The sequence below is a fragment of the Chrysemys picta genome, chromosome 3, assembly GCF_011386835.1.
Source record: "Chrysemys picta bellii isolate R12L10 chromosome 3, ASM1138683v2, whole genome shotgun sequence".
Lineage (NCBI taxonomy): Eukaryota > Metazoa > Chordata > Testudines > Emydidae > Chrysemys > Chrysemys picta.
Genome location: NC_088793.1, coordinates 105,507,203 through 105,579,291, shown reverse-complemented (window position 1 = coordinate 105,579,291; position 72,089 = coordinate 105,507,203). Strand labels below are relative to the sequence as shown.

Below are 72,089 nucleotides of genomic sequence, written 5' to 3'. Positions count from 1 at the left end.
TATAGTAGGCAGGAATATATACACAGTACATGAAAAGATGGGAGTTGCCTTACCAAGTGGGGGGTCAGTGCTAACGAGACAATTCAATTAAAGTGGAAGTGGGCTATTCTCAACAATAGAATACCAAGGGAGGAAAAATTACTTTTGTAGTGGTAATGAGACCAATGTAATCAGGGTGGCCCATTTCAAATAGTTGACAAGAAGGTGTGAGTAACAGTAGGGGAAAATTAGAATGGGGAAATTAGTTTTTGTAGGTTTCAGAGTAGCAGCCGTGTTAGTCTGTATCCGCAAAAAGAACAGGAGTACTTGTGGCACCTTAGAGACTAACAAATTTATTAGAGCATAAGCTTTCGTGGACTACAGCCCACTTCTTCGGATGCATATAGAGTGAAACATATATTGAGGAGATATATATACACACATACAGAGAGCATGAACAGGTGGGAGTTGTCTTACCAACTCTGAGAGGCCAATTAAGTAAGAGAAAAAAAACTTTTGAAGTGATAATCAAGCTAGCCCAGTACAGACAGTTTGATAAGAAGTGTGAGAATACTTACAAGGGGAGATAGATTCAATGTTTGTAATGGCTCAGCCATTCCCAGTCCTTATTCAATCCTGAGTTGATTGTATCTAGTTTGCATATCAATTCCAGCTCAGCAGTCTCTCGTTGGAGTCTGTTTTTGAAGTTTTTCTGTTGTAAAATAGCCACCTGCAGGTCTGTCATAGAATGACCAGACAGGTTAAAGTGTTCTCCCACTGGTTTTTGAGTATTATGATTATGACCCATCCACTCCCAGTCTATATTCAGGCCTAATTTGATGGTGTCAAGTTTGCAAATCAATTCCAGTTCTGCAGTTTCTCATTGGAGTCTGTTTTTAAAGTTTTTTTGTTGAAGAATTGCCACATTTAAGTCTGTTATTGAGTGTCCAGGGAGATTGAAGTGTTCTCTGACTGGTTTTTGAATGTTATAATTCTGGACGTCTGATTTGTGTCCATTTATTCTTTTGCGTAGAGACTGTCCGGTTTGGCCAATGTACATGGCAGAGGGGCATTGCTGGCACATGATGGCATATATCACATTGGTAGATGTGCAGGTGAACGAGCCTCTGATGGTGTGGCTGATGTGGTTAGGTCCTATGATGGTGTCCCTTGAATAGCTATGTGGACAGAGTTGGCAACGGGGTTTGTTGCAGGGATAGGTTCCTGGGTTAGTGTTTTTGTTGTGTGGTGTGTAGTTGCTGGTGAGTATTTGCTTCAGATTGGGGGGCTGTCTGTAAGCGAGGACTAGCCTGTCTCCCAAGGTCTGTGAGAGTGAGGAATCGTCCTTCAGGATAGGTTGTAGATCCTTGATGATGCGCTGGAGAGGTTTTAGTTGGGGGCTGAAGGTGATGGCTAGTGGCGTTCTGTTACTTTCTTTGTTGGGCCTGTCCTGTAATACGTGACTTCTGGGTACCTTTCTGGCTCTGTCAATATGTTTCTTCACTTCACCAGGTGGGTATTATAGTTTTAAGAACACTTGATAGAGATCTTGTAGGTGTTTGTCTCTGTCTGAGGGATTGAAGCAAATGTGGTTGTATCTTACAGCTTGGCTGTAGACAATGGATTGTGTGATGTGGTCTGGATGAAAGCTGGAGGCATGTAGGTAAGTATAGCAGTCAGTAGGTTTCTGGTATAGGGTGGTGTTTGTGTGACCATCGCTTATTTGCACTGTAGTGTCCAGGAAGTGGATCTCTTGTGTGGACTGGTCCAGGCTGAGGTTGATGGTGAGGTGGAATTCCACCAGGATTTCAACAATTTCCACCCCACCATCAACCTTGGAATTCTACTATTGAGTATAGCCCACTTCCACTTTAACTGAATTGTCTCATTAGCACTGACCCTCCACTTGGTAAGGCAACTCTCATCTTTTCATGTACTATGTATATATATCTGCCTACTGTATTTTCCACTCCATGCATCTGATGAAGTGGATTTTAGCTCACGAAAGCTTATGCCCAAATAAATTTGTTAGTCTCTAGGGTGCCACAAGTACTGCTCATTGTATATCCTGTTCAGTTACATTGGTACAACTAAATGGAGTTCAATGAATTGTGCTGACACATCTGAGAGGAAGATTTGGCTCAATGTCACATTCATTCCAAGAGTCTGAGGTTGGACATTGCAATTAGCACACTGAATGGCATTCATTCAGTAGCTGTGTTGTCATAATTACAAAGGTGTTGGCTGAAAATTTCCCTCCCACAGATGGCCATTGAAATAGTTGAGTGTCTAGCACCATTTAACAGAGGTGTGGTTTGCTCTCAGTGTCACTGAGACTAGATCAAATCCGCAGCCTAGCAGAAAAAAACACTGGTGTTTTTTTTAAGGGCTTCACTATTGATTTTTGTTAACTACAGTTTAAGAAAAATATAATCAGACTATGCATTACTAGGCCACCATTAATACAAGTGTAGGATTTATCCCAGTGCAAAAGCTACTCCAAGTAGTATTATAGTACCTTATTAATCAATAATATGCATCTCATTTTGCTAATGAATGTGGATTCAAGCATAAATCTTTATGTGGTATGAAGACTGACTAACTCTTACAGTAGTCAGATGAAACTTTATGGAAAGGTGATACTTTTTTTGTGTATCTAGCCTTATTTTAGGTAATGTTTTTGACCTTCTCTTTCAAGAATATAAAGGTATGTTCTTTTTAAAGCTATGCTACAGTGTCAAAGAAATGAAAAATGTGAAAACAAAAATTTCATGGGAAAATTTTTTTCAGAAGCATGTAAGTGACTTAGGTGTCCTGACTTCCAATGAGACTTAGGCTGGGATTTTCAGATGTGTCTAAGTGAGCTAGATACTCGACTTCCTCTGAAAGTCAATTGGAGCTAGGCATAATGAAAAAGAAGTCGGTGTGAGCTCAAAAGCTTGTCTCTTTCACCAACAGAATTTGGTCGAATAAAAAAGATATTATCTCACCCACCTTGTCTCTCTAATATCCTGGGACCAACAGGGCTACAACAATGGAAGATCTTTCTTCTGTTCATGCTTGATATCTGTATCGCACTCGCCCTATATTATTCTGTGGCTCCGCTTGTCTTTGGTGCAAGTGCTGTGCTGCCTATCAGTAGCAGGGCCGGCTCCAGGCACCAGCTTCTCAAGCAGGTGCTTGGGGCGGCCGCTCCGGAGAGGGGCGGCATGTCCAGGTATTCTGCGGCAATTTGGTGGACGGTCCCTCACTCCGCCTGGCAGTGAAGGACCTCCCGCCGAATTGCCGTCGCAGATCGCGATTGCAATCGCGGCTTTTTTGTTTTTGTTTTTTTTGTTTTGGCTGCTTGGGGCGGCCAAAACCCTGGAGCTGGCCCTGATCAGTAGTCTGCATCCAGCCCCCCCTGCTGTAACATCTGATAGGCATCAGGCATGCCCAGAGCATGCCCACAGGATTGGGCCCTGCTGGCGAGATACACGGTCCCCTACTTAATTTGAGAATCTTTCTTTAGGGTAAGGGAGGTTTTCTGAGCTGCTCACTAGCTGTGGGGCAGCATCAAGACTCAGGCAACTTTGCAAATGCCAGCTGACAGAAACTTCATAGATTCTAAGGCCAGAAGGGACCATTGTGATCATCTAGTATGACCAGCTGTCAAGAGGACATAGGCTCCTGTGGGGTTACACAGCAGCTGAACAGCAGTTTTGAAAGTGTCAATGGCGGCTAAATTGTGGAGTTAAGCACCTTAAAGAGGCAAATAGGCTCCTAAATACCACTGCCTAACTCAGTTTTGAGAAGTTGACTGGAGCTCCTAAGTCACTTTTGAAAAATGTACTCGTGATCTTTCATCTGTCATCACAGCCCTCTCATGTGACCTGCTTCTTCATGGAGATATTCCATATCTTTGTTTTACAGCACTCTACAAAAATTTCAAATTGTAGGAAACACTCATCTTCAGAATATTAACACAAGTCTAGTTGCCCCCTTAATGTCATTATTTTTTATTGCTCCAGTGTACATTTATCAGGTCATGAATTACTGGAATGAGAAATCATAATGCGAATTTCCAGTAAAATTAAATCAAAGTACTTTTGAAGTTTGGTAAACATACTGTAATAAAAATAATTACCAAAAAAGTAGTTAGCTTTCTGCCTGACAGCTGGATAATGTAGATTAGGGGACAAAAGAATGCACTTTCCATTAAAATATTGGAGAATATGGAGACTTTAAGGGTAGTTGTAAGGCATGTTTGACAAGCACCTTGAAAGTTCTGCTTTCCCAGGCATGTTGATGGGAACTTCATTAATCATATCCTAGTTGTCATCGACAGATTGGATGGGAAGTAAGATTAAAATAGCATCTCCCATTAAGGGACATGGTAGCATTTACATTTATGGAGACAGTGGAAACATATTTCTAAAAATTGTTTTGTTTCATCCTCTGCTTTAAAATCTGAATGTTAGTTAAAGTAGCGACACCCAAAGACATCCTGCAGAGGAAACTATCATAAATACAGCATACAACAGACAAAAGCACCTAGGGAGGGTTACACACCAAGCAGTTTTTACAGAATTCATTTCCCAAACCCCAAAACTTCCTCCCCTACTAAGGGGACCATTCACTGACTCAGTATTCCATTCTGTTCTGCAGTTGTGAATGAAGTGTTCAGCTGTCCTCATTCATGAAAATAAAAGTTTTTTGTCCCCCACATCAGGTGGTGATACATTCATTACATCTGTTTAATTAGTTAGGAAGAGCTGTACATCTATGAATAGTATCACATGCTCAGGGAACAAAACAGACTCATGATTAGCTATTTTGTTCCTAGGTGAAACAGTCTGACACTGGGCTTGTCTTCACTACCGGGGAGATCGGATGTTGATTTAGTGGGTCTTCACTATGGAGGGTGCTCTCCGGTCGACCCCGGTACTCCAGCTCCCTGAGAAGAATAAGGGAAGTTGACTGGAGGGTGTCTCCCATCAACGCAGCACAATGAAGACACCTGGGTAAGTCGACCTAAGCCACATAGCTGGAGTAGCGTAACTTAGGTTGACTTATTCTGGTAGTGAAGACAAACCCACTATTATATTCCCAGCATGCAACATTGACATCGCTTTGCGGCTCACCTTTAGAATCATGTGTTATTTTGCGAAGGAGTCTTTTCAAATGTAGTTGATCTTTGGAGTGTTCATTTTCCACTCCGAGAAGTGACTGAGCAGCTAACTATAGAGCCATGTCCCTGACCTGGGCCAGTGACAAAAATATAGGTCATAATGTTGACCAGAAAAGTCCCCTGCATCTGCATCCTCATGTCTGGAAGTCCTGGGAATTCCCAGCTCTCTTACGTCAATAAGGCATTCTTCACCACTTTTCTCCAGCCAAAACACAAGGGTCTTTTCAACAACCAAGCAAAATATCCTGCCATTTGTTTTGCCTATCATTTGATTACAGTTTAGCTATTAATATCACAAGGAGAAATGATGTACCACAGTAGACTTTTTTTTTTAAACGGGAAAAAAAAGGCATCCTGTTAACACTTAGTGGTTTGTAAGAGTGTGGACTCACTGCTGTTGTGCCCCTTGATGACTGCGTACGGTATAGCAGGGTCTCCTACAGCTGCTCCAACCATGTGGCGGTCTGCCTTTTCTTGTGACTTAGCTCTACAACACGGTCTCTTATAGTCTCCTCTCTCCCCATTCCAGAGTAAACAGAGTCCAACTGCCAGGGCTAGGGCTAGGGGTAGGGCCAGGGCCAGGGCCAGGGCATGGGCATCCGTTCCCAGGTTCTTCAGGGTTCTGAGGAATGCTGCTTCCCAGGACTTTCTTCCTGAAGTAGGGTTGCCATCTTTCTAATGGCTGGTAACTGGACCCTTAAGGTCCTGCACCTACTTCGCCTCTTCAGCCCAAGACCCCATCCCCATTGCTTGCTCCTCTCCCCTTCTCTCCCCATTGCTCTCTGGATTGTCTCCACCTTCCTCCCCCACCCCAGCTGGGCTCCCTCTGCTCTGGGGCTGGGACTGTTGCTGCTGCAGTGTGACAAGGAGCCTGCCTGCAGGTAGGAGACAGCCCCAGCTGAGCAGAGTCTGGCTTGGGTTAATGACCCAGTGCCTCCCCCTCCCTGCAGTAACCAGACTTTCGGTGTCCGTTCACTGCATTTGACCAAACACTGCCAGGTCCCCTTTTTGACCCAACTTTCCGGTCAAAAACTGGGCATCTGGACACAGAAGCCAAAACCCGGACTGTCCGGGTAAAACACTATCCTGAAGGCCCAGCTTCAAAGTGCATCTCCCCTTTGGACCAAGATGTTTCCATGCAGCTCTTCATACTGGACTGGTAGAGGAAACCAGGCCTTCCCTCTCTTCTGGGTTCCAGTCCAGGGAACCTGTGGTGAGTAGCTAAGGTCTGTTCCCTCAGACTTCTTGCTGCCTCCCTGGATTTCTTCCTACCTCGGCCCTCCTTCAGGCCCTTTCCCACAGCCCCTCCCTCTACTTATTGTACATCTGCTTCTCTATACTCCTTTCTTCTACACTTTAGCAACTAAAGAAACTGTAGAGTTCTTCTCTTACTGTAGCCTTTTTCGTATCTGGGCTTCTTCCCTTGATGCTTACCACCCAGCTCCTACCCCAGATGGGGTTCATCTTTAGATGGGCTTAGCCCACCCACCACATGCCTAATTGAGCTCTCTAGTGCCAGTGTGGGGCACATACCCCATCAAATGGTTCTTCGTAAGTGATGTACTTGTGCTGGGATCAGTAGCGTAGCTGGGGGGGGGGGGGGGTGGGAAGTGGGGCAGCAGCCGCTCTCCCACTGAGCACAAGTGGTGCCTTTTCAATTTCTTGGCGCCTTTTTAATTTTTACTCACCCGGCAGTGCTCTGGGTCTTCGGCGGCACTTCGGCGGCGGGTCCTTCATTCGCTCCGGGTCTTTGGCAGCACGTCCTTCACTCGTTCCGGGTGTGTTCGGTGGCACTGAAGGACCCGCCACAGAAATGCTCCCGAAGACCCGTGGAGCGAGTGAAGGACCCGCCGCTGACGTGCTGCCGAAGACCTGGAGCGCCTCCCCGCCAGTAAAAGCGCCACAGCGGGTGGCGCCTTTTTTTTGTAATTGCTCCCCCTGTTCCCTCCACCTGGCTACACCACTGCCTGGGATCGAAGCTGCACTCTAATCCTCAGTGCTTTGGAGGGTTCCCTTCACATACAGCATTGCTTAACTGGTTAAATGTATTATATAGGTGACAACTTTTCTGCATACTAGTCAACATACTATAGCGATGGGATTACAAATGCTATAGGCAGACAGATATAGTATTAGTCGTCACCAGAAGCAAAGTACTGGATTAGCTGGACCAAATGATTAACCATACTGGATCAATTTAGGCTCATTGCACTGTTGGTAGATTTAGCAACTCTTTAATTCAATGTCTTATCTAAGTGTGACTAGACTTGATTGAGCTCTGAAAAATAATCTGAGTGGGAGCAGTGTTCCCACTGGTATGAAAAACATTCCCAAGATTTCTTTTAATTGCACTATGGAGCATGTATACAACTCAGTATTTAGAGAGAATGCATGGTACACAACACCCATTATTACTTAGTGATTTTCTGCTTTGGTTCATTTTTTCCAATGCGTTGGACTTCAGTGTGGCATGGATTTTAGCACAGAGCACCCAAATTTACAATACAATAGCACTGGATTGTTTTCTTTGTAGAGAAAGTGGGTATCATTTACATTATTGTTCCTCATGTCTACCAGATAGCGACTGTGAAAAAAAAAAAAAAAACGGAACGGGGTGGGGGGTAAAAGGCGCCTATATAAGAAAAAGTCCCAAAAAACGGGACTGTCCCTTTAAAAACGGGACATCTGGTCACCCTACTCATGTCTATTCTATGCACAATGTGATCCATATTCCTTTAAATCAGTATTGAGGATTTTCCCTGCAAGTTTTTGAACTAGTAATAAAAACAAACTTTTTTTCCTTTAAAAAAGCATGTTCAAAGAGACAGCTGTAGATTTTCTTCTTGGTTAAAGTAACTAAATTTTACTATTGGTTTTAATTCCCTTTGCAAGGTCCAACTCTACATGGCTTTTGGTCTTTCTCACTTTATCCCTACATGTTCTGACCTCAATAAGGTAGCTTTCCTTGCTGATCCCTCCCATCTTTCACTCCTTATAGGCTTTCTGCTTTTTCTTAATCACCTCTCTGAGATGCTTGTTCATCCAGCTTGGTCTATAACTCCTTCCTATGAATTTTTTCCCCTTTCTTGGGATGCAGGCGTCTGATAGTTTCTGCAACCTTGACTTGAAGTAAATCCAGGCCTCCTCCACTTTTAGATCCACAAGTTCTTTAGTCCAATCCACTTCCCTAACTAATTTCCTTAATTTTTTAAAGTTAGCCCTTTTGAAATCAAAAACCCTTGTCACAGATCTATTTTTGTTTATCCTTCCATTTAGTTTGAACTGAATTAGCTCATGATCACTTGAATCAAGGTTGTCCCCCACAACCATTTCTTCTATGACGTCCTCACTGCTCACCAAAACCAAATCTAAAATAGCATCCCCTCTTGTTGGTTCAGCAACTACTTGGTGAAGGAATCCATTAGCTATCGCATCCAGGAAAATCTGAGCCCTATTATTACTACTTGCACTTGTCCTCCAGTCTATATCTGGGAAGTTAAAGTCTCCCATGATCACACAATTCCCATTAGTATTTACTATATTAAAAACATTAAAGAGATCTCTATCCATATCCAAATCGGATCCTGGCGGTCTATAGCACACCCCAAGCACTATCCCAGGGGAGGCCCTAGTAGCTTTCTTCCCCAATGTGATTTTTGCCCAGACAGACTGTCTTATCCATTCCATCACTTCTTATTTCTCTACAGTCTACCTCATCATTGAGATACAATGCTACTCCACCACCTTTGCCTTTATTTCTATCTTTCCTAAACAGCACATACCCTTAAATACCTGTACTCCAGTCATGACTACTATTCCACCATGTTTCTATTATCGCTATAATATCTGGTTTCACTTCCTGTACCAATAGCTCTAGTTCCTCCATTTTGTTACCTAGGCTCCTCGCGTTAGTGTACAAACATCTTAATTTTTGCTGTTTGGCTTCTCTCACATTCTTTACCCGATTAGGCATAGACATTCTACCACCAGTATCACCTATTAGACTGGTATCTACACTACCCTTCCTCCTTATGTCCATTCTCCTACCCACGGCTGTCTCCTTTCTTACTTCGTTTTCTTCCCTCTCAATGTTAAAATCCGGCATGGAGATTACCTGGACATCTCCCAACCATCTCCTCCAAATTCCTAGTTTAAAGCTCTCTTAATCAGTTGTGCCAGCCTCCATCCTAGAAGTCTATTTCCCTCCCTACTCAGGTGAAGTCCATCCAGAGAGAACAGTCCTCTGTCCATGAATGCTTCCCAGTGGCCATACATCCCAAAGCCCTCCTTATAGCGTCACTGCCTGAGCCATCTGTTGATCATGATAATCTTGTTACACCTTTGTTGTACTTCTCTAGGAACAGGCAGAATCCCACTGAAGATCACCTGAGCCTCGATTTCCTTAAGCGTCTTCCCCAGCCTGGCACAGTCTCCCTTGATACGTTCCAGCGAGAATCTAGCCGTATCATTTGTTCCCACATGAAGGACAATCAGTGGATTCTTGCCCGCTCCCGTTAGGATTCTCTTCAGCCTCAGGTTCACATCCCATATCTTAGCACCCAGCAGACAGCATACCCTTCTGTTCTCTGGATCAGCTCTAGTTACAGGCCTATCTATTCTTCTCAGTAAGGTGTCCCCAATCACGTAGACCTGCCTTTTCCTGGTGATGGTGCGATTCTCCAGTCTATCCCCTGTTCCCTCCGGCTGCAAGTCCTCTCGATTCCTATTGTCCCTTGCAATCCTCCGCAACCCATCCCGAATCCTCCTGGGGCTCATATTTGGTGTTATCTCCATTGACTCTTCCCCTCTTCCTATAGGACTAGCTGCTCTTCTCTTCTTCCTTGCCCTCTGACCTTCAGCGACCACCTACTGTGCCCCTTCTTCATTTTCCAACTCTGCAAACCTGTTCTATTTCTCCTTCACTAGCCCATCTTTTCCTCTGCCTGGTTCTCTTAGTGACATGCTTCCACTGTCCACTTTCCTCACCCAGCAGTATCCCCTCAGAGTTCTTTGATCCTGCTTCCATCTTCAAGTCTGAGCTTTTCCCTTCAGCCTCCATCATCTTTGCTCCATTATCTGCTTAAACCCCCTTCTAAACTCAACCAGAGTTTCCACCTGCATCTCCAATCCTCGGATCTTTTCTTTCATTAGCTCTATCAGGCAGCACTTCATGCAGACGAAGCTCTTTTCAGGTACCCCCTCCAGGATCATGTACATGCTGCAGCTTCCACATCCAGTCATCTTCAATGCATCTTCCACTGCTTGGGTCACTACCACTGCTACCTCTGTATCTGTCATAGCCTTCCCACCTAAGTCCTGTTAGTCTGGGAAACACAAACCAAACCAAAACACCACCAGCCACAGCAACACAAACCCCCAACGAGCACCAAAACACTGCCAGACCACCACACACTCCCTTCACTAGCCTGGCTCTCTTAGTCTTCCCCTCAAACTCCCCTTGCAAACTCCCCTGTTTACAGCTCTGTTTGATGGCTCCCTGTGTGGCTGTAGCTGTCAATCTTACTGTTGAGCCTATGTAAGTTTTACTGTTTTGCATGAATACTGTGTGTGCCTCAGTTTTCCTGTGTGCTGCACCAATACCCTCGGTGGTGGGAATAGGGGTGTGTGTCTTTGGCTGAGACCTCTGGGGCAGATGAGGCTGCTCCAGCTGCCTGAACATATGCTATGACCAATGCCCTTCGTAACCTGAGACCCAGGAGGGGGATGCAACCAGGTGACAATCAGGTGACCCTTTTCCCAGGAAGCAAGACAAAGACAAGGAGGGGGAGCAATGGGGGTGTCTGAAGTTGGGTCTCTGGAAACTGGCAGTGTGCTTGGGGGGACTGGAAGAGGGGGAGTCCAGGGCATCTGGCCCAGGACTCCCCAAGATGGACTTGGCTGAAAGTCACTGATTTCTGTGCTAACAAGTTCTGGTCTACGCTGTGTCCTGTTGAATAATAAACCTTCTGTTTTACTGGCTGGCTGAGAGTCATGTCTGACTGCAAAGTTGGGGTGCAAGGCTCTCTGGCTTCTCCAGAAGCCCCACCCGGGCGGATTTGCTGCGGGAAGTGCACGGTGTGAAAGGGGATGCTGAATGCTCCGAGGTCAGACCCAGGAAGGTCAAAGCTGTGTAAGCTTCTTGCCCTTGTGACAGTATGCTCAGAGAGAGGAGGCGTGCTCCCCCAGAGTCCTGACTGGCTTCGTATGGAGTAGTTCCAGAGTATCACCCGGTGACTCCGTGACACCCCTCTCTCCCACCAGGTTTCAGAGCCCAGGCTCCAGCCTGAGCGGGAATATCCACATGACTAATTTTAGTCCTGTAGCACAAGCCCAAGTCAGTTGACCCAGGCTCTGAGACTTGCGGTGGAGTTTTGGGGGGAGCTGTTCGTTTGTTTGAAGTGTTGGATGTAAGAACCAAGCAGTAAAGTTGATACAAAAGTGTATGACATGTTGCCTGATGGTATGGAGCTTGGAGTTAGTGCCCAAATTACCAACCAATTATTTCTGTACCCGTCAGCCCTCACTTCTGCCCTTGTATCCCAGATTCAGAGATTTACGAGACCAGGCAGTGTGTCAGCTCCTGGGATTCTTACCCCCCCCCCCAAGGCCTGGGACAGGTGGTACCTCCAGCAGGGCTCTGCTTCTCCCCCTTCCCAGGCCTGGTGGTATTGGGATAGAGAGGAGGGGAGGAGGAGAGAGGAGTGCAGAGAGCCACTCTATTTTCACAAGAAGGGAGGAGGGAGCAAGGTTGCTTTTTATTCATAGAATCATAGAATATCAGAGTTGGAAGGGACCTCAAGAGGTCATCTAGTCCAACCCCCTGCTCAAAGCAGGACCAATTCCCAGCTAAATCATCCCAGCCAGGGCTTTGTCAAGCCGGGCCTTAAAAACCTCCAAGGAAGGAGACTCCACCACCTCCCTAGGTAACGCATTCCAGTGTTTCACCACCCTCCTAGTGAAATAGTGTTTCCTGATATCCAACCTGGACCTCCCCCACCACAACTTGAGACCATTGCTCCTTGTTCTGTCATCTGCCACCACTGAGAACAGCCGAGCTCCATCCTCTTTGGAACCCCCCTTCAGGTAGTTGAAGGCTGCTATCAAATCCCCCCTCATTCTTCTCTTCTGGAGACTAAACAATCCCAGTTCTCTCAGCCTCTCCTCATAAGTCATGTGCTCCAGACCCCTAATCATTTTTGTTGCCCTCCGCTGGACTCTTTCCAATTTTTCCACATCCTTCTTGTAGTGTGGGGCCCAAAACTGGACACAGTATTCCAGATGAGGCCTCACCAATGTCGAATAAAGGGGAACGATCACGTTCCTCGATCTGCTGGCATCTTTGCTTCATCTTCCCCTATTCCCTCTCATGCCAATGATATCAGCTGCTCCCTTTCTCTGCTTCCCTACCCATAAACTTCTGTGGATTCTTTGGCCTCCTGCTGCAGCTACGATGAGCTGCTCTTCCTCAGGATGCAGGGAAGTGGGGAAGGCAGCCAATTGGAGGGGATTTTCCCCCTAGCAGGTCTGAAACTTTCCTGGAACTTTTCGTGTTATCATTAGGCTGCCTGCAGCAGGGGCCAAAATTGTGAGAAAGGGCCACCCTGTTACTACAAATGCCAACTGAACTCTTACTCTTCATTGTATCATTACACAACATATTTTTCAGGTGGCTTGCCTTTTTTAAATGTTTTAATCCCTTATTCAGAGTGCAGACCTGCATTTAAGACTAGGCGGAAGCTGGTATGCTGTAATGGAGGGAATAATGACTCAGGACTTGTACACTTGATTTCACATGATGAAAACAAGAGAATATCTAATTATCCCAGGGCCTATCTACCCTAGGCCCTACTTGTAGTTCACAAAAGGAATTGTTTGACGCCCAAGAGGTACTAAAGAAAGCACCATATATGCATCCGAAGAAGTGGGCTGTAGTCCACGAAAGCTTATGCTCTAATAAATTTGTTAGTCTCTAAGGTGCCACAAGTCCTCCTGTTCTTCTTTTTACTTTTATATGTATAATATATATACTGTTTACACATGCCTTAATCAAGTTAAACTCCTATCAAAGTTAAAAGGTGACAAGAGCAGTTAGGACTGGGCTTTATCTCTTTTTGTGTTCTTTATAGCTTCTTTTCCTCCTTGCATTACCAATGCCTCTAATCGAGTTCTCAGTGTTGTGGTTTATTTCATATTCTTTCATCGTAATGTTTCCTTTACTGTGTTTAACCTTCTGTGTCATACAAATAAATCTTTTCAGTTTTTTATATAATTTAAATAAATCATATCAGGACTTTTTCTGTAAACAGTAGAAAAATTAGCCTAGTGTAGATTTTCTAAATATCTTATGAAAGAATGAAGAAAACTGTGTATAGATAATATAGTGATGGATGCTCTAGAAATAATAAGTATACAGATTTCATGGGTTAAATCTAACATGGAGAGTGATAATGATCAGGGCCGGCTCTAGCTTTTTTGCTGCCCCAAGCAGCAAAAAAAAGCGCCGCCTCCCCAACCCCCCCGCCAAGCGCCGCGCAGCCCCCCCTCCCCAGCTGAGCGCCGCGCCGCCCCCCCCCCCAGCCGAGCGCCGCCGGAACCCCCCCCAGAGTGCCGCCCCCCGTGCCACCCCCCCGCCGAGCGCCGCGCGCCGGAGCCCACCCCCCCCCCCTGCGCCAAGCGCCACCGGAAACCCCCCCCCGAGTGCCAAGCCCTGCGACACCCCCCCCCCCCCCGCCACACCGCTGGAGCCCGCCCCTGCCAAGCACCGCCGGAACCCCCCTCCAGCGCCGCGCCCGCGCCGCACCCCCACCAAGCGCGGCACGCCAGCGCCTCCTCTCCCCGAGCCCCGCGCTGCGCCGCCGGAGCCCGCCCCTGCCGGAATCCCCTTCCAGCGCCGCGCCCGCGCCGCTCCCTCGCCGAGCCCCGCGTAACCGGAGCCCGCCTCCCCAGCGCCGCGCCGCCGGAGCGCCCCCCCCCCTCGCGGAATGCCGCGCCGTGCTCCCCCCGCCGCCCCTTACCAGGTGCCGCCCCAAGCATGTGCTTGGGTGCCTGGTGCCTGGAGCCGGCCCTGATAATGATGGAGATCAGTAAAAACTGGCAAGTAGTCAGTGGGTATCTATGGATGTGGAAAGGACCAGGGCTTTAAACTTGTGCACTCAAAGCAGTCTATTGTTTTGAGTTGGGTGAAGCAGGGAGCAGCAGTTTCAGAAAAAGGAACAAACAAATTCTTCAGTCTGGAGCTATATTAGGGCATTCTAAAGATAGCATGTGTGTTGGAATGCTGGGAATCTCCCTGGAACCATTTCTGTAATTTTTGGGGTTGAATCCTAGACAAGATGATCGAAGTCATTGTATGTTGGGTTTTGGTCTCTCAGAATAGCTGGAAGTTAGACGGTGTCTCACACATCCCTTTTCTAGGGTCACTCTGCACCACACAGAGAATATGGAGCAAGTCTATATGTAGGGTTGCCATACGTCCGGATTTTCCCGGACATGTCCGGCTTTTGGGGGCTCAAATCCCCGTCCGGGGGGAAATCCCCCAAAGCCGGGCATGTCCGGGAAAATCGGGAGGCTCGGCCGGGGCCTCTTTGTCCGGGGTCGGGGGCATGGTGCCGGGCCGGGAGCGCGGTGCCGGGCCGGGCCCGCGGGGCCGGGAGCCGGTCCGGGGAGCCGGTCCGGGCCCGCGGGGCCGGGAGCCGGGCCGGGGTCGGTGCGCCGGGCCCGCGGGGCCGGCAGCCGGGGCCGGGGCCGGTGCGCCGGGCCCGCGGGGCCGGCAGCCGGGGCCGGGGCCGGTGCGCCGGGCCCGGCAGCCGGGGCCGGGGTCGGGGCGCCGGGCCCGCGGGGCCGGCAGCCGGGGCCGGGGTCGGGGCGCCGGGCCCGGCAGCCGGGGCCGGGGTCGGGGCGCCGGGCCCGCGGGGCCGGCAGCCGGGGCCGGGGTCGGGGCGCCGGGCCCGCGGGGCCGGCAGCCGGGGCCGGGGTCGGGGCGCCGGGCCCGCGGGGCCGGCAGCCGGGGCCGGGGCCGGGGCCGGTGCGCCGGGCCCGGCAGCCGGGGCCGGGGTCGGTGCGCCGGGCCCGCGGGGCCGGCAGCCGGGGCCGGGGTCGGGGCGCCGGGCCCGCGGGGCCGGCAGCCGGGGCCGGGGTCGGGGCGCCGGGCCCGCGGGGCCGGCAGCCGGGGTCGGGGTCGGGGTCGGGGCGCCGGGCCAGCGGGGCCGGGGCTGGGAGCCGGGGGGTCCGCCGGGCCGGGAGCCGGGCCGGGGTCGGTGCGCCGGGCCCGCGGGGCGGGGAGCCGGGGGGTGCGCCGGGCCCGCGGGGGGTGGTCGGTCGGGGCCGGCACCCCAGGGCCCGAGCCAACCCAGGCTGGAGCCGCCGGGGGGCCAGCCTGGGCCGCGCCTCCTCCCCCCGCCCCCCTTACCTGCTTCAGGCTTCCCGCGAATTAAATGTTCGCGGGAAGCAGGGGAGGGGGCGGAGACTTTGGGAGGGGGCGGAGTTGGGGCGGGGGGCGTGGGCGGGGCTGGGGGCGGGGCCAGGGCCCCGGGGAGTGTCCTCCATTTGGAGGCACAAAATATGGTAACCCTACTATATGTCAACTTCCTCCCATCTCATTTTCTCCCCCGCTGTTTGTTTAACATTGAGTAGTCAGATGTTGACTGTCTCACTTTTCCCATTTGTAAAATTGAAATAATATTCACCTACCTCACAGGCATGCTAATTAGGCTAAATTAATTACTGATTGTAAAAGGCATTAACATCCTTAGATAGAATGCCCAAAAGAAATGCAAAGTATTATTTTAATATTTATATTGGGAATAGGCTTCGCTTCTTGCTAACAGCAGGACTAACAGTTGGCATCACATGGTATCTTCACCTCCTGAAACTCATCTTCTCCTTTATTTCATTAAGTTGTCATGTCTTTCTCTCTTAGGTACCACATAGGCTGGGCTCTTTTTAGTCACAGTGGGCTTTATCAGAGACCTGTCCTCCTTCAAAAAGTCCTTCCAGCTATCAGGGTGCTCAGTCTCCAAGTGGTTAAAAAAGAATCTTGTTTATAAATAAATAAATTAATGGAGATATCCTATCTCCTAGAACTGGAAGGGACCTTGAAAGGTCATTGAGTCTAGCCTCCTGCCTTCACTAGCAGGACCAAGTACTGATTTTGGTCCACATCCCTAAGTGGCCCCCTCAAGGATTGAACTCACAACCCTGGGTTTAGCTGGCCAATGTTCAAACCACTGAGCTATCCCCTCTCCATTATGAAGATAGGGTACAGCTAGATGCAGAGTCAGGGCTTATCTTCAATGCCTCCTGGCAGCGATCGGCTTGCACCTGGTCTGATGGGTCCTTGCTGGCAGCAGAGATTCACAAGCTGTCTTCCTCACAGCAGCTCTGTTGGAAGAATCTGCTAACTCTGGTGCACCTTTTCTTCTGGTTGCCTCTCCTTCCAGTGACAAACTCTGCCTTTTTAGTATCTGTAGGTATAGCTATTTAGTGCTGATTGATCCCAGAGCTGTTCATTAGCCTTTTCCTGATTGGGAAGTGGGGGAAGATGCACCATCACAGACACCAATGGAACAAAAATAAAACCCCTGGACAGGATACTGCATCCCACATCAGTCAGTCATATAAATGTTAACTGTACCTGCTTTAACTCTTCCCTAAGTTAATTTACCATTGTTTTAGAAAAAGATTCAGTCCCCACAAATGACCCAACTTGGGGCATCAATACATTTTAAAAAATGTAATTTTCTTGCTTTCAGTTACTGCTTTAAATAATCTTATTTTTACCAGATTATATGGGATCTAGGATCACCCAATCTAAGACAGGCCTAGATAAACCTTGCTACTTATCTAAATGAAAAGCATTTTTGACTAACAGCCTATCTGCTATCCAATTAATGCTGCTGTTAGCGTCCCCATCACTGGTTTGATGCCACCTAGTACAGATTATTGCAATGTGACTGTTTTGGCTTCTTTCTGACCTCTTGTCCACACTATAAACCAAATGTTATCCCACTGAAATACAACTAGTATGAGATCAACTAAGGCTCCTGCTCTTAAACAATCTCTGCTTGGTTTCCTCCACCTTACCTCAGTTTAGAACCTGAGCAATTCCCCCAAGGTCAGAGGAGTTATTTCAGTGTAAAACTGGTGGGAGAGCTGAAATAGGCCCTCTAATTTGTTTTTGTAAGCAACTATTTTTTCTGGCATAGTGATACCTACATAAGATTCTCTCTTTTTCAAATTAAACTTGTTAATGTTCCAAAACATCTGCTGCCATTTCTTAACATACTGTACCAGCAATAAGCCACAACAAGATTTACATTACATCGCTATTGGTGCACTTTCAGTTCATTGAAAGCCCTTAACTTTAGGCACGGGGCCTCAAACCATATCTAAAATATATCAAGTAATGCACAGCCTAACCTGCCATTGCTTATGGCTGCAAGATTCAGGAAACAGCCGGCGTATTTGCCCACTTTAAGATTTCCAAGGCTATCAAGAGGGGCAAAAATAAACCATTCTGACATGAACAGGGAAGCTCAGTGATAATCATCTCCTTCTTTCTTGCTTGCTGTTGTCTATTTCTACAGTGATTTATCATCATAATCCAGGAACTGCCACCTACTCTAATGGAAACTTTCTTCATAAAAGGAAGAATAAGAGATGTTGTCATAGAGTTTAAGGCCAGAAGGGACCATTAGATCATCTAGTGTGACCTCCTGTATTTCAAGGCCCTTGAAGTTCACTCAGTTACCACTGTACTGAGCTCAGTAACTATGTCTGACTAAAGCATAATATATTTGCCTAAAGCTTATCTTCCAGAAAGTCATCCAATCTTGACCTGAAGCCATCAAGAGCTGAAGAATCCACCTCTTCCTTTGGTAATTTGTTAATTGCCCTCACTGTTATAAAAATAATGTGCCTAATTTCCTATTCGAATTGTCTGGCTTCAGCTTCCCAGCGATTGGTTCTTGTTATGCTGGTCTCCTCTAGACCCTTTAGTGCCAGGTATTTTCTTCCCATGAAGGTACTTATACACTGTAATCAAGTCACCTCTCAATCTTCTTTTTGATAAACTAAACAGATCTTTAAATCTTCCACTGTAAGGCATTTTATCTAGCCTTCAAATCAATTTTGTGGCTCTTTTCTGCATACACTACAATTTTTCCAACATCCTTTCAAAACATGGACACGAGAACTGGATTCCAGTATTGATCTCACCAATGCTATATCTAGAGGTAAAATCACCTCCCCACTCTCCTGTTAATACATCCAAGGATTGCATTATCCCTTTTTTGCCACAGCATCGCACTGGGAGCTCATGGTGAGATTAGGGGTCCACTACATCTCTAAATTCTTTTCAGACTCACTGCTTTGCAGGAGACAGTCCCCCACCTCTGTAGGTATGGCCTGCATTCCTTCTTCCTAGATGTATAACTTGCCATTTGGCTTTTTTAAAATGCATTTTATTTGAATGGGCGCAGTTTACCGAGTGATCCAGATTGCTCTGGATCACTGTCCTATCCTCCTCATTATTCACCACTCTGCCACTCTTTGTGTCATTTGCAAATTTTATCAGCAATGATTTATATTTACTTCCAGATCACTGATGAAAATGTGGAATAGCGTCGGGCCTAGTACCAATCCTGCAGAGCCTTACTAGAAATACCACCATTCGCTGATGGTTCCCCATTGACAAGTACTTTTGAGATTTGTCAGTAAGCCAGTTTTTAATCCATTTAATATGTGCTTTATTGATATTGTATAGTGCTATTTTTTTAACCGAAGTATCATGCAGTACTAAGTCAAATGCCTTTCAAAAGTCTAAGTATATAACATCTACACAGTTACCTTTATTAACCAAACTCATAATCTCCTCAGAGACTAAAATCAGGTTTGTTTGACAAGACCTACTTTGCATAAAATCAATTGCCTGGCATTAATTATAGAGCTATAATATTGCTAAGATTTCTTTTGTTCCTTTTAAACTTTATAAAACACCTTCTTCTTGTCCGTAGACCTGCCAGCACTGGATTTTCTTCTGATGTCTGTGAACCTAGACTTGAAAGGACCACCACAAGGTTCTGAGAAGGAAGTTAATCCTCTATGTACAGATAAACTGTTGACCCATTCCACGAAGGATGCTCATTTTTATGGTGTATTTTTGTAATATGAAACTTAGGGTGATCAGATGTCCCGATTTTATAGGGACAGTCCCAATTTTGGGGTCTTTTTCTTATATTGGCTCCTATTACCCCCCACCCTCTTCCCGATTTTTCACAGTTGCTCTCTGATCACCCTAGTGAAACTAGACTGAAAGGATCAAGTCATTTCACATAGGTCATCAAACAGTCTGAGTTTCAGGCACTGTCATCCTGAACGAAAACTGGACTACCAGCAAAAAGTTCCTTATAACTGTGAATAACCCTCTTAGCCATCTAATCCTTCATTTCAAGTCTCTAAGTTTGTTTAAAGAGACTCAGTTTTAAAATAAAAGCAATAGGCATCAGCAATAGCATGGTTCTATAGCCATATAAATAAGAAGAAAACAAAGAAAGAAGAAGTGGGACCACTAAACACTGAGGATGGAGTGGAGATTAAGGATAATTTAGGCATGGCCCAATATCTAAACAAATACTTTGCTTCAGTCTTTAATGAGGCTAATGAGGAGCTTAGGTATAATGGTAGGATGACAAATGGGAATGAGGATATGGAGGTAGATATTACCACATCCGAGGTAGAAGCCAAACTCGAACAACTTAATGGGACTAAATTGGGGGGGCCCAGATAATCTTCATCCAAGAATATTAAAGGATCTGGCACATGAAATTGCAAGCCCATTAGCAAGAATTTTTAATGAATCTGTAAACTCAGGGGTTGTACCGTATGACTGGAGAATTGCTAACATAGTTCCTATTTTTAAGAAAGGGAAAAAAACTGATCTGGGCCTGTTAGTTTGACATCTGTAGTATGCAAGGTCTTGGAAAAAATTTGGAAGGAGAAAGGATATTGAGGTCAATGGTAATTTGGACAAAATACAACATGGTTTTACAAAAGGTAGATCGTGCCAAACAAACCTGATCTCCTTCTTTGAGAAGGTAACAGATTTTTTAGACAAAGGAAACGCAATGGATCTAATTTACCTCGATTTTAGCAAGGCATTTGATATGGTTCCACATGGGGAATTATTAGCTAAATTGGAAAAGATGGGGATCAATATGAAAATTGAAAGGTGGATAAGGAACTGGTTAAAGGGGAGACTACAACAGGTCATACAATAGGTGAATTGTCAGCCTGGAAAGGAGGTTACTAGTGGAGTTCCTCGGGGATCGGTTTTGGGACCAATCTTATTTTTTTATTATACCAATAAATTTATTATACCAATCTTTTTATTACTGATCTTGGCACAAAAAGTGGGAATGTGCTAATAAAGTTTGTGGATGACACGAAGCTGGGAGGTATTGCCAATACAGAAAGGGACCGGGATATCCTACAGGAAGTTCCAGATGACCTTTGTGGCAGAGCTCTGACCTTGTCCCCATGGGTCCTGTGCTTCTAGGCGGTATATGCTAGCCTCAGTGGCTCTCTGTGACCCTCCACGTAGCCCTTCTCTCTCTAGGGCCAGGGTTACAGACTACTGAGCCCTTTTCATCATAAGCCAGCAAGGAGGTTGGTGAGAGAATTTCCACAGTCTCTGTTGTCCCTAGGGCTTGTTTTAGAACAGTTTAGCCTCCTGTCCTGACAGGGGCCTGACTTCCCCTCCCAGGAGGTGTTCCTATAGTGGTGGGTTCGGGGGAACCCAGGCCCGCCCTCTACTCCAGGTTCCGGCCCAGGGACCCTAATGGTAGCAGCTGTTGGCAGCCAACCTTTCACTGCCAGAGTTGCTACATTTCCCTGGGCCACTTCCCCACAGCTCTCCTGCTTCTCTTTTCTTCACCCTTACCTTAAGGCTCCCTTATCAATAACTTGAGGGTGTCTTCATTAACCAGTCCTTCAGCCGCACTTCCTCTCCTCTGCCTGACTGGAGTGAGCCCTTTTTATAATATCAGCGGGGCCTTAATTAGAGTCAGGTGGTCACATTAGCTTAATGGCCTCACCTGACTCTTTGCAGGTTAATTGGAGTCAGATGTTCTCATTAGCCTGGAGCAGCCCCTGCTCTGGTCAGTCAGGGAACAGAAAACTGTTAATCCAGTGGCCAGTATATCTGCCTTCTGCTGTACCCAACTGGCCTGGGTCTATCACACCTTGTAAACTGGAGTAATAGTAATAGGATGAAATTTAATAGTGAAAAGTGCAAGGTCATGCATTTAGGGATTAATAACAAGAATTTTTGTTATAAACTGGGGACGCATCACTTGGAAGTAACAGAGGAAGAGAAGGACCTCAGAGTATTGGTTGATCACAGGATGACTATGAGCTGCCAATGTGATATGGATGTGAAAAAAGCTAATGCAGTCTTGGGATGCATCCAGGCGAGGTATTTCCAGTAGAGATAAGGAGGTGTTAGTACCGTTATACAAGGCATTGGTGAGACCTCATCTGGAATATTGTGTGCAGTTCTGGTCTCCCATGTTTAAGAAGGATGAATTCAAACTGGAACAGGTACAGAGAAGGGCTACTAGGATGATCCGAGCAGGGCCGGCGCTTCCATTTAAGCGACCTAGGTGGTCGCCTAGGGCGCCAGGATTTTGGGGGGGGGGCAGCATTTTTCCGCCCTCCGCAGCAATTCGACGACGGGGGGTCCTTCCGCGCTCTGGGTCTTCGGCGGCAATCCTGCGGCGGGTCCTTCACTCACTCCGGGACCCGCTGCCGAAGTGCCCCAAAGACCGGGAGCACGGAAGGACCCCCCGCCACAGAATTGCCGCTGACGACGACCAGGAGCACGGAAGGACCCCCGCCTAGGGTGCCAAAAACCCTAGTGCCGCTCCTGGATCCGAGGAATGGAAAACCTGTCTTATGAAAGGAGACTCAAAGAACTTGGCTTGTTTAGCCTAACCAAAAGAAGGCTGAGGGGAGATACGATTGCTCTCTATAAATATATCAGAGGGATAAATACCAGGGGGGGAGAGGAATTATTTAAGCTCAGTATCAATGTGAACACAAGAACAAATGGATATAAACTGGCCATCAGGAAGTTTAGACTTGAAATTAGACGAAGGTTTTTAACCATCCAAGGAGTGAAATTCTGGAATAGCCTTCTAAGGGGAGCAGTGGAGGCAAGAGACATATCTGGCTTCAAGACTAAGCTTGATAAGTTTATGGAAGGGATGGTATGATGGGATAGCCTAATTTTGGCAATTAATTGATCTTTGACTATTAGCAGAAAATATGCCCAATGGCCTGTGATGGGACACTAGAGAGGGTGGGATCTGAGTTACTACAGAGAATTCTTTCCTGGGTGTCTGGCTGGTGAGTCTTGCACACATGCTCAGGGTTTAGCTGATCGCCATATTAGGGGTCGGGAAGGAATTTTCCTCCGGGGCAGATTGGCAAAGGCCCTGGGGGGTTTTCACCTTCCTCTGCAGCATGGGGCATGGGTCACTTGCTGGAGGATTCTCTGCACCTTGAAGTCTTTAAACCACAAGTTGAGGACTTCAATAGCTCAGACATAGGTCAGGGGGTTGTTACAGGAGTGGGTGGGTGAGATTCTTTGGCCTGCATTGTGCAAGAGGTCAGACTAGAAGATCATAATGGTCCCTTCTGACCTTAAAGTCTATGAGTAAGACTCACATACAACATAATAAGGGAAAATCCCCACTTCGTCACAGGGGAACCTCAGAACCCAGGCTCAAGCCTGAATGGGAACATCTTTGCTGCTAATTTTAGCCTCATAGCACAGGTCCCACAAGCCCAAGTCAGTTGACCAGGGCTCTTTGACTCACTGCTGCAGTGATGGTGGGTTGTTTTGTTTTTGGTGGTGTTTTTTTGCAATGTAGATATATGCCATGCTGTCTGGAGAGCTTCACGACCATGAGTGCCAACCTCAGGGCAGACTGTCAAGAAGGAGGGCTGAGACTCCAAACTGGTTGTATATTCTATAACTAGATTCCACCAACCTGTTAATAAATGTGAACTCAAGCACTATAACAGTCTTACCATGGAGTCACAGACAGTCCCTTGGGCATTCCAGTCTATCTTGCCACCCAGGCAAGCTGGACTTAGTAACAGTTAGTTGCTATACACCAAAGATCACAAACAATTCAGGTTGCTTCCAGTCCCCAGAGGCCAGTCACGTACCCCAGGTCAACTGGTACTGTAGTTCTCACACCAAAGACAAACACTTGTAGCTAATTCTACAGCAAACTAACTAAGGATTTATCAAAAAGAAATGAGAGTTGTTTACAGTTTAAAGCAGGCAAACGTATTACACAAAAGAGTTACAGTCTATAATTTCAAAAGTTGACAGAGTAGTAATCTGTCAGCACTGAATGTCTTTTTGGGCTAACTCAGGTTGACCCTGGGGATCTCTGCTGCTGTTTCATAGTTCTAGCCCTGTCAGTGTCCAAACAGCAAAGAGATGAAGATTTTTGTCATTTTTTAACATTTCTTTCTTCTAAAATTCAAGCTGATGGGATGAGCCCCTTTGCATGTTGCCTCTTCATAAATGTGAAGGGGAAATTAACAAAGACTTCGTATTGTGATTTCCCACTTAGTTTTGATAGGCCTTCTTGATGAGCAGGAGATGATCCCTCCTGATAGGTTCACAGTTCCAGAGCAAAGGTTTTTTACAGTTATAAAGCAAAAACTTAAATATGATTGTATAGCATGTCATCAAGTGAGATTAATGCATGAAGCAACATACAAGCATTTCATAAAGTCTAAACACTAAACAGTGTTAGAAGTTCAATACCTGTTTTAATCATATTAACACACAGGTGAGCTGGACTAGTTTCCAGCAATGACTATGTCAGTACTTGACTGAGGCCTAAAGCCTTGGCAAGAGCAGGCACCTGGTCTGTCAGTGTCACAATACACCCTTTGATAAAAGTTATTTTGAAAGATTTGGGTTTTGGAGAAGCAAAAGTGTGTGTGAGACAATAAGGTAGCTCAAAGCTGCTCACATGTTTACAGTGGGCAAGGGAGTTCAAAAAAACCCCCCAAAAGACAAAAAAACATGATTTCATTTTGTAAATCATGATGGGAGGGGTCTGATGATTTATGAACTTTCAGGGTGTATGTTTGAATCCCAGTTGAATCTTATTTCCTGGCTTCTATTACAAAACGTGGGTGAGGGTTTTGAAGGCAAGCAACTTTGTCACTGCCTCCAGTGGGTATTCTTTTTTTAAAAAGCTCTGAAAATGATCATTTTAGGACTAATGCAGCCTGGCATGTGTGTTTTAGAAAGAAACCATGCAGCACTATAATTTTATATTAGACAATGGATTACAATAGACAAGTAAAATATTAGAAAATCTTTTTCTTTCAAATAGAACTTAGTATTAGTCTAATTTAAACTCATGATTAACTATTTTAGTTTTTATAAGAGGTTTTATATACAGAATTAAGACCCTGATTCAGCAAGGAACATAAGCATGTACCTATCTTTAAGCACGAGTTGCCAATGAAACTACTTAGCCTTAAGCATCTTGCTGTATGAGGACTCGAAACACTGCCCTGGTGCATTGATGATTATATATAGTTATTCACTCCAAGTTGCACAGAAGGAGACAAGAAACCAAATACATGAGACAAATTCTGATCTCAGTTATACCAGTGTTAGTTTGGAATAACTCTGTTGAAGCTAATGGAAATATTGGAATGGTCTAATTATTACTCAATCCTGCCTTGAATGCAGGGGACTAGACTAGATGGCCTATTGAGGTCCATTCCAGTCCTATACTTCTATGATTACAAATTTAGACCACTATAACTGATCAGAATTGGTCTAAAATATCTAGCAGGTTTCTCTGCAACATGCAGTTCTCTCCCCAGTGATTTAGGCAAGAGGTAGTGAAATGACTCCTATAGAGATTTATTTTAGTAAGAGGGGATTCTGTCTGTGTGACATCATTCTATTAAAAGTTTAACACACTGGGCCAAATTTTGTTTTAGTTACTTGATGTATATCCAGAATAGCCAGTGGAAAAAGAACTTGGACCAATGTATAAAACATTGAATAGAATGATGTCACACACACTGAATCTCCACTTCAGTCAGTGGAAGTACTCTGGATTTACACCGGTGTTACTGAAAAAGAATTTGCCCCACTATGTTAAATGACACTAAAAAGGCAGTAAAAATATTTTAAAAATTATAAAACTCTAGAGAGATTAAACTAGGCCAGAACATTTGGGCAAGATGCACATATTTTAGTAGCTCATGAATCCCTTGAAATAAAACCATAACCAGACAGCAAAACCTAAGTTCCCCAAAGCGGTAATTCACCAGGGGAAATCTTACTTCCTGCCCAACACTAAGTATTTGTATAATCATTTAACTAAAACACCAATAGCCAAAAGAATCATCATGGTTAATCATCAAGGAGTGGGGAGGGGAGATGGGGGGGGATGACACTTTTCTGCATGTCACGTTATTCAGACAGCACAGGCTGGAGGAGGGGGTAGTCTAGGTAACATGACGTAGGTTGTCTTTCAAGATGAGACATATGGAGTTTTTTGAAAATTAACATTGGAACAAAAGGCAGTCACCATAAAACTCCCAAGTAAAATTACCTGATCTTATTTCATGTTTCTTTTTGAAACCCAGAAGTTATCAAAGAGGATACAGCAGGTTACCTAAAGCTACTGCTTGAGAAAAACCCTTCAGTCCCCAACAAACACTAGTGTCATGACAGTATTTATTACTAATGAGGGAGAAAACATGCACTAGGACATAAATTGCTATATCTAGTCATGCTAATTTTTAACCCCTTCACATCTACAATATGTTTGCTGTCTGACATGTGACTCTAGCAAGATGAGAAACTGAACAACTGGTTTTTAAATCCTCTATTTTTAATCCCCTTAAAAAAAAGCCTTGTCAGTATAACACAAACTGAAATTGTGACTGTTCGGTGGTGTGGTTTTCTATTGTGTTATAGTGAAGTATGCTGGAGTAAAACGGTATGATTCCTGTTCCCCTGGGGCCCTCCCCAAACTAAGATATGCATCTCACACCTCCTCACTTAGGCACACGCATAAGTTTTTGCAAGATCAGCACCTAACTTAGTGCGGGGTGGTTCTAGTCACACTGTATAAAGTTAAGCTCAATGTAAGGATTGGGGCCTTAGATACTACAGTGCTGTATACCTTAGAAATACTTAAGCTAGCTAAATAGACACGGCTATGCCAATGACCAACATTGTAAATAAATAGAACTTCTATGTTAGGTACTTATATGGCTCCCCCCATATCATAGTATCTGAGAGCCTCACAAGCTAATAATGTATTTACACCACACCTCTGAGGTAGAGAAGTGTTATTATGCCCTTGGGAAAGTGAGGGTATGGCTACACTGCAATTAAACACCCAGGGCTGGCCTGTGTCAGCTGACTTGGGCTTGTGAGCCTGAATCAGGTGACATGGGACAGCAAGGGGCATTTCACTGCAGTGTAGACATACCCAAATGGCCCAGAACCTTAAAAGCATCTAAGTATTTAGCTGCCTCTTTAGGCACCTAAGTCTACCATTTAGACACCACTGATATTTTCAAAGCTGCTTCTCAGTGGCCCCCTAACCCTAGGCACCTAAATCCCTGAGGTGCCTATGTTTCTGCTGATGGGTGGCTTTGCAAATGGTAAGTCCTGACACTGCTCCATAGCTAATGAGCTACTCTGAGCCCTAACTCAAGTCAAAGCCCCAGAGGCCAGGAAGAGGGATTTTCAAACTAGGCTGGGGAACAACTATCTTACCAGCGAGGCCCAGTCCCATAGGCATGATCAGAGCACACCTAACATCGGTTACCTGCCCAGTCCCCTCAGCAGGAGGCGGGCAATGAGTAGGTTGAAGGGCAGCAGCTGGGTACAAAGGCACACCTAGGGCAAGCGTGGGAGAGGTACTGAGTGAGAGCAGGAGACAGAGAGATAGGTTCAGCTGCTAAGGCATAGGGCCCTCCAGGAGAGGGTTCGCAGCTGAGGATCATGAGCAGAGGGAGGCACCTAACTCTGGCTCATCAGTGCACTGATTTCAATGGTAATTTTGAAAATTCCCTCTGAAGAAAATATGAAAATCAGGCCACTCATGGCATTTAGTTTCCTAAAAATTAATATAGATGTCTAATTTTAGGTGCCCAATTAGGCTATAATGAACATAAACAGGTAAGTAGCTACCCTGCACGTTATGGGCAAGAGTCTCAGGTGTGTGAATAGGGACAGCTCTTCTGAAGGCCATGGAGCTATGCTGATTTACACCAGCCGAGAATATGTATCATCTGCAGCATACAGCCAGTGGAAACCCCTTATGTTGCATGTGGGATCACACCTTATTTTTAGAGATCACTGTATGTGCCGGGGCCAGGCGGTGGGCAGCTAGACCTAGGGATTAGCATCAGTCACAGACCAAGGACACAGGAGCCAATTAGCAGGAATTAGGCCAAGTCAAGATACTGGGAGGGTAGGTTACCAGGAGGCCAGGATCAGATGACAGAACTGGAGGACAGGAACCAGGAGGCAGTTACCGAGAGTCAGGCCGAACCAGGATACCAGAAGACAAGAACAGGCAGGATGCAGCCCCATGGTTCAGAGAACTTCCAGTTTCTGCCTCTTTCTTAATTAGGGGCTGTGGCCCAATCAGGAGCCTTGGAGCTCTCCCAGAGTGTAAGGGTAGGGCTTGTGCCCCAGTTGGGCTTCATTGACCCTGGTCCCAGCTGCTGCCTGCAAACTGCCAGGTGGAGGATTGGTGTGTGAAGACTCCCAACACCCCATGTCGTGACCCCAACACCCTCCTGGCCATGCATCTGGGTTCAAGACCTGATATGTCATAATGACTTAGTATTTATGGCCACCCATTTGGGAAACTGGAAATCAGTAATTTACTTCTAGATTTCTATTAGCACTCACTGCTGTCAGCGAGTTGGTGTGCTGCTGTCTTCACAACCAAGAAGAGGGGATGGTTGATTACATTCTCATTGACTTGAATAGGGGCACTTGTATCCTGCAGCAGGAGAATTAGGCTTTGGACATAAAGATTTTTTTCTGAAATAATTTTTCCATACTGCTAGTGTGTGGGGAAGGGAAGGAGGGGGGGGAGAGCGGGGGGCGTTTCTTTGTAATGAGATCTATAGTCTGTAAAGCACCGATGGAGATTTCAGAATGAAAGACTGCTATGGTGTAAATTACTATTATTATTAGGTAGTTGGGATTAGGTCAGGCATACCATTAGATTAACTCAGTCAGACAAACACACCTCACTCATTTCCATTTGATTGTATTCCTGATTTTCAGAATCCTTAACTTCAGAGACTGCTAATGGATTAACGACAGTCTCTGCACTGAGGTGTATGGGGACTATAACAAGACAGCTAATTAAATAAGACATTTGACCACTGGCTGAAGGTGATGATGGGAAGTATTGACACAAACCCGTTTACCCCTACTCCCATGGCTCTATGGCCCAAAGTAAAAAAATGTGAAGTTTTATGCTCTTGTGTAGGTGTACTACCTCAGCCATGATCTGGCCCTTATACTGCAAGCGCTTCAAGATAGGGGCCACCTCTCCTGAAATTATTTGCCTGGTAGTACCACAATGTGGCTGTGACCCTGAGTGGGGCCTTTGGAATATCAGTGTTAAAGAGTAACTGTAGTTAAGTGAAGTCTATTTCTTTCATGTAGTTTCATGCTGTCTCACTGCACTGTTTCCTCTCTCTGCCTAAATGGTCCATTACCCTAGATCAGCACGCTGAAAGCTGTCTTGCAGCCTAGTGAAATATCAACACCAGCATTTCTTCTGTGACCTAGGCTAAAGGATGGCATGTGACCTTCTTCTTTTCTGGACCAGAAGTTATCAACTAGCATAATATTGCATCACAATGAATTGCCATGTCTGCTGGTGTTTAACCTCAAGGTCACAACTAACATGCTGACCATTCATTTTCCCAGCTTGACTCACGTTAGAATCACTGTGTAGGGAATAGGGCACCCTGGCCCTACCAAAAATAAAAAATGACTTGTGTCGCACCGTATTACAGGGATTTATAAAGCTACAAAAGACGGGTTACTTTTTTTGGTAAGAAAAGAAATCTGGCCAAACTAGGGTTTTTATTTAGTCATCTAACAGCAGAGATCTTTAGTAGTGGTCAAAAAGGGAGAAACCCCAACTATTTTCATCTTTTGCAGTACAGGAAAGAAAAAGCATAGAAGCCCAAGGAGAAATACTAGGTGCTCAGGCAGAGGTCATCAAGCTTCAGATGATCAAAATCTCCCCCCCTCTCCCCCAAGAAGATTAGGGAAATACCACAGTGTGTAAAATATATTTGCTTTGTCGTTCCCCCACAACGAGATCACACAAGACAGAGTATGTGGTCATTTACATAAGAGACATCAGAGTGATATAGAACTTCATGTGACTTTAGAGTTATGAGTAATGGCCCAAAAAGCTGCAGAGAATATATCATGGGGATTTAATGCTTTCGGTTGAAAGAACTTCCTTCCCGGGCTGAGAAGTTCCAAGCAACATGACCAACTGTTCTGAGCTTTGCTTTCATTACTCACCATGGGTTCAGGTCCTGAACTCTCACAGACTTCAATGAGAACTGAAGCTACTCAGGATCCACATCCCTATGGATGTTTGCTTCACGTGCAATATCCTGAAAGGCTGGAGTGCTTTTTGCAAGGGCACAGACTTCAGTAACACTTGAGTATGCTCAGCAGCAATAGCACTTTGCTCCTCAAAAGGATTGGGCTACATGGTCCCAATTCAGGAAAGCACATTCTTAAGTCTTGTTCAGGACTACGCTTCAGGGCAAATTTAACTTTAAGCACGTGCTGCACGGCTGTCCTGAATAGAGATGCTTTCCTGGATCAGTGCCGGTGCACCTAACTATATGTTCTTCTCCCACCAATCATGAATGTAAAATATCAAAAGTTAATCCTTCAATAATTTATTTCTTTATATTGGAGAATTTTTTTTTGCAATTATACATTTACTTAGTCAAAGTTAATGAGTAAATTATTATACTAAAAAAATTCCTAAAATGTGCAAATTTCAAGTTACATTATTTGAATAATATAAATATCTTAAGTTTCACATTTATTGTACAAGTTCACAAATATATATAGAAAAAGTTCAATAACGACACAATAGCAAACGATTCCATTTGAAAAGTAGATCAGAGCAGCTGTCGTACATGCTGCTTTCTCCAAAATAATAGCAGCAATAAAAGCTGAAAAACTGAGGGATGGGGTGGGATGAAAAGCAGAGGGAAACAAGAGCAGTTCTGGTACAGCAATCAGACAAGTTTGCTAAAGAAAAATGTAGCTTGAGAAGTGGAGGCCTGAACTCCAGGAGTGAAATCGTGGCCCCACTGAAGTCCATGGCAATGCTCCCTTTGATTCCAACCTCAAACAGCAGCAACAAAAGCCAGGCCATACCATTCCTGCAAATGTAAATCCCAACCTCATTCTAAAACCAGGAGGGATACAAACTCGCAATCATTAGACATGGACAGCAGCTACAGGAGCCACAAAAGTGGCCATTGTTGTGTACCATGGAGCTTACTTTTAAAACCTTCCTTACATTTTGGGGTTGGTTACAAAGTAATCTCTAACATACGAAAGAGTAAGCGGCAGAACTGGTCTCTCAGGGCATGGGCTGGATCTCATGAATGTCTGTACGTATATATTACGACCAGGATACCCTGCTGCTGTAGAAAACCAAGTGTTACAAAAATAAAATAAAGTCCTTCAGCTGAACAAACAGATACCCTGGAAGACATCTGAGAATATATCTGACCAGCAACTGCAGAGATAATCAGGGCCCAATCCTGAGATGTGTTGTGCCCTTTACTCCCAAAACAGGAGGTGACAGTTCCCAACGCTGCACAAGAGGCGCTCATCATCTTGCAGGATCGGGCCCTTGATGCCAGAAAAATGGGGGGGGGGGAAGGGGAGGCGCAATAAAATAAGAAAAGAGCAGCTTGCACAGCCCTGACTGCTACTGTGCTTCCTCCTACACCAAAGCAGACAGGGTCAGTTTGGCATCAGCATCAAAACCTAGGGCTGTTTCTCATACCTTGTGGTGGCATTTCCTTCCCTAGGGGATGGGGAGGGGAGTGTTCAGACCTCCCTTCACATAAATGCATTTGTAGCCAATGGTCATGGGCTTTCTTGTTGGGTCCCTATTATTTTTGTGTTTTGGAAAGGGAGGTACATTGGTTAAACATGTTGACCGGGCAGGCAGCGAGTTGTCCTTCATTTCTGACTTCTTTCTGCCCAGAGCTCAGCAAATGCAGAACCAACCAGAACACTCTACATGCAAGGCAGAGCTCTTAGACGAAGGCAACCAAGCAAAAGCAAGTTTCTTAACTACATCCTCACCCCCAGCTTGCACCAGACTCCCCTGGACGAGAATGGAGTCCTCTCAAGAAGGGCCAGCCTCACCTTGAGCAAAACACTGACGTAGGCCAATTCAAGAAGCTCTGCATCTCAGACATTGGTTGAGTGTCCTTGCACTCTGAATGGTCAGTTCTGACAAGGTGCAGGGGAGGTATTAGTGCAGAGGCAAAGTTACAAAGTCCTCCGTATTCAAATGCTTCATTCTGCCACAGTACGCACTCTAGGGATTTTGAAATCCGAGAGGAGAGGGAGTTTGGAGTCAACATTATAGCAGATCATTCCTGCAAGATTTCTCTGTGCAGAAAGCAGACTGACTTCTCATTGGTCCATGTATGCAGTGTTTGTATTAAGTGGATATTCATTCATACCCATGGACATAAATATGTACAAAACCAGACAGCTTATTTTCCCCCCAAAGCCATATATATGTCACACCATTCAAATGGACCTTGCCATGGCTGGCCTCTTAAGTGTTTTGGACATAGCACCATTTCAGCGAGGTAGAAGCAGATGTTGCTTCCTTGCTCTTTGCCGGCACTTCTCCGCTAGCCATACATCTCTTTGAACTGGTAGCATTCATTGCAGTAGCCATTGCACTTATTATTGCCATAATGATCACAGCCAGTGGCTCGGCAGCACTGTTTCGGAGGCTCTTCTGCAGCTGGCCCTCTAGGATTCCCAGACTGAACTCGCTGGCACTCCTGACACAGCTCATCGTTTCTGCAGGCTAAGTTGTTCCTACAAGAAGCCGTGGAACACTTTCGCTTTTGGCTCCCCATTGTTGATACCAGTAAGTCTCTGTGTTGCCCAGTTCTCTGTAAAGGTTAAAAAAATTGTCAGTTGCAATGCTGGCAGCATAAGTGGCTTTTAATTGCATTGGACGCTGCTATGTTTTGATATTTAGCCACTTCAGGTTTGTTCAGTATACAGTGGCCGCAAGAAGTGCTGCAGCACTATTTACAAGAGCTTTCCAAGAATCTGATTTCCAAAGCACCAGTCTTTTCAATTTCTAGGTAGAGACTTCCTTCTTCTCAGAATACAGTAGAACACAAAGCTCCAAGCTTGTTATGGGCCAGGATTTATCTGACAGACTCTTAAAAGGCTTTCATTTATTACAAAAAGTTTCCTCCCTGAAAACTCTCTACTCAACACTTCCACCCCGTCCCCCCTCCAAATTAACTAAATAAAGGTGCTGCTGGACATTATTAAAGCTGACTAACTTGCCTGATGTGGTTTCACAGGGGGAGAAGGGGTGAAGGGGGAGATCTCCAAAAGCACTCAGCACTGGCCCATCTGTTCCTAGTGAACTCGATGATAAAACTCCCATATACTTAAATCTGAGCAGAGTTAGGGCAACACTGAACATGGTTGAAAAATCTTCTCCCCCACCTTGGAATCAATATGAAGCAAGGCTAACTCCTATATACAGTAAACTTGATGTGTTGTACTAGATTTTAGAAACCGTGAAATGGTTTGAGATTTCATTTAAAAATGAAAATAAAAGAAGCAACACAGCCAAAGGAGTAAATTTGTTAGTCTCTAAGGTGCCACAAGTACTCCTTGTTCTTTTTGCTGATACAGACTAACACGGCTATCACTCTGAAAGAAAAATCTGTAGCCACTGATGCTGTTCTTCTAGGACTGCTCCAAGGCTTTTCATGCTAATGGGACAAAAGCTCTTGCAAGATATTTTGTGGTGTTCATCACCACAGTGTCTGCTGTAGATGTAACATGGGAAAGACTTATACACCTCCCTGGTGCTCAGTTCTGGAAGGCAGAATAGTGACTGAGGCTACATCTTCACTACGGGGAAGGGGGGGGGGTAAGGGGTCGATTTAAGATACGCAAATTCAGCTACGCGAATAGCGTAGCTGAATTCGACGTATCGCAGCCGACTTACCCCGCTGTGAGGACGGCGGCAAAATCGACCTCTGCGGCTTCCCATTGACGGCGCTTACTCCCACCTCCGCTGGTGGAGTAAGAGCGTCGATTCGGGGATCAATTGTCGCGTCCCATCGGGAGGTCGCATCCCCGAGAGGTCAATTTCTACCCGCCGATTCAGGCGGGTAGTGTAGACCCAGCCTTACTCAAAATTTTCCTTTTCAGAAAGTGGAGGTGCAGTAACATGGGGATTTTCTATTCTACAGTTGAAACTGTTCACTAAGATATATTAGGTTGAAGGGTACAGGGTTCAACATTGGGGGAAGATTCCCATATGTTCACTTACTTCAGATTGTACCACTAGCTGCTGTTCAGTCCTTATGGCTTCACGGAATCGCTGAGTCTGTGCTTCAATAAAACATTTCTGACAATACCCATCAAGCATACTGCTGCCCAGGGTGCCACATTCTCGCCCCAGGCAGGAAATGGTGTTATGGAATGTGGCAGCAGAGGTCCCAGGCTGACCAGAAGCAGAAGAATTCCTTTGAGACCTTCTCTGATGAAGTAGTGAGGCACTGCCTACCATACAAAGCAAGGAGAGAGAGAGGTTATTTGAATGAGCACAACACTTTTGATGACAGAAAAGGAAACACAGAATTCTTTGGTCTCCAAAACAAGTCATCTAGCCTCAAGTAGGTATGAGGCCACCCCAAATATTCAGAACAGATTCACCTTTTTTTAAGATATATAAATAATGGTGGCTACTAATCTTATTTTTAAATCAAAAGTTGTTGAAGCAATTCAAAGTTTGCCTCCTTCTGTACTTTTAAGTTAGATCACAGTTGCTAAAAGGACCAGGAGCATAAACCTGACCTCACTGAAGTCAAGGGAAATTTTGCTGTTGACTTCAATGGATCCAGGATCCCAATATTCCCCCTCAATTTCAGTGGAATGTTAAATAGAAATGGTAGCGCAAAGGACCAGCAATGAATGGGTTACATTTCACTGGTTTATTAAAAAGCCTACATATACAGATTGTGTATGATGTATTCCACAATAACAGGAAAAAATTATGTTGTGAATGACCTCTGAAAATAAACTACTAGCACACAACTGCTACCACATGATTTACCAGGGAGCTTCCATAACTTGAAGGTATGTGAAAAAGTTTCAGACTATAGTCCACTAGTGTCACCAGTGAGCTATTCTGCAAGACAGATGCATTATTTCCCCTCCTACATTCATCTCTCAGGTACTACCCCTGAGAGTTCTTTGCTCATTTTAGAGAAGAGTAGTAACAGGGTAAGGACTGTATCCTTTGATTTAGCTACAGAATATTGCCCATATGAGGGCCTGACTTCACATAAAACACAGCACTAATAAAAAAATGGTTAAAAGAGGTACATTTGAATAATGTAACTTCCCAAACATGACCACTACTAAAGTGACTGCTGATCTTCTAATATAACCACATTTCTTACAGAGACTTTCTTACTTAACTTGCACAGGTAACGTCAATAGCTACATCAAGGATGAATGTGGCCCTTGCATTACTAACGAAACCTGACTTTAGGCAGTGACAATGAAGTGGTATTTGACTGATTCCTACAACTCCTAATCCCTCTGACATTAAAGCACTTTAATTATAGACAATTCACACCAAAACACAACTGAAAAGTGGTTTAGGGGGTGAGATTTTCAATAGCACTCAGTGCTGGCCTACCTCTCCTTCCACAGTAGTCAATGGGAATTTTACCATAGACTTCAGTGGGAGCCGAACTGGGCCAATCCTGAGTGCTTTTGAAAATCCCACCCTTATCTTGTACCATGGTTTACACAAAAATAAGTGTGTCAAGGATATATTCTCATCACATAATGCCTGCTCTATACTACTGGTTGGCCCATCCTTTTTATTTTTGTATTAGCACCACCTCCTTCCAACACCCCATTTCCCACACAAAAACACGCTGTATCTTCAGAGACAATGACCTGAAGCTAAGGTGTTAGGGAACTAAAACTAGCTTCACTTACCATTGTTTTCCTTGTACTCAAAGAAGCATAGAGTGCAAAACCCTTCATTCTGAGGAGTCCCAAAAAACGTGCAGCCAGGTTTTCTGCACTGGCTACTTCCATTCCTTTCCAACGAATTGTGAGGAACCTGAAGCATTTCTGAAGAAGACAGCTCCTCCAGCTCGTTGCTGGGTGCTGCATGACAGGAATGCTGGAGGAAGCTCTGGGATAGCTGTGAAGGGTCGGAGTGAGATCGCCGATGGAATGAAGGCAGGAAGACAGGATTGGCAATTGACGGCTCTGTAGTCCTTTTGAGACAAGAGGTGCAGATGCCATTAAAGGTCCTGTTCGTGTCCTGATGGCAGATTTTACATGTCACACTGTTTAAATGTCGCAGGTTGTCCAAGTTGTTAGAGGGACTGAGCTGTCTGGAATTGTAGCAGCGTTCACAGAGTCCATTGTGTTGCACATTTAACGTAAAAGGGCAGTCTGGAGTCCTGCATTTCATAGCGGTGGTTTCACTATACAGAAAAAGGCTTGGAGCTGTTGGAGGTGCAGAATGAGGCCCTGTCACTGGCTCTTCAGATAGCCCTCCCCCGGGCTCACAAAACTCAACCCTAGATGGGCCTGCTCCAGTCGTCCGTGACTTTTCAGATGCTGTTTTGGCGCTCGGTCTCCTTGGTTTATTTCCCTGTTGCCTCCGCTCAAAGCACTCATGACAATAGGGCTGGGTGTTCACAGACATAAAGAAGGGGCAATTGGGAGTTTCACATTTCACCTCTACAAGAGACAACTGGGGTAAGGACAGTTCCAGTATATTCCCGGTGTAGGGCTCCCTCGTAATAAGCGTATTGTTCTTTTGCCATTTCTTGTACTCATGCTGTACCAGTTGAAAGTAATCTTCCACCAGATTTATCTCTTTGGGTAAGTTGCCTTCATCTAACCTGAAGGCCAAATAAGAAAACAAACAATCAACATGTATATCAGTGTCTGAAAGGGACAAGGAGTGGGCATGGTATTGAATACAAGCAACATTGGATGAGGAAATGTAAATTTAAGGAGGTAAAGAGATAATTATTACATATCCATATTGCTGAATTAAAAATACATGATGGTAAATTGTAGCTTAGAGTGACCTATTTTGAAAGTTAGGTGTCTAGTAAAGTTAAATGGAGCCTTTCACCTCTAAATAAGCGGTTTGATACAATCCTAGTTGATAGTATTCTTAGAATGCTGGCCAATGTGGTTTTCAGCATTTAGTAGTAGGCACATTACAGCTAATTTGTGATGGAGTAAATTGATGTTAAAAAACTCCAAACTCTTAGCTGCCACTGAAGTCCAGCACTCCAGGGCTCAGCTCAGAGTAAACTGGGAGTTTTGTAGGCCCCACCAGCCCACTTTGCAAACAATTTCCATCTCTAAAGATGTTGGTATATATTTTATAAACACCTACTCCCATTTTTGCTTTGTATCTAAAACTGGAAATTCTGCTTAAGTGAAATGAGCAGATGGTGGCTCAGAGAAGTTCCTATTTGTCTAATATCCACATCACAAAAAAAACAAAACAAAAAAAAACCACACTGCAATTATGTTAGAGACCACAACTGAGCAAATGTGAAGAAGTGATCCATTCAGTACAGGGTTGGGACACGAGCCCAGCAAAACTGGGGAAGTGGTCTTACTACTGCCCATGCTGCACCTGGGTGGGGGATTTTAATTTTCAAGGCTGTCAATCCAGAACCTTTCAGGAGCAGAAAGAGCTCTTCCTTCACAAGGGGACAGGAGTGAAAGGGAGGTTGCAGGGAGTCTCTCCCTTATGCATCTGTTCAGGAACTGGGCAGAATGTTGCTGTTAGTGTGCCTTCAGAGCAAGGAGAAGGTTAGCACAGCCAAAAGCCCTCTACACCCAAAGGGGCATATACTAAGCATAAGAGGGTGGGCATGGAGTCAGTCTCCTGCTCCTCCACACTATACCCCCCCAGTGTCCTGCCTGCAGCTGCACTGCACAAGCAGAATGCCGGAAGCCACATGCACTTGGTCACAACAGCTGCACACTTTCCCCAATGTAATGAATGTGCTTCAAGGCACAATTTGCCCCAAAGCTGTTTAAATAAGAATGTGAGAATTTAATTATTATTTCTGAGTTTTCTCATTTTCAGTCACACCCCTTTAGCTACCTGGCTGACAACAGGACTAAATTTATTAACTACCTTCTGAAACTGAAAACTGGAAATTTCAGAATTTAAATTTGAGCCTGCTTCAAGCTAGAGTCTTATGCCACAAAAGGTACATTATTGTTATTATTATTATTATTATTAATTGGGGACATGATTTCATAATGGTGTATATAAATATGCATGTTGCTGAGAAAGAAATAAAAGATTGAATACATTATCCTATAAGACTTTTATCAGCAACAACTATAAAGCTGTAGGAAGAGAAGAACACCACTCACTTTGCAGCATAAATTAAATGAGTTGTACCATGGTCCCAGCCTTGCACTGGAATCTCTATCAACATCAGGTATTCTTTCAGTAGCTTCTCCTTTCCCATCTCCTCAGTGTCTGTCAGAAAGTGCACCTTCAAGTCTTCAAACCTGCCTCGTTCACTGCTGACCAGTGGGACAGCCCGGATTTCTGTGTGAAACAAAACGGATGAGTTTTACCAAATGGGAATAACCGTGAAATATGATAATCATATCAAATATCATCCCCTCATTTTGTCTATTCTGAAATTCAGCAATAGTGCCTGTAAAGAGCATGCATGATTACATCTGTGTTCCCAAACAGTCAGATGGAATGAAGATGCTCACTGGGGCATGCTGAGAACCATTTGGTGTTTCAATGTCCTAATACATTTTTTTATACTTAACGTGGAGAGGACAGTAGGTTTAGTTTCTTGAACCTTATTACAGGACAATTTTCTCAGTATGGATCTAGAAATGTATTGTCCCATCCACAACAGGATAAACAAAAAACACATGGACACAGATGTCACTAACCCCAACCACATGATGTAGATGGGCCCTAAAAAGTGCTTCCTCTGCTGCAGGGCACACAATTAAAGTCAGTGCATTGCAATAAATTTCAATACTCTGCAGCAAAGGCAATGCTATAGATTGAACCCATCTATAGTTAGCCATCCACTAAATGGTGCTTTAGTAGCAATAGGTACTTTGGCTCCATATGATGCAACCTTTGATTCCTCTCTGGAAGCCCTAGCACAGTGGTCCCCACTCCCCTTATCTGTAATGTAATCTGTCTGTGCCCCCCTCCTGGGAGTCGGGACTGGGAGCAGGGCCAGGGGCTGAGCCTGTGCCTGGAGCTGCTGCTGGGGCTGTGATCAAGGCCAGGAGCTGCAGCTGGGAGTGGGAGCCATGGCCGTGAGCAGGGCCAGGGCAGGAAGGCAGGAGCAGGAGATGCATCCGGGAGCAGGGCCAGGGTCAGCCCAGCATTGAGGCTGGGAACCAAAGCCAGGGCCGTGGCTGGGTGCGGGACTGGAGCTGGAGGCAGAGCAGTGCTCCCTCCCCGCCCCCCACACACTGGCTGCCCCAGGCCCCTGTGTGCTCCCCAAAAATGTTCCTCTGCACCCCCTCCAGGAGGCATACCCCACAGTTTAGGGACCATTGCCCTAGCAGGTCTATATATATATATATATCATGTAAACTATTTATATTTTGAAGACTCTGTCGAACATTTAAATAGGAATATCTCATTTACATTTGTTGTGTTCATTTTAAAGGTAACAGTCGATCAGACAATATTTTAAATGTTTTACTGTCAATAAAGGGGGGGGGGGGCGAGAAGCAAATACACAAATACCAAAAATCATACAAATCCTACATACAGCCCAAGTAGATAATTTAAATACAACCAACCTGGCCCGCTGTCCTTCAGAGTGACCAGTGGTGTGAAATGCATTCTGTCATAGCCCAGGACAATAGGATATCTATAGCATTCTTCAGCTGGCCAGTGGAGAGGCAAGTAAATTCCACCAACGTTCAGAGGGGCAAAGCTTGAACCAGACTCCAAGCTTCTCAGCATTTTATCTATTTAAGGAAAAAATACTGAATATTAGTAAGGTCAAATTCCTTTCAACTATGACAAATGTAATGTCTTAGTTCTAGGGTTTTAAAACACTGCAACAGAACATTTACAAAGACATATATATTTTGCACTTAATGATACCGTCCTTAACATTATGCATCCGAAGAAATGGGCTGTAGCCCATGAAAGCTTATGCTCTAATAAATTTGTTAGTCTCTAAGGTGCCACAAGTACTCCTGTTCTTTTTGCGGATACAGACTAACACGGCTGCTACTCTGAAACCGTCCTTAACATTAGATCATCAAAGGCAACTGGCATGGAGGACTCACCTGCAAGAACTATGATCGGCCTTCTGAGGATGTTAACAAGGACAAATATATGGATTTCTTCCAGTGCATTGTACTGAAGCCCACTTCGGGCCACTGATGTTTCTGGGGATGTCATTCTGATGAGGTTCTCCCATTCCTCTTCCCAGTTCTGAGGAAATAATTAAATATTCGTTAGCACCAGCTCACAGACATGTAGCTCAAGAACTGGTTGCAGCACAGCACGTCAAAACCTGTCCCCAAGATATTTATCTTTTTCCTTTTCTTCCAAAGAAGAAGTTACTCAAGCTATCTACATACAATCCTTTTTATTTTCTTAGGATTGTTGTCATAATTGTTTCTCAGCCTATAGTCCCACCCGAGCAAACCTAACCAAGACTTCACACTCCAGTTAGCTTACCCCAATGTCATAGCATTATGCAGTCAAGTTAATTTACCCTGGTGTTATAGAGGAGTCCTGTTTCTACAAAATCCTGCGATTTAACAGTCTCTAGTTGCCAACGAAGCTTAAAGTTGCGTGTATCCACTTCCTGCAGAGCGAAGAACAGTGTTTTCCTCAGGACCAGGTCCACATCTTGAACACCCCACATGTACTGAGATGCAGCATGCAGGAGGCAATTACCATCACCTATGGAAAAGTTACTGGTTAATTTTAAAAAAACAATTCCTTAAGAAGTAGAAAAAGGAGCAACTGGCCCATAAAACACAATGAACAAATTCCAAATTATATAGTTCAGACCTGATCCTGAATTCCTCTCAACAGCCTCCACTAGTGGGGTTCCTAAGGTGGAGATTAGAGCCCCTCTCTTTAGGAAAACCCTGAGGGAGGGACGGAGGGAATGCCAAAAACTACCACCCGTTCCCTCCTCAGTTGACTCTCCACTGGATGCAGGGGGACAGGCTGTGGCAGGGAGGTATAAATCCCACCTTTCCTGCTCCAATTTGGGTAAACTAGCCCATTATATTTAACACTGATGGGCAAAAGGATGAAAAATTACAATAACCCCAAAATTTAGCTCATGTTGCTTTATCTGCAAATACCTCATACATAATTAAATTTTTCTAAAAGGATAAATCAATCATACATTTAAACAAAACTAAAAGCTTAAGAGAACATATTAAATAAACCCAGTAAACAGAGGGATTTCCTCTGCTCCACAAGCACTATTTACACTTGTTTAAGATGCAACATAGAAGACAGGGATTGAAAACACACTGGTCCAGATTTGGGGAATGTGCCAAAAATGTAATATTGCATAACCGGGAGGGCCAGTCTAGGGCTCAACTATAATGGATGACACTGCACTGCATTTTGCTTTGTTATGTATGACAGAAGAGTCCTGTCAAGAGGAAAAGCAAAAAGAAAGTTGTAAGTGAACCTACATGAAACAATCTCTGCTGCTTTTCTAGGGCACCTCTCACTCTAATACTGAAGTGTATTGTTCAATGTCAGGTTGGTGAAAAATGTCAGAGACTGGTTTCTTTTTGAAAGACAGAATAAAAATGATAAATAAATAAAATAATAATTTGGTCTTTACTTACACATAGCCCCTTCCATTTAAGGATCTCAAAATACCTTACAAACATCATTGACTGAAGCCTCAACTCCACGGAGAGGCAGGAAAGTATTATCCCATTTTTCAGAAGGAGAAGCTGAGGCTCTGGGTCAGGGGTGGGAAAACTAGGGCCTGGGGGCTGCATCCGGCCCCTCAGACCTTTTAATCCGTCCCCCGGGAGCGGGGTTGGGAGCTTGCCCTGCTCTGCCTGCCCGACGCTCCCACGTGTTCAGGTGGGACCTGCATGAGGGCACACATGATACTGCGGCTGCACAACCCAAATGTGCCATCAGAGCCTGGAATGTGCAAGCCCACGTGCCTGCTACTTGTTAGCTTAGGTGCTCTGCTGTTTAGTAGTGTTAATTTTCCATTGTTGAGGATAAAACAAAGAGTAGTTGGCCAGGGAGTGCCAGCTGCATTGTTCACATTAATTAAAGAGGGCGTGGAAAGGAGGCAAGTTTGGTTTAATTATTGTGATACAATTATAAATATACCATCACAACGAAGTAAATAAAGTTTGTTTGAATATCTCTGAATTGTTAATTTCATGAGCATTCATGGCCCACCATACAATTTCCATACCCAGATGTGGCCCTCAGGCCAAAATGTTTGCCCACCCCTGCTCTGGGCAGTTAAGTGACTTGCCCAAGGTAAACACAAGAAAGTATGTTAAGAGCTGGGAATAAAACCCGTTTTTAACCCCTCCCCCAATCCTGGGCTTTTAACCACATGCCCCTTCTTCCTCCCCAAGGGTATCCTGAAAGGAAGACACAAAGAAACTATTCTTGGACACCACTTGGATTCAAGCCTGGGATTTACTGTTCACTACAAAGGTCCTTAAGTCATCTAAGGACACGATGACACATTAGCCTCCTTGCAATGTTGTAGTACAAAGAAATTAACAAAGCACCAAGAATTTGTATTTGTGGTATTTAAAAAAAAAAATCCTGAAGATACCAACATGAAATTATTTCAGATTATTTTCCAATGTCTCAGTTTGTTAAATACATTAGGAGCGTTAAACCCCTTCCCATTCTCATGACTGCTGTTCTCCAAAGGCCTAATCAAATCAAAGCCATGCACAATTCCTGCACAAGATCTTGAGCACTCTATGAATCCTTTAAAAAGAACAGGAATACTTGTGGCACCTTACAGACTAACAAATTTATTAGAGCATAAGCTTTCGTGGGCTACAACCCACTTCTTCGGATGCAAGAAGTGGGTTGTAGCCCACGAAAGCTTATGCTCTAATAAATTTGTTAGTCTCTAAGGAGCCACAAGTACTCCTGTTCTTTTTGAGGATACAGACTAACATGGCTGCTACCCTGAAACTTATGAATCCTTTGTAAACTTGTAATTGGTTACAGACTTGCTGCATAAATTTCAGACCTTCTGAATAGGGTGAAATTCATTTTCTGATTTCCTAACCTCCTCTTGCAAAGTTTCTTTTAAAATGAGACCACACATTTTGGGCTCAATCAGGGGAAAAATACACAATATTAACAGAAAAGTCTTCTGCCTGAACTAGAAGAAATTTGACATAAAAGTAAGACAATTAATACATCCTGTTAAAATTTTCCCTTTGCAAAATCGAGAGCAAAGATAATTTTTTTTTTTTATTTTAGCACTTACTTTCAGTTCTTTATTGAGAACCACCAGTACAAAATTCCCTATGCAACACTTGGAATTCCCCAGGGTTAAGTTATTTGACTAGCAATTGAGCAATAGCTATTGTACTTCTTGTTCTGATGTATTCACATTTGAACTATGAAGTACATACTGGACTTTCCAAGTGGGTGTGGTTAGGGTGAGCTGGAATGACTGCCTAATCATTATACAAGTGAAATCTCTACAGCCAATAGACACTGGAATTTTTTTTTAAAACATGGTTTCAATTTTTATACCTCCTACTCCCTTCCTCATTTACTCCATTCTCATATCCTCAGAGCATACATGGTGAATCACCCAGATATATACTCTTTTGTACATATTAGGTAAAGTTAATGTTACCAAAATCCTAGAAGAAGCATTTGTTTCCTTGGCTTTCAAAAAACTGCAACCGTAAGGAGTTCTAAATAGCAAATCTGTCTTCGACTAAAAGAACTGTCATATTCACTCTGTACACGTCTAAAGGTTAAGTAAATCAGCTCCCTTAAAAAAAAATTTTATGCTATGTGAAAAACTTGTTCCATTCATTAAGACTTAACATTGTTTCCAGGGAAATTAAGGGTTCCTGCAAGCCCCACTCCTACTCTGAAGCATCCTTCCCTCCAACCCACACTGTTTATCTTCTTTGTCCTGAACAGGCCTTGTGTGGTGGTGATTTTGCATAAACCACAGAAGGTAACGAGATGCATTTCTTCTTACCCAATCCCTTGCAGTATCAACAGCCCCTCCTGACCTGGGAGCAGTGGACTGAACTCAATGCAATTTAAAAAAGGGGCAGTTTTAACATTCCAGAAATGCCTCTAGTACACATATGTACAGGTGGTATATAAATCACATCCTGAAACCACTGTATTATTTCCATTTCAAATAATGTCCTCCACTCCTGATCCAAGCCAGTAAAATGTATTCAGTGGGTGCTGTGCAGCTTCTTGTTATTTTAATAGCAGAATTGGGCCTAAAATGTTTCTATTCATTTCAGGGAGCAATCCACTAGATTATACATTTTCTTAGTAAATCTGTTTGACTGAAATATATTGTGGGTAAGGTAATATCTTTTATTGGACCCCCTTGCCTCTCTAATATTCTGGAACCAGCGTGGCTACAATTATACTGCATAAAATAGATTGTGTGATACAACACTTGTGACAAGATTACTTATTTAATGTTTGCAAAATGCTGCAACAAGTGCTAAATGTGGCCTCAGTCCTGCGATGAGCTCCACATGCGCGGACATCAGGCAGAGGTTCACAGAAGTCAGTGGAACTCTGTGCAAGTACAGTGGACAATCTATGTGGGGTTCATTGTGGCATTGGGGTTTCTGTTACAGACCTATATTGTTTTCTTAGTTGTCGTGTTAGTTACCACTAGATGATGCTTCTATGTTCATGATTAAATTTGTATTAGTCTTTGTAAAATTTAATCATACGTAGGAAGAGTAGCAGTAATAGGACACTGTAGATTTTGAGAAAGAAATATGAACTAGCAGGACTGGGCAGTGTGCATGTATGTCCATATGAAAAGAAATGATTGAGGAACACGCAATATTTCACAGCTCACACTCTCATATCCATTAGAACTTACCGCTAATTAATTTAAATATAAGTCTCTTGCTCACAAAATCTTTGGACTCTAGCCCCATGATCTACTATATTTGCCCTGTTTTCTTTAGGGGATATTATAAGACACACATTTATGAAACACCTCTCCCAAATCATCCCTAAGGCCCTGAAATAATATAAAAATATATTAAAAGCAGCACCACGTGCTACTTTTCTTTAACTCTCATTTAAAATCAAGGGAAATTATGCACCTTTGATACATGTATGTACCTGTCATTAATGAAAATAGGAGCTATGCATAAGAAGTGGGGGGGAAAAGAAAGCCCTCTTATCCCATAATGCAATTCAGCATTAGTTAGCTTAATCAGGGGCTGACTCCACAGCCAGAGAGCTAAAGGCTGGAAATCTAAGACACTCCAACTGATACAGTACTTAGAGTTATACCAAAAAATCATTAGCAACTGAGTTCAGCCTGCAAACTACAATGATGAGGGGTCATAATACTATACTAACTACTATTTCAGAATTAGGTCCTTAGAAGGCATCATGGAAAATGCCAGCATTGTAAGAGTTGAGGTCCTCATCGATAAGGACATATCACTCTACCATACCAAAGATTTATGGTATTATTAAACATCCATGAAACTTTCAACCTGTTGATATACCAGTGACGTACACTGTGCATTCTTAAGAGATTAAGAATTCGTTTGGCATATTGTGTTAATAGGATTTTAATTTGTGTTGCTAAAATAAAAACAGACATGTTTATTTTAATAAAGCAACTATGTTTTTATCTTAGCAATGCAAACTACAAGCCTATTAACACAATGTGCTACATCCTTATGACCCTGTCTTAATACTAGTGGAGTGACACACACATAACTTACCATTAGTCTTTAACGGCACAAGTTTCCTAACTTCCCTGCACCAGTTCAGCTTCCGCTGATGTTCCAGCGAACTCTGGGTGGATCGGTCAATTAAAGCTTTCTGAAGGATCTCCCGAAACGGAGGACAAAACTGGCACATTCTGAACATTTCTACTGTGTATCTGTACATCGTTTTAAAGTGATGAATTATTCCATTGGTGGGTATGACAAGGTCTTCAGGAATTCTCTCCCTAATCTTCACGGCTTTCAGCATATTGCTCAGATACAAAGCTTGGGGAAGAACTTGTTGGCAAGCCATTTTCCGAGAAGAAACCTGAAGGAAAAAAGAAAAAAAGACAATTCTTTTAGTCTCACTTAATGTACATCACAGGACTCTTGCTAGTATCGAGATTTAGATTGCAAATTCTTTAGGAAGAGATCTTGTTTGCAACTCTGTCTGTAAAGCACACAGTCCACGGTGAGCACTATAATATGAAATCCATACCCAAGAATCTCCTAGCATTACTCGGTTATAGATCCTCAACTACTAATCACAATCTCTTTACTCGGTCTTCTCTTTAATAAATAAAAAAAAGAGAATATATTCATAATGAAATTACAGCACTTTTAAAAGGAGAAGTTTAAATGGAAGTGGGGTGAAGAGGAGGGGAGATCAAAAGGAGGGGAAATTACAACAAGAGCTTTGTCTAATTAACAATGGAGCAGGGTAATCTCCAGTGAACCTGCTGAACTTTAAGCATACTTTAAGCTTTCAACTTAACCACATGCCAGAGAAAACAGATTCTGACCACTTCAGATTTACACATGAGTAGCAGAGCATGCATAAAGCAATGTGATGCACAGTGCAATATTAAAAAGTGCCCAGACATCTAGAATAGTTATGTTAGCACCCAGCCCAGGCTTATAACTTCATATGATGTTTAAAACTAACCAAGTAGCAAATGAAGCATTTCTAACAAGGCAGGCACCTGGTATTGAATAAGACACCTACATAAGAGGAACATTCCTTAGGTTATGTTAATGCTAGAATTATTGCAGAGGCACATGCGTGTGTGTGTGGGGAGGTACGGAATTAGAGGCCCATTATTACTCAATGGTAAATCAACAGAGCTGAAGAAGCATTTCCACTTTGCTCAAAAAAACCCAATATTTTTCCATTGTGGGGCAAGTAATGCTCACCGCCGTTTGCCCTTTTCCTCATCACATTGGATAAGGCGAGGAGAACATAAACCCATAGATCTGAATGGCATTCCACTGGGGACCAGACGTCTCACGCTTATTCTAGGCAAATCAGGTCTTTTCACAGTATCAGGCTAGAGCCAAGTGTGAACACAGAGTACATCCACATGCATGTACTTTCACTGGTTCGCTCAGTGCTCACCCCCATTCAATGTTTTAAAATTAACCTTTTTCTAGGAAAGTAAATACATATAAACCTTAAATGTTCTAGCACTTGAGAACTCAGCAAGTCTTTTCTCATCAAATGTCCTAAAAGAATATGACACCTATATTGTGATTTCTAATTTTGGGCCAAACAGAGAGGGGCCAATGGCAAATGAAAACCAAACTTCACCTGTCAGGAAATTCTCCTTTCTAGTGATAAGAACCTGGAGGGGCACAGAGCAAGCAGGGGGAAAGGTATTACAGTCTCACAGATACACCAGGAAGGGAACCCCCTATCTGAAGAGGCAAAGATACCCTGCATGGAAGACTGCTTCTCCACATAGCTACATATATTGGCCTCCCTCTACATCTGCCTGTATCTGGTAGCTGCCACTGAGATAGTTCCCCTGCAGCTTGTCAATAGCTAAGAAGGGAACTGCCTAGCAGTTATTATTGCCCCAAACTGCTCTGCCCAGAGCTGCTTTGTACATCCCCTACCAAGAATCTGTGACGGAAGACCTCGGTGGGCACACTTATAAGAGCTTCTATGGACTCCTGGGTGGAAGTGGTGGGGTGTCTGATGCTGAAAAAGCTGTATACCCCATTTCTGCTCAACCCGGGGGAATTCTGTCCACACAGGATCTCCTCTGCTCATACAAATGGGGGTGGGAGATTCGGCCATTTGTCAGGGCCATTATGTCTTGGAACATGCAAAGAAGGCACCTTTTATAAGCAAAGACTGCGTATTAAAAACATACACACTACTGGATGTTTTTATAAGGTATATATGTTAACTAACTCATTTCCTATCTTGTCCATTTCCCCCAGTCCTGAGCATCAGTGGAACTGCACCTATTTTCCACATCATACTAATTTTTAAAGTTAAGAATGGAATGAGACAATATAAACAAAATATTAAAATGTCATCAATTTATTATATACTGTAATCCCAGCTGTACTTTTCTTTACCCTCTTCAGCAGCTTCCAATTCCTGATCCATCAAACCCTTACGTACGCAAAAGACTCATTGAGTCAATAGAATTTTTTGCATGAATAAGAACTCCTCACCTGATTATGTGTTGCAAGCTTGGGCCCTGGAAATGGATCTTTCCAATATTAAGAAACAATGGAACATGAAATTTGTTTATCACTAAAGAAGGTACATTAAATCTATGGATTATTCAGAACTAGATTTCCACCTCCCATTTATTCTAAGTGCATTCCCCCCCACGCCCCACTACATGTGAAAACTGCTGTCTGTGCCAGTTATGATTATTAGTTGTCAATTTAAAAAGAACGATTCTTTAAAAAAAAAGATAATGCTTAAAATAGTACAATTTAAAAAACAAAACAAAAAGTTTACACCCAGATAAGACAAAGAAACCAAAGCATAGAAAATTCTTCAGGTGTTAAAAAACAAATAAAAAAATCTGATCTAAGTCATTTGTAAGAACTCTGTGAAATAGAGCAACGAAAATTATTTAAAAATCAGTCTTTGTATTCAATAATACTTTTCATATTTATGTAACTGTACACAGAGCATTGGATGGGACTCAGGAGATCTACGTTGTATGCCTGTCTCTACCCTGGGCCTGATGAGTGACCTTGGGCCAGTCACATCACTGCTCTGTGCCTCAGTTTCCACATATGTAAAATGGGGATAGGATAATGCTACCAACCAAAGCACTTTGAGATCTACTGATGAAACGTGGTATATAACAGCTGGGTATTATTAGGGTAATCTTGCCTGATACTTAGTACCCTCAAATTTCATTGACTTCAGCTGGGCAGGGATGGTCTTTGTGTGGGCCTTGTACAATGCATGGCACATTGTCAACGTTTAATAAATAATAACAATTTTAAAAGAATAGGAGGTGAGGGTATTTTACATCTCACACAAGGCAATCAACATCTAGCTGGATCTGGCTTGTTGGTGCACTATGATGGTCTGATTGTGAAAGAAACAAATGGGTGGTTGTGTAATTCACCTAGCAGATTGAGGGGGCATTGTTTCAAGGTGAAAAGTTGGTTTTCAGGCATCAGCAGGATTTGTAAACCTAACAGAAATATAATAGCAGAGAAAACAGAATAAGGCCTCCCTAGGCCACTGGGTGGCAGGATGTGGGATACCAGGTCCAAACAAAATGGGCTGGCCAACAACTTCATTATAAGTCTTTTAGGTAATGAGTGTATAAACCAAAAAAAAATGTAACATCTCTGATTGCTAACCACTGTAACACTGATTTTTTTATTAGTTTTTATCCAAAGTAATACCAAAAATTGTCATTGCTGATATATATCAACTGTTTTTAATCTTCATAAAGTATCATAGTATGCTTTACAGCAAGTGGTGGAATAAGGAAAGAACACTTTACAGAACTGGGTACAGGTAAACAACCAACTATGCTCCCCTTTCCATGCAAAATTCCTATTAATTTATACAGTGTTCAGTTATCCTGTCTTGCCAGTTTCCTACCTAGCTCATGAGCGTGATACGAAATTTGATTCACTGATATTTATAAAGTACAGTACAAATTAGTAAGTGTTTAGCAACTTCCATTCTAGGGGCTCAGATAGAACATGCTATGTAAGTGAAAAGTATTATATATGAATGCACTATGTAAATAAAGCCAGATTCTTATTTTTAAAAGAAACCCAGAACTACTAAGTAATAACAAGGAGGTGCTTTTAAAAAAAAAACCACAAATAGAAGGTTTAAGCATATGTTTACATATATTATACTTCTGCTGTAAGGTTTTAATAGAACAGACCCTGGCTCTGAGTTTGCAGACCAGCTCTGTACTGCATAATTTGACATGTATACATGCAGGTTGTTTTTCTTCAAAATTTCTCACTGTTGCAACCTAGCAACAGTGTAGACAACCCACTGTGTTGTTGAACTCTACCCAGTGCAGGCCCAAATGACAATGGCAACCTGTCTACACTAACACTTCACCAGTGGAACTGCATTAGTGGTGTTATAATGGTGGGAAATTAGAACAAAACTGCTAGTGTAGACAAGACGATAATAGCCTATCCACTTCTCCTCATCCATCGTTAGTATCCCATAACCCACCAAATAGTTATACAAGTTTTTAAAACAATCAGAACAATAGGTCTTTCATAACTACTTACATGAGCTGTCATCAATAATTATGTAACTTACACCACCACAACGGTGTGTCAGTGCATAACTACACGTATACCTGCCCCTTCGTCTGTCTGTTCTCCAAATCCCCCTTCCTCCTCGTATTTACGTTCTGGAATGGCCAGCGAAGTTTTTTAAGTTAAGAACACACCAAACTTCCCGAGGTGGGGGTCGGGGGGGGGGCATTAAAACACAGCTCTATTCGATCTGTGCGACATCCTGCTGCCACCGCGCGAATCTTCTCCAGAGTCACCAAACGGCCCTTTGAACTGCACCCTCACCCACAGAAACAAGCTAGAAATCCGCGCCAGGGCATGCTCCGGGGCCACCCCCAAAGCCCCTCGGTGCTCCGGAGCAGCCATCACGGAGCCGGCAAGCAAAGCCGTTGCAAAGAGCAGCACAGAGCCTGGTACCTTTCTGCAGAAGGGCTCCTCCAAACGCGCAGCGCGGCGGATAAAATCCTTCTCAAATCCAATGCACCAAGGTTAGGGCAGAGCCAAGCTTGGCAGCCATGAATGCCCGACCAGACGGGGTTGCAAGAGAATCAGGCTCCTTAGCAGCGCCTGATTGGGCTTCCCTCAGCCGCCCCCTCCCTGCTGCTGCTGCTGCGCTGGCTATAAACTGGAGTAAAGACTCTTGTTTTTTCCTTTCTATTTTACTAAGCACAGAAAAAAGCCCCAGCAGAGTGGGGATTTCCACCCCCAGCGCCAGGGACTTTCCGACATGTGACACGCCGCTGAACAGCTGCCGCCTTCCTGCCCTGCTGCAGAGAGGCCCCTAGGTGGCGCTGCGCGAGCAGTCCGGCCCCTGGCACCGCACCGCGCCGCGCCGCGCCGCTGCGGCAGATCACATGGCCCCGCCCCCCATCCCAGTACGTCTGAGCCGGAGAAATTCCTCGCCGCTCGCAGCGGGGCTTGCCCCGTGTGAGTCACCGCGGGGCATTTCGGCGCCGGGGCTGTAAGTTTTTGGGCATTATTCCCTTTTTCCTCCCCGCGCAGCAGCAGGGCGGTGATTAATTGGCCAGCGGGCTTCAGCCCTCCCTCGCCCTGCAAAGCACAGCTGCCTGCCGGCAAACCCCGGGGGCAGGCTATGACCTGTGGCTTGTCCTGCTCCCCGCACACACACAGCCGCGTGCTTAACTAATGACAGGACTAATTAAGTACAAACATGACGCAATCGTTAATTGCTTGTCAGGTGCCCTGTAGGTGAAAAGTGTCCCAGCCTCTGGTCTACCCACCAAAATTGTCCCTGTTTATACGGGTATAGTTAAAGCGGTTCAGCCTTCCCAGTGCGTATGTAGTGGTGTTAACAGGGATTACAACACCAGTTCAAGAAGGCACCCTCATACAGGTATAACTGCATTTGTGCTGGTTTAACTACGTTAGTACAAAGTTACACCTCTAACCCACAGATACACCCATACAAATGTACCTCTAACTCAGGCCTTATTTGCACCATTAACTACCCGGGGTGAATAATGGCAGTCGGGTGCCCTAGGCGCTGTAGCTCTGCCCGCATGGCCCTGCCCTTGCACTGGTGATTCTTCCTCTCACTTAGAGTGGCACTGATATGGGGGAGTGGGGGCTTTCTTCCCTTCCAGCAAGGCAGGGGGCAGCAACACGGGGCCCTCATCTCTCCCCTGCCAGGAATGACAGTTGTCCCCCCTTTCATGATCAGTGTGGGTTCTCTCTCACCCCCAAGACAGGTACAGGTGGAGATGGAGGTTCCCAGTATTTACCCCACCTGCTGGGATGTATCTGCTTAGGTGGGCCAGGACCACTCTTCTCTTGCCACACAAAGCTCTCTGCTGGCAGGGTCCCCCAGAAGAGTAGGTTGTGGAGTTGACACTCCATTAAGATGCATGGGCATTTCACCCCATTCATAACTATTGTTTCACACTCTCTGCACACTCAAGTAGCGTCACTACTTTGGTTATACTTGGTTCACATTTTCAAGCTTTGCTTGGTAACCCTGATAGAAACTACACTTGACCAGAGCTCAAAGAGCCGAGAAGCACCTCTACCTCGATATAACGCTGTCCTCGGGAGCCAAAAAATCTTACCGTGTTATAGGTGAAACCACGTTATATCGAACTTGCTTTGATCCACTGGAATGTGCAGCCCCGCCCCCCAGGAGCACTGCTTTACCGCGTTATATCCAAATTTGTGTTATATCGGGTCGCGTTATATCAGGGTAGAGGTGTAGTTGTTTCAATGAAAGGTTAGATTCTGATGTAATCCCATGACTCCAGGGGATGGGGCCTTAGGCGTGGGCCTATAATGCTTTAATATGCCTTAATCTGGGTTTGCATGTGAATTTTTCCATTGTAATTGACCACAGGACTGCAGGACTACTCGCATAAGTAAAGTTACTCATATGAGGACTGGGGCCTAACACTGTAAATTCATCAAAACAGAGATCTGTAATTTGTATCTCTTTGTAAAGAGTCAGTTATATTTATCATGCTATATACATATCATGTTAATTAATAAGCACCAAGTATTTTTTTAAAGCAATACTCTCAAAACTGTGTGTTGGAAAAGCCCAATTGCCACCTTCTAACATACCATAAACAAAGCAGCCACCCATTATTGCTGTTTGTGTAAGTGATTTGTACAGAACAAACAACAGGTTCCTGCCGAGAAAGCTGACAACCTAAAGGTACACACACGTGTAACAGAATCCTGCACAATGGAATGTCATGTAGTAATAAAGGGCCTGATCTCCCAAAGCGCTGAACTCTTCCCAGGGTACTGAGCACCCCCCATTGACTTCTCTGGGAGCTGGGGTTGCTCAGCACCTTGGTGTATCTGGCCCAAAATCTGGAATATTATCACAGAAAAAATGGATTTTTTTAAGGAGGAAAGTGGGACTCAGGCATCCATATGCCCTCCCCTTCTCTCTGCCCCGTGTTCACTGAGCCAGGACTGTGCTTGGGAAAAGGGTAATCCCCATATAGATTAAACTAACTGATTTATTTTTACTTTTTTCACTGCAGTTCCACCTTTAAGGTGCCCTGCTGCCTAGTGTAATCTGCAGCCTGGAGTTATTTGCACAGGCTCCCTACACAAGGCATGGAGAGAGTTAGGCGCCTAAGAATAGGAAAAGCCAGCAAGATGAGCAGGGAGCTGCCTAACCTAGCCAGTAGGAAATGCCAGTGTAATGGATGGGGCTTAAAACCTGCCCTACAAAGAGACGTAGGTGCCTAACTCTGGGCCGTCGTCTATTTGGGATTCACAGCCACGAACCCTCTCCTGGAGTTATGCAACACAGTCCTTTCTCAGAAAACACTGAGGAAGTGGTGGTGCCCCCTCCCGCTATAAGCAAGTCCTTTGCTCAATCACTCATAATGCAGGAAACCCAGGTTCAAGTCCACCCTCTGTGTGCTTTGGAAGAGGGACTTGAGTCTATATCTCCCACATCCTGGGTGCGTGCTCTAACTCCTGGGAAATAGGGTAAAATGGGGCTCCTCCTTCAGCTGTGGTTTGTGCAGGGTCCAATCTGGTAGGCAAGCCCCATAGATGAGAGAGGCAGGGGAATGCCTAATTTGAGAAGCTCACTGGGCTCATGCCCACCAGCAGAAATTTAGGTGCCTAGAGATCTTTGCTAGTAGAAACTTAGGCACCATAGAGAATTTAAATGCCTTCAGGGTTAGGCAGATGAGCGGGGCTTTGGGGGAATCTACATTTTGGATTTAGGCACCTAAATGGTAGTTGGGTACTTAAATTCCTTTGTGGATCTAGTCCTAAGTGATTTACCTGGTAAGCAGGGCAGACCTAGAGGTGTGGTTTATCTAATGTACCTGATATGTAAAAGAAGCAGCAGCAAGTGGCACTGCTCCCCTTTGATTTTAGCCCTGGAGGGAAGGAAGAGTGAAGATGGGTATGAGTAAGGAAATTATTTAGACCCTGTCAGGTATTACCTGTCTGTTGTGAATAATGGGAGTGGGGGGCTCACAGTGAAGTCACTGACTATTAGGAAATACCTGTCAAGACAAGAGGTCATTATTGCTATTACAAACCATGACTATATCTAAACATGTATAATAATCTTCTCAGCCTTGATTAGCTTAAAGGTGAGCTGCACATTGCTATGGATAGGCATTGTATTTATAGGACAGGTCTTTTCCTAACAAAGAATGACTGGTGCAGTAACCAACAGCACAGCAGGAATTCTTTTGGGACTATCTTTTTGTTCTGTTTCTGTACAGCTGACTGAGATGAAATTACTATAAGGCAGGTGTAAAACTGGTTGAAAGACCATACTCAGCAAATAGTTATCAATGATTCATTGTCAAATTGGGGGGGAACGTATCTAATGGGATCCTGTAGGGGTCAGTCCTGGGTCTGGTACTATCCAATCTTTCGCTAATGACTTGAATAAAGGAGTGGAGAGTATGCTTATAAAATTTGCAGATGATACCAAGCTGGGAAGCACTTTGGAGGACAGGATTAGAATTCAAAACAAACTTGACAAATTGGAGAATTGGTCTGAAATCAATAAGACGAAATTCAATAAAGACAAGTGCAAAGAACTACACTTAGAATGGAAAAATCAAATGTATAACTACAAAATGAGGACTAACTTGCTAGGCAGTAGTATTGCTGCAAAGTATCTGGGAGTTATAGTGGATCACAACATGGAATCTGAGTCAACAATGTGATGCAATTATGAAAAAGGTAATGTTATTCTGGGGTGTATTACAAGAGTGTCATACGTAGTACATGGGTGGTAATTGTCCTACTTTGCTTGGTACTGGTGAGACCTCAGCTGGAGTATTTTGTACAGTTATGGCTACCACACTTTAAGAACGATGTAGACAAATTAGAGAGAATCCAGAGGAGAGCTACAAAAATTATAAAAGCTTTAGAAAACCTGACCTATGAGGAAAGGTTAAAAAAACCTGGGCATGCTTAGTCTTGAGAAAAGAAGACTGAAGGGGGACCTGATAACAGTCTTCAAATATGGTCAGGGCTGTTATAAAGAGGACTGCAGTTGATTGTTCTCCATGTCCAGTGAAGGTAGGACAAGAAGGAATGGGCTTAATCTGCAGCAAGGGAGATTTAGGTTAGATATTAGGAGAAACTTTCTAACTATAAGGGTAGTTAAGCTCTGGAACAGGTTTCCAAGGGAGGTTTTGGAATCCCCATCATTGGAGGTTTTTAAGAACGGGTTGGACAAACACCTGTCAGAGATGGTCTTGATATACATGGTCCTGCCTCAGTGCAGGCGGCTGGACTTGATGACCTTTCAAGGTCCTTCCAGCGTTACATTTATGATGTTATGACCAGAGCTCCTAGAAACTATGGTATACAAATAATTATTATAATAATAATTAATAATAAATTTGGGTTATAATAACCTTCTCATTACCCAGCCCGTCGAGAGACTTTTTATGCCCCAGACAGTCTTGGAAAAGGTGTGACTCACCTCTAAGGGAGAAGAGGGTGAGAGGAAAAAGAAGGAAATTCCTTCTATTACAATACCACAGCCTGAGGTCATGCTTGAGTTCGGTATCCATGACTTCCAGGGTTCATGTGGCTGCTTCACTGCTTGTCCTGACCAAAGAGCGCTGATGAGACATGCCTGATTATGAATGGGAGAAGGAGGGAGGAAAATCCCTAAAATATCTGTCAGACAGAGAACTGGTACTTACTACTGAGTCAGTTACTACTGGTAGAAATTACCCAAACTCACCGCCGCCACTTAGCAAGAGCTAAACTGTTTTGCTAATTTTCCATTGTACTCATTTGAATACAATAAAATAAACTCAGGATTCCCAGTGAGGCTTTTGGGGAGCAGTCAGCATTAGAGGATAAATTAGAATGTAGGGCATTCCTTGGTCCCTGATCCTGATCTTATATCACTGGATTGTGCTTTGCTCATCTTTTTGCCCCCCCAGCACACTATGGAAGTTTGGGAAATAGTAACAATTCCAAAAAATAATATCTTTCCACTGTGGTATCTGAACACCTGAGGCTCAAAGGCCTCTGAGAGTTGCACAAAAATACATAGCTAAAATTTTACACTTTGGACAGAGAAGCATGACTCAGTATTAATAACCAAATGCAATATGCGAGCCGGTGTAGAAAAACCTAACAAGCCACCAGCAATAAAGAAGCAGCGCAACACACAACAAAATTTTTTTAGCCTTATCTAAAACGATGCCATGAATGGATTTTGATACCTAGTCAGAGAAGTGGAATGGTTGTGTGGCTAAGCTACTTGACTGGCACTCAGTTCTGAGTTCTGTTCTCAGCTCTGCCAAGGCTTCCTCTGTGACCATGGGCAAATCAGTTAATCTCTTAGACCCAGATCCTCAAAAGTATTTAGATGCCTAAGGCCCATTGATTTCAGTGTAACTTAGAGCAGGTCTGCACTCACAGCGTTCAGGCACTGCATGCCCCCCAGCATGGGTATAAATAACAGTGTAGATGGTGAGGCCCTGCTTAGGCTAGTAGGATTCGGTTAGTATTTGCCAGAACCCTAGAGCATATACCCTGCATGGTTCTCTACATGCCCGAGCAGTGTCTCCCATGTCTACACTGCTGTTTTTAACAGCGTAATGTCCTGCTGCTGGAGCCTTTCCCCTCAGCAGTGAAAGACTCTGGCAGTGGGGAAAGATCCTGGCAGGGGGGAGGCTGCCAGAGTCTTTCCCATTTGCTTGCCTGCTGCCAGAGCCTTTTATTGCCACATGTACTACACACCGCAGCTTGCCTTTTATTGTGTGTGTCTACACATGCCCTACATGCCTTCTTAAGTGTTGACAAGGCCTTAGGTGCCTAAATACTTTTGAAGATCTGGTGCCTCAGAGTATGTCTACACTTCGAGCTGGGGGTGTAAATGAGGAGACATACATACACTTGATTTTTTTTTCTCTTACTTAATTGGCCTCTCAGAGTTGGTAAGACAACTCCCACCTGTTCATGCTCTCTATATGTGTGTATATATATCTCCTCAATATATGTTTCACTCTATATGCATCCGAAGAAGTGGGCTGTAGTCCACGAAAGCTTATGCTCTAATAAATTTGTTAGTCTCTAAGGTGCCACAAGTACTCCTGTTCTTTTTGCGGATACAGACTAACACGGCTGCTACTCTGAAACCATACACTTGATTGAAATAGCAGGCAAAAATAGCAGCGTAGTACAGCAGTACTAGTGACAGGAGGGGCTAGTAGGGTGACCAGACGTCCCGATTTTATTGGGACTGTCCCGATATTTCCTTGTTAGTCCTGCGTCCCGACCGACGTGCGGTCGGGACACTGGACAAACAAGGAAATGCGCCGGAGCCTGGAGCCCGGAAGTGCTCGCACCCCCCCCCCCGACTCCACCCCCTCCTCCCCCGATTGGCTCCCTCCCCGAATCCTCGCCTCTTCCCCAGGCTCACCATTCCTCCTCCCTCCACAAGCGCTGGAGGGAGGCCCAGGAGACGCAGGGGAAGCACAGGGCCGGGGTGAGTGAGAGTCCGGCCTGGCCCCGAGTGCAGGCAGGACTCAGTTGGGTGGTAAGGAGAGTAGGGGGGCGGCCCGCGGGGCCAGGCGGCGGCTATTCTCCCCCCCGGGCAGCGGGACTCGGGAGCAGCCGCTGCTGCAGCTCCCACTGCAGCGGGGGGAGGAAGCGGCCGATGGCCAAGCTCGGCGGCTGCGGCTCTGGCGCCCCCGAACCCCCCGAGCCCGGGCCTGTTGCGGGGACCCAGCAAGGAGCATGCTGCGTCCAGCCCCTGGCCAGTCGCGTCTGGGCTGGCTGCCCAGCTGGTGCAATCCCGCGGTGGCCTGGGGCGGAGGCATCAGCAGCCCAGCCCCGTTCATTCCCCTGCGGGACCCGAGCGGGACGGGGGGGCTGGGCCCTGCTGCCCCCACTCCGGGGCCACCGCGGGATAGTACCAGCTGGGCAGCAGCCCAGACGCGACTGGCCAGGGGCTGGGCGCAGCGTGCGCACTGCTGGGTCCCCGCAGCAGGCCCCGGCTCGGGGGGTTCGGGCCCGGGCGCCAGAGCCGCAGCCGCAGCCGCCGAGCTTGGCCATCGGCCGCTTCCTCCCCCCGTTGCAGTGGGAGCTGCAGCAGTGGCTGCTCCCGAGTCCCGCTGCCCGGGGGGGAGAACAGCCGCCGCCTGGCACCGCGGGCCTTCCCCCTCCTCTCCCTACCACCCAACTGAGTCCTGCCTGCTCGGGGCCAGGCTGGACTCTCACTCACCTTGGCCCCGTGCTTCCCCTGTGTCTCCCGGGCCTCCCTCCAGCGCTTGTGGAGGAAGGGTGGTTTTGTATTTTTTTTGCCCCGCCCCCCCGCCACGGCCCCCCCTCCCCCCGCGTCACCCTCCCTCCCTCCCTGCCCCCGCGTCCCGATATTTGACTTGGGTGATCTGGTCACCCTAGGGGCTAGCCACGCTGAGTACATATTTGTCCAAGACACTAAGCATGTACTTAGGTGACTATGCCCTCCCACCCATCCCGCTGCTGCAGCTGCACCCTACTTTTAGCACACTAGCTTGATCAGAGCTAGTGCAAGTATCTCTCCTTAAGCAGCGAATTGCACCATCAGCTCAAATTGTAGACATTTGTAAAGTGACAATAATATTTCCTTTCTCCTACTTTTATCTGTCATTTCTGTTTGTTAGATTGTAAACTCTTCAGTGTAGAGGCTATTATTTATTTTTTGTATTGTAGTAGTATCTAGAGGCCCCTGCCCCATTGTCCTAGGCCCTGTACAAACATTTTTAAAAAATCCTCTCTGCCCCCCCAAAAGCTTACAATCTAAGTAAACTAACTTTCTCCAGTTATGAGCTTTTGTATATCATAATGGGACCCTGATGTAAGTTGTGAGCTTTAACCACTGCTGCAATACAAATAATCAAACATTTGAAGGAGAATATTTCATGTTTGTGGGTTTGTGACAGAGATGAGCCTATCTTCTCAAAATGGGATGATTAGCATTTCACACCCCTCAACTGCACAGAGCAACCGACTGTCCCTTTGCTAGAGTGGGCCAATGTTGTTTGAGGTTTTATATCCGCTTACATGCTGGGGTTCTATTGCCCAGATCACAGTAGGGGGCTCCAAAATAGTATCAGGAATTCCAAGAGAGAACTCTCACTTCAGTGAGCTGCTTTGCTGCTGTGGAATTGCACTTCCTTAATAAGAAAATGTGCAACTGAGGCGAATTATAGACAGTCTCATCTAAAGTGTGACCTAGTGTTACCACTGTTTTGTTTTCTTCTGGGTTTCCTACCTACCTGTTCACCAGACCTCATGAGACTTCAACACCTCTCATCCTGTGGCTATGGTCTATGAGACATCATCAGATCAAAGATATAGGGTTAGGAATTATCAGCAAATCAAGCTATTAGGCAGCCCAAAATTGCCTCTGGAGTTGCCAGTTCTGTGAATCTCTTGTGCTATGTAGCCACAAAGACCAGCCCTTCTTCTGAAGGAGGAAGTTCCTCCTTGGCAGTGCCCATATTACATGACCACTAACCAAATTGTGTAGGTAGTTAGGTTAATGGAAATGGGGTGCAAGGTCACACACATTCAATACATTAATATGGATGAGGGGTCTGCAATAATTGACTCATACCAGTTAGTCATAGACAAAAATGTAAAGGGATTCCATGGCATGAAAACACATCTTCCTGGAGGAGAAGAGGGATCACCGGGCCACAAATTCCTCCCTATCAGTGGGAAAGTGGATGAGGAGGAAGCATTTCTCAACCAGCCACGCCAGCCCAGCGTAGCAAATACCGTGATCAGGGGGCAGGAGTTACCTTGAAAAAGCTAGCAAGGGAGGAGAGTCCCCTTCCTCAAACTCTTGTTTTTATTAGACAAAAAGGTAACCGGAGAGAGATCCATCTGGGTGACTGATAGGATCATTTCAGGGAGTAACTCCAGCCTTACGGTTGAAATAATTTGCGAGGTCGAGGCAACCCAATCAGGGAAGAGGATTGGGTCCAGGATCTAGCTGGGCAGTTGCAGAGCTAATAAAGGCCTTATTTGTTCTGTCTCCCATTCCCTGTACAGCTCCACAAGCATAATGAAACAGGCTGAGTTTCCTTAGACAGGTCAACTCGTTGCCTCTTTGGCATTTTCAGATTTCCTGGTCATACTAGCCCTGGCCTTAAGCACTTTGGCTGAATGTCCCTGAGTCCTTTCCAGTCACCTTTCAGGGTGAAATCTGGTTTCTCTGGCAGCTATTATTCTGTGCTATAACAAATGCAGTTTATATAACCTGAATGTGAAGATTCAGTATCACTTTTTCTTACTTTTTCCTGATGTTTCCCATTTTGTTTTCATTTCTTAAGCCATCATTAAGCTCCCCTTTGCAATGTTTTATTTTTTTTATTTTTTGTGTGTGGTTCAAATAACACTATTTTAGGTAGTTTCCATCTGCTCTGTGAACATGTGTATGAATGACTCTGTATCATTCCTTACTAATGCGGAAGAAGCAGTGGCGCCTCTATCAGGATGGAAACAGCCCCCTCTCCTCATCAAAAATGGAATTGTTTAGGGCCTTCTTCATGAATCCGAAGTGATCACATTAGGGTAACCATTAGTGGTGAGTCACTTCCATGTTCCCCTTCCTCCTGTGTAATTTACAGTTTTCCCCTGATTCATCTTGCTGCTTTTCCTCTTGGCCGGGTGCAATTGTTTGTCTTTTGCTAATACACTCCAGATGAAGATTATCTTGTTATTGGTGCTTTTTTAAAGAAGCACACAACATTCATAGAGTTTCCATTTAGAAGGATCCATTATCATAATCCATTCAGATCACCTAAGTAACCCTAGCCAAAGAACCTCACCCAATCATTTCTGCGTCCTGTAAACCCACAACTAGACCAGGGTGGAAAATTGTTTTATCACCCTTCAAAAAAATTTAAGATTTCAAATAACTCTTCCATTCTAGATCGTGATGAAACTGAGACCTTTCGAGGTGAGAGAGAGAGAGACCTGTCCCGAATAGCCAGGTGGTTAGGGCAATCATCTGAGATGTGGAACAGCTCCAACAGGTAAGATCGAAAAGGAGCCACCTGGTTAAGCACTCCCCTGGGAGGTAAGAGACCCACGTTCTAGTCCCTCCTCCAAATCAGGTTGAGTAGGGATTTAAACCTGGTTCTCCTACAGGCCTATACCTAGACCACCAAGCTGTTGTCTCTTCTGGGGGCTGTTGCTCTTTTTAACCAGAAAGTCCATTCTGAACCTAAGAGACCTTCCCAATGGAAGTTTTATCAAAACCAAATCTTCCCACCAAACATTTCCATTTCAACGATTCAGCATTTTCCAACAAAAACAATCTTTTCAACAAATTCCCAACCAGCTCTACCCTTAACTTCTGTTTGAGCTATAGCCTGTCATTTCAAAAGAGATTCAGTCTTGATTTAATCAGTGTGCAAAGAGTTCTCTGACCCAAAAAACTTACTCTAAAGCAGGGGTCTCAAACTCAAATGACTATGAGGGCCACATGAGGACTAGTACATTGGCTGAGGGCTGCATTACTGACACCTCCCCCCGCCACCCTTGGCCCCGCCCCCACTCCACCCCTTCCATGAGGCCCTGCCCCCATTCCAACTCCTTCCTTGAAATCCCCACCCCAACTCTGCCCCCTTCCTGCCCCCAGGGAGGGCAGGAGGGGTGTGGTGGGGTCTCAGGGCAGGGAGTTGGGGTGTGGGGTGCAGGAGGGGTGTAGGGTACAGCAGGGGGTTGGGCTGCAGGAGGGGTGCGGGGTATAGCAGGAGGTTGGGCTGCAGGAGGGGTTCGGGGGGGCGGGCTCCGGCCCGACACACACTGGGGGCAGGGCAGGCCGCCTGTCTGCTTGTCCCCGCACCACTCCGGGAAGTGGCCGGAACCTGTGGGAGGAGTGGCACAGAGGTCTGTGTGTTGCTGTTGCTTCAGGCACCACCCCCAGCAGCTCCCATTGGCCGGGAACGGGGAACTGCAGACAATGGGAGCTGCTGGGGGCGCTGCCTGAAGCAAGAGCAACACATAGAGCCCTGTGCCCCCCTCTTCCCCACGTTCCGGCCACTTCCCGGAGCAGCAGGGGGCAGGGCAGGCAGGGAGCCTGCCTTTCCCCCGGTGCTCATCGGGCTGGAGCCGCTCTAGGTAAACACTGGGGGGGGGGGGCCGCGAGGAGCTCGCGGGCCGCAGAAAACAACCCTGAGGGCCGCATGCAGCCCGCGGGCCGCGTGTTTGAGACCCCTGCTCTAAAGCCTAATTCAAAGTAAGTCTAGGAGATACAGACAGTCCCTGACAAGACCAGCAAAGCAGTGTTTTGCCCTAGGACTGGTATCATTTTGGACCCAAGAGCTTGTATTTTAACAGGTTAAATAAACCTGGGTTACGTTCAAAGTTCAAGTACGTGGACACATTTTATGGCAATAAGGAAACATAATTCATTCCTGTCCTTTGGAAAGACATTTCCTGAATGTAAGGCATATCCTGTGCACGGGGGTGTCCAGGAAATCTAGCCTAGCATGTCATATGGAGAGAACTGAATTCATCCTGAATCAATGCAATCAGAATTTTCCCAAGAAAAATCCTCCAAAGAAGGATGTTTGGACGTGGATGGGAATTACAGCACTTTGTTCCCAAATGAAATAACAAGAGTGCCATGGTTTTGTTAATTTATACGAAATAAACCTTTTGAGGGGAAATCAGATATTTGCTGTACGTATATGGGTTCAATATAATCAACTCCAGTGGGCCTGATTCTGACCTCACCTGACCAAGTTTTACGCTAGCTTAAATCTATTGTGTTCAATGGAATTTCTTCTGATTTGCACCAGTGTCAGAAAGAGGAGAATCAGGCTCACCATCTTGACAGTGATAGTGTTTATTGCTGAGACTAATAATATCCTTTATTCCAATCTAAAATAGAGATTTGTGTGTAAGATCTTGCCATCCCCAAATAGGGAATGTTTTGGTAGTTTTGTTACATGCCCCGACTTCTATAATTGCTGCTGCTACAAACCACAACCCACAAACTGCCTGCTATAAATTACTATTAGCCTGGTGCTCTCCTCTACATATGTGGGTGGAGGGAAGCAAAAGCTGTTGAAGATGGTTTTGAGAACACAGAAGATGGGAGCATCTTCTCAGCATGCTACCCCATTCATGGGATCCCATGTTATTATTATCATCGTCACACCTATGAGTCCCAATTATGGACCAGCATCCCACTGTGCTAGGTGCTGTACAAACACAGAATAAAAAGCCAGTCACTGCCGCCTTCATCACTGCTTCACATGGTTGGCAATATCTGGGTTGAAAGAGGGTTTATTGCTCTCCTTTCAAGTATTCCTATTAATTGCCTTTAAATCATCAAGGTCCTCATGATGGAGTATCTATCCTACACAAGGCCTGAAGAGGTAAAATAGACCAATTAACTTTATAGGCTGTACCTGGAGGGAAGCCAGGGACTGATGAGACTAATGAAGCCCAGCTGGGGGAGGAGTGGGGCTAGGTATAAAGAGAGGAAGTTGTGGTAAGAGGGGGCTGTTGGGGAGCTCTGGAGTCACTCCTTAGAGGGGAGGAGAGGGGAGGGGAGGGGAGTCAGCTAGGTATAAGGAGGCAATCTAGGGGAAGAGTAAGCCCTGGAATCCTACCTGGGACTATAGACTGTGGCAAGAACCTGAGATTGGGTGAAGTTGCCACACAAAGTGGAAGCCCAGTTGTAACATCATAGGCCGCACCCATGAAGAAAAAATAAGGGGTGCTCAGCACCTCCGGGGTTAGCTGGGGCTACTGCTCTGGTGGCCCTGGGGCTGGCTGGCAATCAGCTACTCAGCATCTGGCCCTATGCTCGTAGCAGCTCTTCAGCGGTTGCCTCACCCTTTAGCTGTTGAGTGGGGCAGCCCCACTACTCGCTCCTCTCTGCCCCCTCCCTGTCCTTAAGGCAGGAGGGGGCAGGAAGGAGAGGCAGGTGGGAGGTGCTCAGCAGAGGGGGTCTTGGGGGAGGGGGCAGAGCAAGGGTGGGAAGAGATGGAGTGGGGCAGGGCCCTGGGGGCAGAGATGGGGTGTGGCCTTGGAGGGGGCGGAGCCAGTGTGGCGCACCCACTGGCAAAATAAAATGTCAGCAACTATAGGTAGGGCCAAATTCAAGGTCCATTTTTGTCAATTTCATGGTCATAGGATTTTAAAAATAGTAAATTTCAGGATTTCAGTTATTTAAATCTGAAATTTCACGGTGCTGTACTTGTAGGGATCTTGACCCAAAAAGGAGTTGTGGGGGGGTCGCAAAGTTATTGTAAGGGGGGTTGCAGTAGTGCTACCCCTACTTTGCTGCTGCTGCTGCTGCTGGTGCCAGCACTGCCTTCAGACCTGGGCCGGTAGAGAGCGGCGGCTGCTGGCCGGGAGCCCAGCTCTGAAGGCAGAGCCAGCAGCAGCACAGAAGTAAGGATGGCATGGTATGGTATTGCCACCCTTACTTCTGCGCTGCTGCTGGTAGGGTGCTGCCTTCAGTGCTGGACACCTGGCCAACAGCCACCGCTCTCCAGGCACCCAGCTCTATGAAGGCAGCACAGAAGTAAGGGTGGAAATATTGCGACCCCCCCAAAAAAATTACCTTGTGACCCCAGTGAAACTCCCTTTTAGCTCAGGGCCCCCAGTTTGAGAAATTCCAGTCTCCCCTGTGAAATCTGTATAGTACAGGGTAAAAGCACACAAAGGGCCAGATTTCACAGCCTGTGATACGTTTTTCCTGGCCATGAATTTGCAGAGCCCTAATTATGAGTAACCTGACGGGGGTTGGAGGGCAGAAGATGGGGAAGAAAGGTAGGAAAAAGTCATGGGAATCAGCAACAAGGTCAGAGTTTGAGTAGACCATGGTTGCTGGGCATAGGGTCCCTGGGCTGGAACCTGGAGTAGTGGATGGGTCTGGGTTCTCCTGCTGGCCACTGGGAAAGTGGCACAGGTTGGATCAGAAGACTGAGACTGCAGATAGATTGTTTGTCTGGTGGATCTTTGCTACCCTGGAAAGGGAGGATTATAGTGATGTGGCTGGAGGGCTGAGCCCAGAGAGAGGGAGAGCAACAAAAGGAGGGGGCATCAGTCTGGCTGAGAGCCAATCCCCAGCTGAGTTGCCAGGATGCACCCCAGTGATGAGTAGTAAACCCTGTGACAGTCCTACAGTATAAAAATGAGGCTTGCTGATTGTTCTATATCAATGATACCCAGCAAAAGCACCAGTCTGACTGTTTCCTGTATTTTTAGGGAATAGAAGAATTCCATTTCAGAAGATATTCCAAACTCTGCGCTGCAGGGAAATTTTTGTACTTTTTGAGTGGCTAAAGTTATTTGGCCTTTGGCATTGAGCTATAATTGTTCATTGTTCAAAAAGGCATTATAGGTTTTGTTTAATTTTGTAATCAGAGAGATGAATTTAGACCACTATTTAGAGTAGGAACATTTTATTTAATACACTGGATTTCTGTGCCTTTCCTATTACTAAATTAGATCATTTAAGCTGGAGAGCTTCTAAAATGACTCAGTCCATTAATTTTCAGCAGGCTGAAAATTCGTTTCCACTTGAAGTCTTCTTTCTATAGAAGAATAGCTATTGCGTGTAAGAAGATTTAGCAGATTTTTGTTGTTGTTGCTTGACAATTGGTATGAATCTAGGGATATTTCCCATTGTGGCCTGTTTCAAGGTTGGTCAAAAGTTCAATAGTGGAAATACAGATACAGTACCTAAAACTTTATTCCAGTAAGTGCTTGTCTGCCTCCTGAAGCAGCAATCAAACAATTAACCTAAAAGGCCAGTGCACAGCAGTTTCAAGTTGCATTGCAAGTTGTTCTTTGTACGTACACTTCCTCTCTTCTGCTGATGTCATTTTTCCCTTTTATGTTTATATGTATTACAAAAACAAACAAACCCAAAAAACAAAACACCCCCCCCAAAGTTTTTAAAACAGATACAAAAGAAAAACTAAGTAGATGATTAATTTTCCAAAACGTTGTCATGAAACTTTATGAAAATACATGAGACATAAGCACAAGGTTTTCATGGTCATTAAAGATTCCATGGAATTTTTTTACAATGGTAGGTTTATTAACTTTGCAGTCTTGACCAAACTTCAACTTGGGTAATTACAGTACATCTCCTACCTAGGTTCCGCTGGCAATTTCAGTTGGGTCACAGCATTTTTTCATTTCCTGTCCTAATGTAATGTCCTTGTGTAATTTTGTGCACTGTTTAGCAGCTTCCTCATTCCACCGAAGAGGAGGCTGTGTTTTAGTGGTGAATGTAGCTCAGAGGAAGAGGGAGAGGGAGACATTATTGATTTGCATTACCTGGGGACAAACAGATACAGATAGACAGTTTTATGTAATGTAAATAAGAAAGAGCTTAGCAGGGCCAGGTGGAGGGAAAATAAAATGACATAGTATAGTATGCCACCAAAACTAGGGCTGTCTGCAGCATATGTATGTCTGTAAGGCACTGTGGGAACATGGATGACATAACCTTCAAGAGGTGGGAGTCATCAGGGAGCAGCTCCTAAATGCAAAACTTTGTGAGATCAGAATGGATTTCCTGTTTAAACTGATTCTAAATGAATTAGTAACTTAGCCAAGAAGAATGTACAATTTAATTCCTGTGTTTGTCAATGGTTTTATCATCACCAAACAAATACAGGGACATGAGGGTGGGGAGGAAACAAAGAAGGCCAGATGCCAGGGTGAAAAAAGCAACCGAACGTGAATGACAGGAATAGGGATCCTGGAGCTCTCCCACACTGAGGGCTGACACGCCATAGTTTGGAGAAGTCATCTCCATAAATTTCCCAATTACACTTTTCCCTTCTGATGCACTCAGCAATGGGTTTTCTGACCCTGCCCCATGAACCCTTTGACACCTTGTGATTTGTGAAATGTTGTGTGCATTCGTTCTACTCAAAAATGATTGCTACTATTACTACAGTAACAAAAATGATCCAACCTGAACTGAACTTTCACATCTCTCCATCACTGCTTCTGCATCAGCCCTCACCAACCTGAACAAGAAAATACTCAATACCTGAACTCAAAAAATTTTTGAGTATCACATGGGTTTAAAAACATTGTGCTCAGTGATGAATGTGATTCAGAGCTAACACACAGCCAAGGCAATAACCTGATTCATTTCAAAGTGACAAAAAATAAGTGTGGTGATAAGCTTCAGACTCTTCTTCTGATACCACCAGATCATCTGTTCAAGGTACTGTTTCTCAACTTTCATATGGCTCAAGAGGTGCCCTGTCATATAGTCATTAAAGGTGTGATTGTACAAATTATACACACCCTGGAGTAAGTGGTCATGTGGAGCTGAGACACACTGCCTCTGAGGCAGAATTCCTCCATCGTTGTTACTAGGAGTGGTAGTAGCAGCAAGTAGTGCCCAGAAGCCTCATCATGAACCAGGGCCCCATTGTGCTAACAGTGTACAAGCACTGGACAAAAAGACAATCCCTGAGCTCCTGCTGCTACACACCTTCAGTGGTGCAATCGCAGCATACTCTCACCCTATGTGCTGCTCCTCTATGGGCTAGAATGAGGCCATAGGCGGGCCTTCACTTGTCTCCTTTTGTGGTTGATCGCATCCCTCTGGATGTAAGGAGGGAGCAGTCTCTGTTCCCCATTTTGCATTTTTGGCTGCCTCTTATACATCTTGCATAAGAAAGGTTTCTTGTGCTTTCCTGACTCCTGTGCAGCTGTGTAAAGACGAGCTACAATCTGGCCTTAACAAAGTAAGGATCATAGCAGTCACCCTGTTTTACAGTGGAAACATCTTATAGAACAAATGACATTGCAGCAGGTTCTGTTTACTTAGAGTTTAACCAACAACAGCTCTTTTACTCCAGACTCCAACTCTCACTGGCTGCCACCGTCATTTTAAAGCACTGTGTTGATTATTGTTTGGAGATGCCTGAGACAATGAATCCCAGCGGGGTAAGTTAACATGTCAAAAAATGATTTGCAGCCCTTACTCGCAATTATAGGCATGGCTAGCAGCGCCGCTTATTATTAAGGTTGCCCAGCACTTCCCATTATAAAACTGGTTGATAACTTTGCCAAACTTTAACCTTTTGTACTGAAATTTTCCATATCAGGTGTCTGCCTCAAGCTGAATTTTTTGGAAAATTTCAGCCAAAATCGTTCAGCTGTTCCTGAGAATAAGAGTAGGAGAAATTACATTGTTTTGTCCATGTAAAAAAATTCTGGTAACCTTTTCTTTGAACAACTTTAGTTCTTCTTTGCTTTGGAGCAGAGGCTTAACATTTGGCAGGGATGTGTTAGGAATGTACCTTTGGCAGGGTTGGATTTCCAATTAGGCACAGTAGGCACGTGCCTTGTGGCACCGGCATTCTAGAGGCACCTAAAGTTAAAAGTGGGTTAAAAGTTTAATTTTTATGGAAAACACAAAGGTCAGCTGTAAGCGGACGGAGAGGGGGGCACAGCTATTGTATCTGAGAGGACTGTGCATGGGCCTTTCCCCTAGAGCCACTGATTATGATCCTTCCAAGCCCAGGAGTTACAGGGGTGAAGCTAGCCTTTCCCTATAGTGGCTCCTCCCAGCTGCTCTGGACTGGGGTGGGCCTGGGCACCAGGACTGTGAACAGGGACCCTGTCTCTCCTGTGCTTTTAATGACCTATTCTGCTCCCCTGCTGTCTTGCTCTAGCACTGTCTATATCAGTGTTATCTGGGATTGAGCAAGACTGAAGCCTCGAAGAGCACAGAGAGTTTGTGGCAATAGAAAGGCAGGTCAAATACATCTAAAATTAGGTACTTACCTTTTGTGTACTGGGTATTTGACTGTTCTCCCCAGTGATTACCATGTACTGAGAGAATGCCTCCTGTTCCCTTCATATCCCTTCAGACTAATCCATAAAAACAACAGGAAATGCTGAGTACCTGCTCAAAACCACTTGGAGGAAACAAGGGGAACATATAACAGATAGGGGATCACCCTCTCTGTGAACAAAAACTGTTTCAGTCTAAGGCTGTCTACACTACAAATTACTTCGTTATAACTTATATCACTTTATTATTCACACCCCTGAGCCACTTAAGTTATACCAATCTAAGCGCCGGTGTATACAGTGCTGTGTTGGTGGGAGAGTTCTCCCTGTGACAGAGCTACCACCTCTTGTGGAGGTAGGACTTATTAAGCCAATGGGAGAGCGGCTTAACCAGAAGCGCCATAGTGGCACAGCTGTACTGCTGTAGATGATGTAGTGTAGACATAGCCTAACACAGAGTGGGGAGAGGCACTCTGCAGTCATTCACTTCTTACAGAGCTTGCCAGGCCAATTTGCGGCAGCCTCATCAGCAAAGTGCAGAGCCCTCAGACCACTGTCAAATCTGGTCAGAGGGCAGTCGTCAGCGAGGTGTCTGACGTTGTCTATCTTTGGCCTCAGCCACATGTGGGGTCCTCTCCTTGGCCCCAGGTGTGACAGCTGGTTCCTAAGTAGCTAGACAGCTCTGCAATAGACTGAACTTTGGGGGGTGGGATACATACGTTATTAGACAGGAAAGGTGTCAGTCCTAGTTCACATTTTATGATTTTGTTTTGTATTGGAACCATTTGTCTCCATCACTCTCCTATGTCTAGTAGAATTATCTATCCTTTCATAAATATACCTTTTGTTTCATTACAAGAGCTGTATTATAGAAGAGCAGTGGGTTATGGTTAAACTGGGGCACAATGCTCCTTTGGGGACAGAGCATCTGGGATTTCTGTGAGTAGCCAGTGTCATGGGGGTGGATATCAGAGGAGCACTTCAAGGGACTGGGGTGCACCTTTTGTTAATCTGCAAGGCAAAGACAGGGCTGGAGTGACCCAGAAGAGAGTGCTTCAGTGACTGAAAGTCTGGTGGTGCTAGGGAACTGACATCTGGTTACCACAAGCAGTACTCACTCATGCTTGAGGCAGCACGTAACAGGATGACTCACAGGCCTGGGTACTCCAGGAACTGTCAAACTATATACTGCAAATTCTATGTTCTTCAGATTCTAAATGCTTGGAAAGGTTATTGTGATCCTTGGATGTATAAACTGGTGAGTAGGAATAGTTTAGTTTACCAACAAGAGGTGACTTGATTATAGTATCTAAGTACTTTCACAGGGAGAAAATACCAGGCACTAAAAGGCTCTTTAATTTAGAGGAGAAAGGCATAACAAGAGCCAGTAGCTGGATGCTGAAGTCAGACAAATTCAAATTTGAAATAAGGCATAATTTCTTAACAGTGAGGGTGATTAACCATTGGAATAAACTACTAAGGGAAGAAGTGGATTCTCCATTTCTTGTCATCACATCAAGACTGGATGCATTTCTGGAAGATATGCTCTAGTGAAACACAAGTTATACTGTCGTATTGGGAGCATAAGCTTTCGTGGGTAAATACCTCACTTCTTCAGATGCAAGCCTCACTTCTTCAGATGCAAGAAGTGAGGTTCTTACCCACGAAAGCTTATGCTCCCAATACTTCTGTTAGTCTTAAAGGTGCCACAGGACCCTCTGTTGCTTTTTACAGATTCAGACTAACATGGCTACCTCTCTGATACTTGACAAGTTATACTGTAGCCAAACACAACTTATTGGGTTCAATATGGGGTTAATTCTATGAAATTGAATGGTCTGTGATATACAGGAGGTCAGACTAGATGATCTAATGGGCCTATGAATCTATGAAATATCAGTTGGTCACTTTGCAGATACAAATACACTGAAACAGCCTACTGCCAGATAAACTGGTCACAAAAACCAACCACATATAATCTTTGCATAATAAAGGCTTGAGTGAGATTTTCAAAAGTACTTCATTTTCAAAAGCATCTTAGGCCTTGTCTGTGCTAAATTCTGTTACTTAACTATGCTGGCATAGTTAAAGCTGCAAAAATGCTCACCATATTTCACAACCTGGTCAATTCCCAGTCCCTGATTGGATATCTGTTGTGGTTGGATCCGGTCTAGGTAGTGACGGATAATAGTGCTTATGCAAGTAGAGCTCATTATAGTTCAGGAAATGAAATAAGGCATACTGGTATAAAGCACCTTCTGCTGGTACAGGTGCATATACACTGGAGCTTTTGTGGGCATAACTGTGTCAGCAAAAAATCACACCCCTAACTGACTTAGTTAAGAGCCTAAGTGGCACTTTCATTGAGGCTTAGCTACTTAAGTGTCCTTTGAAAATGGGACTTAGGCTTCTAGGTCACTTAGGTGTTTTGAAAATTTTACCCCTTGTCTACACACAAACGTATAGCTAATGTGGTACAACCCCACCCTAGTGTGGATGCATTTATATTGGTATAAAGGTGCTTTATATTAATATAGCTATTCCCCTATGGGTAGGGAAATAATCTATACGGGTATGAGGTATCTTTATACTGATATAACTGCCTCCATACTAGGGGTTCTATTGGTAAAATATTTTAGTATAAAATCGCACCCCTAACTGGTACAGCTATACTGGTATAAAAATTGTGTAGCCCAGGCCTTAGAGGCTAACTCATGCCATTGTTATTATTTTACAAAGACTTGATACTCACTGTAGTTCAGGGGTCTCAAACACGCGGCCCGGCGTTTACCTAGAGCGGCTCCAGCCCGACACGCACCGGGGGAAGAGCAGGCTCCCTGCCTGCCCTGCCCCCTGCTGCTCCGGGAAGCGGCTGGAACGTGGGGAAAGGGGGGCACAGGGCTCTGTGTGTTGCTCTTGCTTCAGGCAGCGCCCCCAGCAGCTCCCATTGGCTGCAGTTCCCCATTCCCGGCTAATGGGAGCTGCTGGGGGTGGTGCCTGAAGCAACAGCAACACACAGACCCCTGTGCCCCTCCTCCCCCAGGTTCCGGCCACTTCCCGGAGTGGTGCGGGGACAGGCAGACAGGTGGCCTGCCCTGCCCCCAGAGCCTGCCCCCCGAGCCCCTCCTGCAGCCCAACCCCCTGCTGTACCCCGCACCCCTCCTGCAGCCCAACCCCCTGCTGTACCCCACCACCCTCCTGCACCCCATTTGAGTTTGAGACTCCTGCTCTAGT

The 72,089-nt window shown here is 45.0% G+C and overlaps 1 protein-coding gene across 1 annotated transcript; it reads right to left on the bottom strand.

Annotated features, from left to right (window-relative positions):
• Nucleotides 1–30,162: 30,162 nt before the first annotated feature.
• Nucleotides 30,163–50,728, bottom strand: TNFAIP3 (TNF alpha induced protein 3). The gene is made up of 9 exons (XM_005280341.5): nt 50,508–50,728; nt 45,564–45,876; nt 40,331–40,521; nt 39,897–40,044; nt 39,399–39,569; nt 37,977–38,157; nt 35,544–36,466; nt 33,859–34,091; nt 30,163–32,446 (listed from the first exon to the last, which is right to left on the bottom strand). Exons 2-9 carry the CDS (start codon nt 45,859–45,861, stop codon nt 32,177–32,179), a joined length of 2,415 nt encoding a protein of 804 aa, XP_005280398.2. The 5' UTR covers nt 45,862–45,876; nt 50,508–50,728; the 3' UTR covers nt 30,163–32,176.
• Between the last annotated feature and the right edge of the window lie 21,361 nt (nt 50,729–72,089).

Excerpts from the sequence above, each read along its gene's own strand:
- TNFAIP3 (XM_005280341.5), bottom strand. The coding sequence starts at position 45,861 with ATGGCTTGCCAACAAGTTCTTCCCCAAGCTTTGTATCTGAGCAATATG. Across the intron at positions 40,522-45,563 it reads TGTGCCGTTAAAGACTAATG|GTGATGGTAATTGCCTCCTG; the intron begins GTAAGTTATGTG and ends ACTTTTCCATAG. Across the intron at positions 36,467-37,976 it reads CATTTAATTTATGCTGCAAA|GTTAGATGAAGGCAACTTAC; the intron begins GTGAGTGGTGTT and ends TTTGGCCTTCAG.